Source organism: Aegilops tauschii, chromosome 5 (assembly GCF_002575655.3).
Source record: "Aegilops tauschii subsp. strangulata cultivar AL8/78 chromosome 5, Aet v6.0, whole genome shotgun sequence".
Lineage (NCBI taxonomy): Eukaryota > Viridiplantae > Streptophyta > Magnoliopsida > Poales > Poaceae > Aegilops > Aegilops tauschii.
The window spans coordinates 481,999,368-482,071,456 of NC_053039.3; positions in this window are offsets into that span (position 1 = coordinate 481,999,368).

The following is a 72,089-nucleotide window of genomic DNA, read 5'->3' on the forward strand; positions in this document are numbered from 1 at the left end:
TTTGCTCACCACCATCGTATTCCTCCCCGTCTACGCTCACCGCCGTCGACCATGCCAAAATCGTGGTAGCTCAGAATCTTGGTGACGCCACCATTGCTCTCCCGGGTCATCGTCCTCCATGGCTCCTAGATCGTCAATGGAGGAGATCATCCTCTCCTTCAGCAACAAGGAGGACTAGGAGTCGCAGTAGTAGCCGCGCCTCCTCACGAGGCAGCAACGATGACCGAGGACTACAAGGCGCAAAGGGAGATCATGATCGAGGGGTTGCTCAAGTATCGCTGTCCGACGCTGCCCTCACGGCCGCTTCATCACGTCAAGGCAGAGCCAGTGCCGCCGCCTCGCCACCGCGTCAAGGCCGAGCCTCCCTCTCCCCATTCCAATTGCGTCATCCATGGCGTCCATATGGACACCGCATGAAGGAGGAGCTAGAGTCGCCACCACACAACTGTCATAGGACGGTGTCACCATGGTGGCAAGGCCATGAAGGAGGATGTGCCCTGGATAACTGAAAGGCACGTGGGTACCTCCTTCACTACCACGGTAGTAGCGGCTCCTCGCTGTTGTGAAGCATTGTCAGGGTGAAGAGAGGGACGCTAGAGAGGCTGCACGGCAAGAGCAGTGCAACACATCATGCCACTCAACGTTCACGAAGTCTGACGATGCCCTAGCATGGGTCCTTGCGGACCTCGACCTCGCGGAGGACCTGCGACCGGTCGGTGACCATGACGGAGACTATGCCGTGATACGTCTGCAACCTATCTATAATTTTTGATTGTTCCATGCTATTATAGTAGCAATCTTGGATGTTTTATATGCAATATTATATTATTTTTTGGACTAACCTATTAACTTAGTGCCAAGTGCCAGTTGTTGTTTTCCCCTGCTTTTGGTTTTCTAGGAAATCAGTACTAAACACAGTCCAAATGCCACGAAACTTTTTGACAATTTTTTCTAGACATAAAAGACCCTAGAAGCTTCGGGAGGAGGCCAGAAGGCGAAGGAGTAGGCCACAAGCCACATGCGCGCACCCATGTGCCTTGTGGGCCCCTTGTTCCTCTGTTTTACCTAATTCTAACTGTATAAATTCTCTAAAATCAGGAAACCAACAGGGAGCCACACAAAATGCTTTTTCTACCGTCGCAAGCCTCTGTTCTTGTGAGATCCCATCCGGAGGCCTCTTCGATACTCCGTCGGAGGGGGAATCGACCACGGAGGGCTTCTACATCAACCTTGCTGCCCTTCCGATGATGTATGAGTAGTTTACCACAGACCTATGGGTCCATAGCTAGTAGCCAGATGGCTTCTTCTCTCTCTTTGATCTTCAATACAATGTTCTCCTCGATGTTCTTGGAGAACTATTCGATGTAATCTTTTTTTGCAGTGTGTTTGTTGGGATCTGATGAATTGTAGTTTTATGATAAGATTATCTATGAATATTATTTGAGTCTTCTCCGAACTCTTTTATGCATGATTGTTATAGCTTTGTATTTCTCTCCGATCTATCCGTTTGGTTTGGCCAACTCGATTGATTTATCTTGTAATGGCAGAGGTTCTTTGTGATGGGTTCAATCTTGCGATGCTCTATAACCCAGTTGAAGGAAATATGCCCTAGAGTCAATAAAAAGTTGTTATTTATATTTCCTTATATCATGATAAATTTTTATTATTCATGCTAGAATTGTATTAACCGGAAACTTAGTACATGTGCGAATACATAGACAAAACAGAGTGTCCCTAGTATGCCTCTACTTGACTAGCTCGTTAATCAAAGATGGTTAAGTTTCGTGACCATGGACATGTGTTGTCATTTGATGAACGGGATCACATCATTAGAGAATGATGTGATGGACAAGACCCATACGTTAGCTTAGCATTATGATCGTTAAGTTTTATTGCTATTGCTTTCTTCATGACTTATACATGTTCCTCTGACTATGAGATTATGCAACTCCCGAATACCGGAGAAACACCTTGTGTGCTATCAAACATCACAACGTAACTGGGTGATTATAAAGATGCTCTACAGGTGTCTCTGATGGTGTTTTTTGAGTTGGCATAGATCGAGATTAGGATTTGTCACTCCGTGTATCGGAGACGTATCTCTGGGCCCTCTCGATAATGATCATCACTATAAGCCTTGCAAGCAATGTGATTAATGAGTTAGTTGAGGGATGATGCATTACGAAATGAGTAAAGAGACTTGCCGGTAACGAGATTGAACTAGGTATGGTGATACCGACGATCAAATCTCGGGCAAGTAACATGCCGATGACAAAGGGAACAACGTATGTTGTTATGCGGTTTGACCGATAAAGATCTTCGTAGAATATGTAGGAGCCAATATGAGCATCTAGGTTCCGCTATTGGTTATTGAATGGAGATGTGTCTCGGTCATGTCTACATAGTTCTCGAACCCGTAGGGTCTGCACGCTTAACGTTCGATGACGATTTGTATTATGAGTTATGTGATTTGATGACCGAAGTTTGTTCGGAGTCCCGGATGAGATCACGGACATGAGGAGGAGTCTCAAAATGGTTGAGAGGTAAAGATTCATATATTGGAAGGTTGCATTCGGACATCGGAATGGTTCCGAGTGGTTCGGGCATTTTTCGGAGTACCGGGAGATTACCAGAACCCCCCGGGGAAAGATATGGGCCTTATGGGCCATAGGAGGGAGGCTAACCAGTCCACAAGGGGCTGGTGCGCCCCCCACAAGGGAGGAGGTCGAATTGGACTTGGGAAGGGGGCGCCACCTCCCTTTACTTCTCCTACTCCCTCTCCTTCCCCTTTTCCCCCTCCGGTAGAAGGAAAAAAAGGGGTGGGGCCAAATCCTACTAGGACTGGAGTCCTAGTAGGACTCCCCTCTCCCTGGCGCGCCCCTTGTTGGCCGGCCTCCTCCTCCCCTCCTTTATATATGGGGGTAGGGGCACCCCAAAGGCACGACAGACAATCTCTTAGCCGTGTGCGGTGCCCCCTCCATTACACACCTCGGTCATATCGTCGTAGTGCTTAGGCGAAGCCCTGCGCCGGTAACTTCATCATCACCGTCACCACGCCATCGTGCTGACGAAACTCTCCCTCGACCTCAGCTGGATCAAGAGTTCGTGGGACGTCACCGAGCTGAACGTGTGCAGATCGCGGAGGTGCCGTGCGTTTGGTACTTGATCGGTTGGATCGCGAAGATATTCGACTACATCAACCGTGTTACTAAACGCTTCCGCTTTTGGTCTACGAGGGTACGTGGACACACTCTCCCCGCTCGTTGCTATGTGAAAGTGCGTTATATCGACTAGAGGGGGCATGAATAGGCGATTTTTATGAATTCTTCACTGAGGAATTTGCTAGTGAGGAAGTTCCTTAGCGAAGAACTACTTGCAGCGGAATAAGTACTCAAAAGTATGCATAGCAGAACACAACCATAGTCATCATGATGAAATGAAAGCAAGCACAGAGTACAGAAAGCGTAAACACAGGATAACATAGGATGAAGACAAACAGACTGAAGAAATTGAACTGGGGAAATTGAGAAAGTCTTCAGTCAAAGTCTTCAAACACAGATATGAACAAGTGCACAACACAGTAATGAGGAAATGAAAGAGTTGAGAAATTGAACCAGTAGGCTTGGTGAAGACAATGATTTGGTAGACCAGTTCCAACTGCTGTCTCAGTTGTACGTCTGGTTGGAGCGGCTAGGTATTTAAACCTGAGGACACACAGTCCCGGACACACAGTCTTCACCGTATTCTCCTTGAACTAAGGTCACACAGACCTCGTCCAATCACTCGTGGTAAGTCTTCAGGTGACTTCCAAACCTTCACAAACTCGGTCACTCGGCGATCCACAATTTCCTCTTGGATGCTCTAGACCATTATGCCTAACCGTCTGGAAGAAGCACAGTCTTCAAAGGTAACAAGCGTTGGATCCACGCAGGATCAATCTCTTCAGTGATGCTCAATCACTTTGGGTTTGTAGGTGTTTGGGTTTGGGTTTTCCTCACTTGATGATTTTCGCTCAAAGTCCTCGGAGGATGGGATGCTCTCAATTGACAAGTGTCAGTTTCTCTCAGAGCAGCCAACCAGCTAGTGGTTGTAGGGGGCGGCTATTTATAGCCTAGGGAGCAGCCCGTCATGATAAGACATAAATGCCCTTCAATGATATGACCGTTAGGTGGGTAGATATTTTGGGACAGCTGGCGCATAGCACAACAACGGTCGGAAATTTGAGTATCAAATTCCTCAGGGCTATCATGTTCCTCACTGTGTAGGCAATCTGCACTGGCGAATTCCTAACTCCTCATTCAGAACAAATTCCTCAGAGACCAGAAGAACTTCGTCTCTGTCACTGAAGAATATGACTGAACTGTATGAGATTTCCAATGGCTTCACTCGAAGGGATTGGTAGGTGTAGGATTTTGAGTTGAGCATCACATGGAAATTTTTCCTTAGTATTTCCTCGACCCCCTTTAACAGTACGGTGTTTCCTATGACTCAAGAAAGAGAAAATGAAACTACGAAAACAAAAGTCTTCATTCTTCATGTTCCTCAATTGAATACCAAGTCTTCAAGGTCACACCAATTTCTTCACTTTCAAAGTCTTCAGAAATCCAAAGTCTTCAGTCGAAGAACTTCATTTTTAGGGGTCGACTTTCTCTGTAAATATCAAAGTCCTCATAGAGTTATAGACCTGTGTACACTCATAAACACATTAGTCCCTTAACCTATAAGTCTTCAATACACCAAAATCACTAAGGGGCACTAGATGCACTTACAATCTCCCCCTTTTTGGTGATTGATGACAATATAGGTTCAGTTTTCGACGGGGATAAACATATGAAGTGTAAATACTGATATTGAGGAATTTGATTGCAAGATATAGAAGAACTCCCCCTGAAGATGTGCATAGTGAGGAATCTGCTTTTGAAGCAATGCACACTTGAAGAGTTGAATCATGGAGATCTCCCCCTATATCTTGTAATTCATACACGCATTTGACATAATATATGAAGAATTTGAAATGCATGATGAAATATGGTGACTGATGTAATTCAGCATTCGTGCAATAACATTAACGAGGAATAAGCATGCAGAAGAAACAGCAAAAGTATCAGGCCACCATAGAGTTTAAGTTTACAACTCGATCCAACAAAGTCATCAGAAGAACGAGAGTTGTAACTTTAAAAAAACGCCCCATAAGATAGACCCGCTTGAAGACTAACTCAAATTTCTCCCCCTTTGTCATCAAATGACCAAAAGGGTCGAAAATGAGGACTAATGCCCCTGAAGAATATCAAGGTGATGAAGGAGCGCCAGCGTTGTTGGGGTCGTTTGTTGATGTAGGGCCTGCTGCAGTGTCGTCCAAGTCTTCATGTTCATCAGTGTCACGTGATGAAGAATAGGAGATGGCCACCAAGGAAGGAACCTTGACCTTCTTGTACTTCTTCGGAGGAGGTGCAGCCCAGTCAAGATCTTCCTCGAGACCCATTTTCTTCAGATCTTCACCATATATGTGCGACAGAACAGCCCAGGTGCGGTTGAGGGTTTCATGAAGGTAGTAATGGTTTTTCTTCACTGCATTATGGGTAGCAGTCATGTTGTGAAGAATTGAACCAAACTGACGCTTGACCCATTTATGATTGCGATCAACCTTCTGGTGAAGACTGAGAAGAAGCTCACGGTCAGTCATCACCCTGGGTGCTGTGCCTTGAGGATTTTGCTTGGGTGCGTTTGCGGCAGAGTCATGGGTGGCAGAGTCATCATTGGTGGAGTAGGATGCAGCCTTGCGAAATTGACCATCCAATGGACGAATGCCTTCATCAATTACAGCCGTGGCCTTGCCCTTTTCATCAGCTGAGGAAAATGTCCGTTTGAGGACTTCAATCGGGGGCAAATAGCTGCAATGGTTCAGTGTATCAGCTTTGTAGTTGAGTGAAGACCTTGTTCTGATGAATCTCATAATCCATGGTGCATAAGGCTTCAACTCAAATGGTGACATTGCGACATTGGCCAGAGTCCTCATGAAGAAATCATGGAAGTTGACGGGAACGCCATGAATGATATTGAAAAGCAGATTCTGCATGATGCCAATGACTTCTTCTTCATTCGAGTCGTGGCCCTTGATAGGACTCAATGTCTTCGTCGGAATGCGATAGACAATCCGAGGCACATACAACAATTCCTTCACAAGGAATTTTGTTCTTGGGGCCTGACCTGGCTTCAATGGCTTCATCAGCACTTGCATATAGTGATCTGTAAGCTCAGGTTCACTGTAGATGCAACAAGCACCTTCAAGGGGAGGACTGAGAGGCAAAGCACGAAGCAATTCAGAAGCTGGTGCTTTGTAGTGAGTGTTTTCAGACATCCAGTCCAGCACCCATGAATTCACGTCTTCAGAGTTGCCGGTGATGTGCAGAGTTGCATAAAATTCAAGAATTAGCTCTTCATTCCAATCACATATGTCAGTGCAGAAATTTAACAGTCCAGCATCATAGAGAACACTGAGGACTGGCCCGAAGCATGGCAGAGATTCCATATCCACGTGAGGAATGTGCTCATGATCGAAGACTTTGTCTTTGTTGAACAGCACTGAGGAATAGAAATTTGCCTGGCTGGCAGTCCAGAAACGCCTCTTCCTTATGTGAGCAGAGTCATAAGGGTTGTAATCAGTGAAGAATAAGTGCTCGCCAAAGAAAGCATCAGCCTTGAATTTTTGCTTCCTTGAGAATGGATCCTTTGGCTTGGGCAGAGGGGTGTCAGTCAGTTGCATGATGACCTCAGGAATCGCAATCTCAGGTTCTTCAGGCTGAGGAATTTCTGGTTCCTCTTCAGTGGCAGCCTGGTTCTTCAATTCTTCATTCTCATTTTCTTCAGCACTAGCGGCTGGAATGTCTTCATGAGCTTCATCAGATCCCATTTGAACTGTAGTTGCTGGGGACTGAGGAATTTGCTGCAGTGGAGTGAAGAGTGGAGAATTGGGATGCTGACTTTCCCAAAAGTCATCATTCATCACTGGTGTGGTACAGCCAATTTCCACATCTTCTTCTTCAATTTCTTCAACGCCAGCCTCTTCAGCAGTAAACTGAGGCATAGGCGAGGAAACTGTGGGGGTTGAAGGGATTATATCCACTTCAATTTCTTCATCCATCTGCTCTGAAGAAGCAGCAGAAGGATTTTCTTCATCAGATCCGCTAGGGATCACATATTCTTCATCAAAAGGGATGATTTCCTTTGATGGCGGAGGAAACTGGAACAACATCAATTGGATGAGCAAATGAGTTTGTCAATTTCTTCATCTTGTTCGGTGCTGAAGAATCTGAAGGAGCTGATGCTTTCCTTTTCTTCACTGCTGCACGCTCTGCAGCCTTGGTCTTCTTCACATCTGATGCAGATGGAAGGATTGGAGTTGGAGTAGGTGCAGGAGGAGCAGAGGAATGTGGTTGATTTTCTTCAGGCACAACTGATGCAGTTGCCCTGACCTCTTCATTTTCTTCAGGCGCACCACTAGTGGGTGCCCTGGCAATTTCTTCAGCGGCTGGAATGCAGTCATCAGCCCTGGAACTCACATTTTCTTTAGCAGCCTAATTGTCATCAGCGGTGCTGGCATGTTCTTCAGTTGGCTGAGCAGAGGCTTCAGCCTGAGGAATTTCTTGTTGCGATGGGGCTGCAACATTTGAGGTGAACATCTTAGTCAGTTTGACAAACCTGACCTTGGCTCCTTTCCAATCAGCATAGTAAGCATTGAAATCATCGCTGAGGACTTTGATTTCAGACTGGATCTTTACAAGTTCATCAGTTGTCATAGAGACAACGTTCTTCTTCAGGAATTTTTCCTTCCTGTACTGTGCTTTCTTGAGCTGTCTGGCCTTCTCAAATTTCCATTTTTCTTCTTGGATGAAGGCAGTCAGCATATGACTTTGACCAGGAGTCAGCTTGAAGTCAGGCATAGGAGTGTTTGGGTCCTTGTGCCAGAGATCAATATAGTCGAGGATCAACTTTGGATCCAAAAGCAGTGGCACATTTGTGCCCTTGGCTCTAGCGGCCCTGACTTGCCTATCTCTGATGATTTCAGCAAGTTCTTCATCATCAGCTTCGTCTTCTTCAGACGGTACTTGGAAGGCGACCTGCTTCTTATGAGGACTTGGGCAAGAGCCTCGTCCAGCAGTGGTCGTTGCCTTCAGCAGAGATGGTCCTGTTGAAGAATTTGGTGCAGCTGAGGAACTAGCTGAAACTCCTGAGGCAATGGAGATGCCTGTATTCCTTTGGCACGTGGCAAGATGCACAGGTGCTGAGGATTTTGTCGGAGCAGCTGAGGACTTTGGAGGAGCAGGAGCGGCTGGAGTAATTGGCTGTGAGGGCTTAGCTGAGGAAATTGGCGGTGAGGGCATTGAAGAAGAGGCACTTGGCTTGTGCGCAGGCTTCCTTGCCATGGATTTCTTCGGCCTTACAGAGGCCTCAGCAGCAGCAGCAGTAGAGTCTTCGTTGAATTTCCTCACTGCATCTTTTGCCTATTTGGCCAGCTTGGCCTGGCGCTTGGCCCATTCTTCAGGAAAATCCTCACCGCGCTTGATGCTAGTGGGATCTGCCTCTTGGCCAGGTGCCAATGGTGGTCTTGAGCATGGAGGAGTAACAACGAATTTCTTCATGTATTTTGGAGTCACATACCTGTACTCCCTCCACTCTTTTGCCCATCTCCTTTCTATCCTCTGAATGCGCACCTTGCGTTGATTTTTATCTTCCTCAGGGGGTGTGCAGTACCCAGCATAAATGTCCTCAGGGATTTCAAAGGCAGTATTGATTTCAGGCCTCTTTCCTCCTTTCTGTGGCTTCTTTCCATCAGCCATTTTCTTCAGTTGAGGAATTTGAACAATTGAACTTTCTGAAGAAGTATGCAACTTTTCTTCGAGGAATGCTGCAAATGAGTTTAGTTGATGAGAACCTAGTGATTCAGCAGCGGACATGAGTACCTGTGAACAGAGTATAGTTGCGAGGAATTTGGAGAGGTCATATGCGTTCTTAGAAGGTTTTTCAAAAAGAACAAGTTTGAGGAATTTGACCAGTTGAGTCTTGAAGAATTTCACTAAGCGTTCTTTGTCTTAGGTTCCAGAGTTGTATAGATCGAAGATCCACACAATTGAGGAATCTTGAAGAAAAATGATGCTTAGGGAAACGAATCAAGAATAGATGAGATGTGAGGTGTTTAGTGTGTGAAAAATTTGAAGAATTTTTGAAGATTTTGTAGGAATCGTTTGAATCAAAAGGGGCAGTAAAAGTAACTTTTAATTACCCTGAACGAAGAACACGATGAACTATGAGGTGGAGAAGTGAAGTTCGTCTGTGCAGATCTTCCACGCCCTAACTTGGCGGAGGAAGACGGCTATGGCGGCGGCGGAGTGAAGATTTCCACGGCCGGCGCGAGTACGGCGGCGACGAGGTCGAGGCAGTGAAGCTCTTCCTCACCGGCGACGATGAAGTAGTGGCGGCGCTAGGGTTTGAGAAGCTTGAGCTGGAGAGAGGTCGAGCGGAGTAAAAGAAGTGAGGAAGGGGAGAGGGGGTATTTATAGCCATGGTGAAAAACTGTTCGCCCGAAGAAATTGGACGAACGTGCCCCTGAACCTTCTCATTCGCTTGACATGTGTCACCCACGTACTGAGATGTGGAGATCGTGTTAGATCGTGGGCGAATAGATAAGTATATCGTGGGAACGGTTTGAGCGGCAAAGCCGAAAATTTTGGATAAGATAAGTTAAAAGTTCCGTTCGCAAATTCTTCAGCTGATAAGGACACAGTGAAGATTTTGAACGAGTTTCAAATAGAACGCACATGAAGAATTTGTGAATAGATTGGGTTGAGTATAGCATAGAGGGGGAAGGGTCCGATCACATTCACTTAGCAGAAACACCAACTTGAAGAATTAGCCATAAGTGAATGCTGTAGAGGACATAAACTCATATATATATATATATATATATATATATATATATATATATATATATATATATATATATATATATATATATATATATATATATATATATATATATATATATATATATATATATGGCCAATGAAGAAAAACGATGGAAATAGTGAAGACAATGCAAAGTTGAGGAACATGAACAATCGAGGAATTTCAAAACTGAGGAAAAAACTCAAATTGAAGATTTTCAACTTTTGTGGTGGCGTGACCCACCGTATAAGAATGATGATTTAAGACACCGCGTACAATTGTCGTAGGGTTCTGAGAATCAAATTGTTCATTAATTTCTTCACACTTAGAGTGTTATTCTTTATTGATTGAAGAAAAACATTTCTTCATGTGTTGCACATCTAAGTCATCAATTTTGCATAAGTGTTAGGATGAGTGTCATTTTCAAAGAACATTCGAAGATTCTAGGATATTTAGCTCACACTGCAACTTGCTAAATCTCTTCTCATCCAAGGGCTTTGTGAAGACATCGGCTAGCTGTTCTTCAGTCTTCACATGCTCAATAGAAATGTCGCCCTTCAACACATGATCGCGAAGAAAATGATGACGAATCTGAATGTGCTTTGTCTTCGAGTGCTGAACTGGGTTGTGAGCAATCTTGATGGCACTCTCATTGTCATAGAAGAGAGGCACATTCTTCACGTTGACGCCGTAGTCCTTGAGAGTTTGCTTCATCCACAGCAATTGAGCACAGCAAGAGCCAGCAGCAATGTACTCAGCTTCAGCAGTAGACAGTGATACACAGTTCTGTTTCTTCGAGGACCAACAGACCAAAGATCGTCCGAGGAAATGACATGTACCAGATGTTGACTTGCGGTCCACATGATCACCAGCATAGTCAGAGTCAGAATATCCAATGAGATCAAAAGCCAAGCCCTTGGGGTACCATAATCCTAGTGTTGGTGTGTGAGCTAGATATCGAAGAATATGTTTCACAGCCTTATGGTGTGATTCCTTTGGTGTAGCTTGAAATCGGGCACACATGCAAACACTAAGCATAATAACTGGCCTAGATGCACATAAATACAATAAAGAACCAATCATGGAGCGGTATACCTTTTGATCGAAGTCAATACCATTTTCATCAGTGCACAGATGGCCATTTGTGGGCATAGGAATTTTGATGCCTTTGCAATCTTGCATGCCGAATTTCCTCAGTACATCCTTGAGGTATTTCTCCTGAGATATGAATATGCCATTGCGCTATTGACGAATTTGAAGACCTAAGAAGAATTTCAACTCTCCCATCATAGACATTTGATATTCTTCACTCATCATATAGGCAAATTCATCACTATAACGTTCGTCAGTACAGCCAAAGATGATATCATCAACATATATTTGGCACACAAACAATTCATCATCATATGATTTAGTCAAAAGAGTAGGGTCGAGTGAACCGGGTTTGAAGCCTTTCTTCATGAGGAATTCCTTCGAAGTATCATACCACGCCCGAGGGGCCTGCTTGAGGCCATAGAGGGCCTTATTTAGTCTGAAGACTTTGTCAGGATGCTTAGGATCTTCAAAATCTGGGGGTTGAGCAACATATACTCCTTCCTCAAGCTTACCATTGAGGAATGCACTTTTCACATCCATTTGATATAAAGTGATATCATGATGGTTAGCATAAGCAAGTAATATGCGAATAGCTTCAAGTCTAGCAACACGTGCAAAAGTTTCATCGAAATCAATTCCTTCAACCTGTGTGTAGCCTTGAGCTACTAGCCGTGCCTTATTGCTCACCACAAGGCCATTTTCATCTTGCTTGTTGCGGTAGATCCACTTTGTGCCAATGATATTGTGTTTGCGAGGATCTGGATGATTGACCAGTTCCCAAACGTTGTTGAGCTCGAACTGATGTAATTCTTCTTGCATGGCCTGAATCCACTCAGGCTCCAGAAATGCTTCATCTACCTTAGTGGGCTCTGTGATAGAGACAAAAGCATAGTGCCCACAAAAGTTAGATAAATGTGAAGCTTTTGAGCGTGTGAGAGGACCTGGTGCTTCAATGTCATCGATGATCTTTTCAACTTGCACTTCTTTTGCAATGCGAGGATGAGTAGGTTGTTGTCGAGGAATTTGATCAGTATTTTCTTCAGCACCATTTTCTTCAGCATTTTCTTTAGGTGCATTAGCTCGACCGTCTTCACATTCTGGAATGAATTCTTCAGCAGATTCTTCGGTAGGAATGACATCCTCAGTAGCCTTGAACTTGATAGTTTCCTCAGGTGTTGGTTCATCTATCACAGAGGGTAGGTGCTGTCTTTGCGAGCCATTAGTTTCATCGAACCGCACATCTACAGTTTCAACAACCTTGTGAAGAACGTTGTTGAAGACTCTGTAGGTGTGCGAGTCCTTTCCATAACCAAGCATAAAACCTTCATGTGCTTTCGGTGCAAATTTAGCGTTGTGATGAGGATCTCTAATCCAACATTTAGCACTGAAGACTTTGAAATAACTCACATTGGGTTTCTTGTCAGTGAGGAGTTCATAGGCAGTCTTCTTGAAGAATTTGTGAAGATATACCCTGTTGATGATGTGGCACGCAGTATAAATTGCCTCAATCCAGAAGTGACGAGGCGTCTTGTACTCATCAAGCATAATGCGAGCCATCTCAACAAGAGTCCTGTTCTTGCGCTCCACGACGCCATTCTGCTGAGGAGTGTAAGGAGCAGATAACTCATGAGTAATACCAAGTTCATCAAGATAGTCATCAAGACCAGAATTCTTGAACTCAGTTCCATTGTCACTTCTGATGTGCTTGATCTTCACACCAAAGTTGGTTGAAGCCCTCGAGGAAAATCGTTTGAAGACTTCCTGCACTTCATGTTTGTAAGTAACAATGTGTACCCATGTGTAACGAGAGTAATCATCAACAATTACAAGGCCATAGAGAGATGCGTCATTTGTGACAGCTGAGTAATGGTTAGGACCAAAGAGGTCCATGTGAAGCAATTCGAATGGTCGAGTAGTGGTCATGATAGTCTTCGCTGGATGCTTAGCCTTGGTCATCTTTCCAGCTTCACAAGCTCCACACAGGTGATCCTTGAGGAATTTGACATTCTCAATGCCAATGACATGCTTCTTCTTCGCAAGCGTGTGCAAATTCCTCATGCCTGCATGACCAAGTCATCGATGCCATAGCCAACCTTCTGAAGCTTTTGCAAGTAGGCACACGGCTGGTTGCGGTCCTGTAGAGAAATCAACAATATACAAGTCTCCTCTCCTAAAGCCTTCAAAGACTTTGGAATTTTCAGCTTCCATAACCACAACACAATCATACTTGCCAAAGACAACTACCATATCAAGATCACAAAGCATTGAGACAGACATGAGGTTGTATCCTAAGGACTCGACAAGCATGACTTTGTCCATGTGTCGATCCTTTGTGATCGCAACCTTACCTAGACCCAATACCTGACTTTTGCCTTTGTCAGCGAAGATGATATGCTTCAGATGCGATGGTGATAAGGGTGCATCTATCAATAGATTCTTGTCACCAGTCATGTGATTTGTACATCCACTATCGAGGACCCACTCAGTGGCTTTGGGTTGATCGTCCTGCAGATGAATTAGTGCAGCTTACGAACTTCATATACTTCATCAGTGAAGAATATGACATCACAATTCATCAGACGAATTTCATCAAGTTCATTTCTTCATGATTAGCCTGCGTCCTTTCTGTCACTCTTCAGGTCTCCAGCAAATTCTTCAGATGTTTAAGCACGTCTGGAGACCTGACCCTGCAGAAGAGATTAGTTCTTTTTCTTCACCACCCACATATGAAGGGGTGGCAAAGAGTTCATCACTCTGCGAGCTCCATACGAGAAAGGTGGCATAGAAGCCAATCCATTTCGTTTCACATAAGAGAAGTAAGGGTAAGCATATGAATAAGCAGATAAATTCTTCGAGGACTTATGAACATAATGATTAGAAGAATAATGCTCATATTCATAGCCCTTGGCTCTTCCTTGCGAAACAGAGTTGTTAGCATGATGATGTTCATATGAGGACTTTGATACTTTTGAGGAATTTGATCCATGTGAGGAATTTGGTCCGTATGAGGACTTGGATCCATATGAAGAATTTGATCTGGGGTTCATATTCTTCACAAGTGGTGTCATGAGGACATTCACCTGAAGACTTTCAAGGTACCTTTTGGGAACCCAGATTTTCTTCATAGGAGAACCGTTCCTGCAGTTAGTGCCAACATATCTAGCAAATACTTCACCATTCTGATTTTTGAACAGTTTATAGTTGGAGTCAAATGACTCATCAGAAGAATGCGAAGATTCACATGTAAAGCCAGATAAATTAGATGGATCAACTAGAGGTCCCTTTGCAGCAACCCATGAGGTTTTGGGGTACTGCTCAGGCTTCCAATATGTACCATCAGCATTGAGTTTCCTCTCAAAGGCAATACCCTCTTTCCTAGGGTTCCTGTTGAGGATCTGCTTTTTAAGCACATCACAAAGAGTCTGATGCCCTTTGAGGCTTTTGTACATGCCTGTCATGTACAATTCCTTCAGTCCTGCATCGTCAGTGATACTAGCAATGTCCTCGGATGAGGAATTAGTGATAGCAGAGACAATTGAAGAATTTGTAGCATTAGAAGCATTTGAACATTCAGGTGAAGAATTAGCAGATTCACGTTCAATGCATTTCAAACATGGAGGAACAAATTCTTCCTGAGCAGCACTGATTTGTTGAGCAAGTAATGAATCGCGCTCCTTCTGAAGATCTTCATAACTTACTCTTAGCTTCTCAAGATCTTGCTTTCTTTGAAGAAATTCATAAGAAAGATTCTCATGATCAGACAAGAGAGTGTTATGATGACCTTGAAGGTTGTCAAACCTAGCCTGAAGTCTCTGAAGATTTTCAGTCAAGGTTTTAGTGCGATCCATTTCTTCACCCAACATATCATCACTCTTGTCTAGCATGTTTTGAACCTTTTCAAAAGCCCTTTGTTGTTTCACAACAATCTTAGCAAGTTTAGAATAGCTGGGCTTAAGGTTTTCATCAGATTCATTCTCACTTGATTCAGAGGAGGTATATTTAAGTACCTTGGCACCCTTTGCCATGAAGCAATAGGTGGGAGCGTAGTCATCATTGCCTTCATCAGCCTTGTTGGTGAGGTCATGTTCTTCAGTGTTGAAGATAGACTTGCTGACGAATGCAGTAGCGAGGGCTAGGCTCGCCACACTGGATTCGGAATCCTCAGATGCCTCCTCTTCCTCATTTTCTTCAGATTCAGCCTCAGAGTCCATTTCCTTGCCAATGAATGCCCGAGCCTTCTTGGAGCCGCTCTTCTTGTGAGATGAAGACTTTGAGGATTTTGATGATGAAGATTTTGAGGATTTCTTCTTTTTCTTCGCATCATCAGAACTGTAATCCTTGTATTTCTTCTTCTTTGATTCCTTTTCCCACTGAGGACAATCTTGAATGTAGTGTCCTGGTTTCTTGCATTTGTGACAAAGCCTCTTCTTGTAGTCACTGGATGAGGAATCATTGCTCCTTGAGGGTCTTCCAAAGCGACCACGTCTTGAGAACTTCTGGAATTTCTTCATGAGCAGTGCTAGATCATGGCTCAGTTCTTCAAGGTCACCAAGGCTGCTGTCAGAGTCTTCATCCTCAGACTCAGAAACTGCCTTGGCCTTCAGTGCACGTGATTTGCCATAGCTCGAACCATATAGATCTCTCTTTTCAGCAAGCTGGAACTCATGAGTGTTTAGCCTTTCGAGGATATCAGCGGGATCAAGTGACTTGTAATCAGCACATTCTTGTATCATCAATGCCAGAGTATCAAATGAGGAATCAAGCGATCTCAACAATTTATTCACCACCTCATGGTCGGTGATGTCAGTGGCACCAAGTGCTTGAAGCTCATTTGAGATGTCAGTGAGGCGATCGAAGGTTTGTTGAACATTTTCATTGTCGAGTCTTTTGAAGCGTTGAAGAGATTGCGAAGAACATCAACTCGAGAGTCACGCTGAGTTGAGACTCCTTCATTTACTTTGGACAGCCTATCCCAGATAAGCTTAGCAGTTTCCAAAGCACTCACTCTTCCATACTGTCCTTTGCTCAGATGACCACATATGATATTCTTCGCTTGAGAATTGAGTTGCTTGAATCTCTTCACATCGGTAGCGTTCAGTGAGGGTGAGACAGAGGGAACACCATTTTCCACCACATACCAGAGATCATTATCAATTGCCTCAAGATGCATTCACATCTTATTCTTCCAGTAGGGGTAGTCCGTCCCATCGAAGGTAGGACACCCAGCAGAGACCTTGATCATACCTGCGGTCGACATAACTAAAACTCCAGGCGGTTAAACCACAATCACACAGAACAAGGGAGAACCTGGCGCTAATACCAATTGAAAGTGCGTTATATCGACTAGAGGGGGTGAATAGGCGATTTTTATGAATTCTTCACTGAGGAATTTGCTAGTGAGGAAGTTCCTTAGCGAAGAACTACTTGCAGCGGAATAAGTACTCAAAAGTATGCATAGCAGAACACAAGCATAGTCATCATGATGAAATGAAAGCAAGCACAGAGTACAGAAAGTGTAAACACAGGATAACACTGGAGGAAGACAAACAGACTGAAGAAATTGAACTGAGGAAATTGAGAAAGTCTTTAGTCAAAGTCTTCAAACACAGATATGAACAAGTGCACAACACAATAATGAGGAAATGAAAGAGTTGAGGAAATTGAACTAGTAGGCTTGGTGAAGACAATGATTTGGTAGACCAGTTCCAACTGCTGTCTCAGTTGTACGTTTGGTTGGAGCGGCTAGGTATTTAAACCTGAGGACACACAGTCCCGGACACACAGTCCTCACCGTATTCTCCTTGAACTAAGGTCACACAGACCTCGTCCAATCACTCGTGGTAAGTCTTCAGGTGACTTCCAAACCTTCACAAACTCGGTCACTCAGCGATCCACAATTTCCTCTTGGATGCTCTAGACCATGACGCCTAACCGTCTGGAAGAAGCACAATCTTCAAAGGTAACAAGCGTCGTATCCACGCAGAATCAATCTCTTCAGTGATGCTCAATCACTTTGGGTTTGTAGGTGTTTGGGTTTGGGTTTTCCTCACTTGATGATTTTCGCTCAAAGTCCTCGGAGGATGGGATGCTCTCAATTGACAAGTGTCAGTTTCTCTCGGAGCAGCCAACTAGCTAGTGGTTGTAGGGGGCGGCTATTTATAGCCTAGGGAATAGCCCGTCATGATAAGACATAAATGCCCTTCAATGATATGACCATTAGGTGGGTAGATATTTTGGGACAGCTGGCGCATAGCACAACAACGGTCGGAAATTTGAGTATCAAATTCCTCAGGGCTATCATGTTCCTCACTGTGTAGGCAATCCGCACTGGCAAATTCCTAACTCCTCAGTCAGAACAAATTCCTCAGAGACCAGAAGAACTTCATCTCTATCACTGAAGAATATGACTTAACTGTATGAGATTTCCAATGGCTTCACTCGAAGGGATTGGTAGGTGTAGGATTTTGAGTTGAGCATCACATGGAAAATTTTCCTTAGTATTTCCTCGACCCCCTTTAATAGTACGATGTTTCCTATGACTCAAGAAAGAGAAAATGAAACTACGAAAACAAAAGTCTTCACGCTTCATGTTCCTCAATTGAATACCAAGTCTTCAAGGTCACACCAATTTCTTCACTTTCAAAGTCTTCAGAAATCCAAAGTCTTCAGTCGAAGAACTTCATTTTTAGGGGTCGACTTTCTCTGTAAATATCAAAGTCCTCATAGAGTTATAGACCTGTGTACACTCATAAACACATTAGTCCCTTAACCTATAAGTCTTCAATACACCAAAATCACTAAGGGGCACTAGATGCACTTACACTATGCATCTCCTAGATAGATCTTGCGTGTTCGCAGGTAATTTTTTTGAAATACTGCGTTCCCCAACAGTGGCATTCGAGCCAGGTCTATGCGTAGATGTTATATGCGAAGTAGAACACAAAGAGTTGTGGGCGATAATAGTCATACTGCTTACCAGCATTTCATACTTTGATTTGGCGGTATTGTTGGATGAAGCAGCCAGACCGACATTACATGAGCGCGTTCATGAGACTGGTTCTACCACCGTGCTTCGCACACATGTGGCTAGTGGGTGTCTGTTTCTCCAACTTTAGTTGAATCGAGTGTGACTACGCCCGGTCCTTCTTGAAGGTTAAAACATCACACTTGATGAAAAATTGTTGTGGTTTTGATGCGTAGGTAAGAACGGTTCTTGCTAAAGCCCGTCGCAGCCACGTAAAACTTGCAACAACAAAGTAAACATCTAACTTGTTTTTGCAGGGCTTGCTGTGATGTGATATGGTCAAGACGTGATGATATATAAATTGTTGTATGAGATGATCATGTTTTGTAAAAGTTATCGGCAACTGGCAGGAGCCTTATGGTTGTCGCTTTATTGTATGAAATGCAATCACCATGTAATTGCTTTACTTTATCACTAAGCGGTAGCGATAGTCGTAGAAGCAATAATTGGCGAGACGACAACGATGCTTCGACGAAGATCAAGGTGTCAAACCGGTGACGATGGTGATCATGACGGTGCTTTGGAGATGGAGATCAAAGGCACAAGATGATGATGGCCATATGATATCACTTATATTGATTGCATGTGATGTTTATCCTTTATGCATCTTATTTTGCTTAGTTCGGCGGTAGCATTATAAGATGACCCCTCACTAAATTTCAAGGTATAAGTGTTCTCCCTGAGTATGCACCGTTGCGACAGTTCGTCGTGCTGAGACACCACGTGATGATCGGGTGTGATAAGCTCTACGTTCACATACAACGGGTGCAAGCCAGTTTTGCACACGCAGAATACTCGGGTTAAACTTGACGAGCCTAGCATATGGAGATATGGCCTCGGAACACCGAGATCGAAAGATCGAACGTGAATCATATAGTAGATATGATCAACATAGTGATGTTCACCATTGAAAACTACTCCATCTCACGTGATGATCGGACATGGTTTAGTTGATTTGGATCACGTGATCATTTAGATGACTAGAGGGATATCTATCTAAGTGGGAGTTCTTAAGTAATATGATTAATTGAACTTTAATTTATCATGAACTTAGTCCTGATAGTATTTGCATAACTATGTTGTAGATCAATAGCTCGCGATGTAGCTCCCCATTTATTTTTTATATGTTCCTAGAGAAAAATAAGTTGAAAGATGATAGTAGCAATGATGCGGACTTGGTCCGTGATCTGAGGATTATCCTCATTGCTGCACAGAAGAATTATGTCCTTGATGCACCTCTAGGTGACAGACCTATTGCAGGAGCAGATACAGATGTTATGAACGTTTGACAAAGCTCGGTATGATGACTACTTGATAGTTTAGTGCACCATGCTTTATGGCTTAGAACCGGGATTTCAAAAATGTTTTGAATGCCGTGGAGCATACGAGATGTTCCAAGAGCTGGAATTGGTATTTCAGACTCATGCCCGAGTCGAGAGGTATGAGACCTCTGACAGTACTTTGCCTACAAGATGGAGGAGAATGGCTCAACCAGTGAGCATGTGCTCAGATTGTCTGGGTACTACAATCACTTGAATCAAGTGGGAGTTAATCTTCCAGATAATATAGTGATTGATAGTGTTCTCTAGTCACTATATCCAAGTTACTAGAACTTCGTGATGAACTATAATATGCAAGGGATGACGAAAACAATTCCTGAGCTCTTCGCGATGCTGAAATCGGCGAAGGTAGAAATCAAGAAAAAGCATCAAGTGTTGATGGTTGACAAGACCACTAGTTTCAAGTAAAAGGGCAAAGGGAAAAAAGGGAACTACAAGAAGAATGGCAAGCAAGTTGCCACTCCCATGAAGAAGCCCAAAGCTAGACCCAAACCTGAAACTGAGTGCTTCTACTGCAAAGGAAATGGCCACTCGAAGTGGAACTGCCGTAGATACCTGGCGGATAAGAAGGATGGCAAAGTGAACAAAGGTATATTTGATATACATGTTATTGATGTATACTTTGCTAGTGTTTATAGGAACCCCTCGGTATTTGATACTGGTTCAGTTGCTAAGAGTAGTAACTCGAAACAGGAGTTGCAAAAATAAACAGAGACTAGTTAAGGGCAAAATGATGATGTATGTTGGAAGTGATTCCAAGGTTGATAAGTGAAGGAAATATGCCCTAGAGGCAATAGTAAAGTTATTATTTATTTCCTTATTTCATGATAAATTTTTATTATTCATGCTAGAATTGTATTAACCGGAAACATAATACATGTGTGAATACATAGACAAACAGAATGTCACTAGTATGCCTCTACTTGACTAGCTCGTTGATCAAAGATGGTTAAGTTTCCTAACCATAGACATGAGTTGTTATTTGATAAACGGGATCACATCATTATGAGAATGATGTGATTGACTTGACCCATTCCGTTAGCTTAGCACTTGGACGTTTAGTATGTTGCTATTGCTTTCTTCATGACTTATACATGTTCCTATGACTATGAGATTATGCAACTCCCGAATACCGGAGGAACACTTTGTGTGCTACCAAACGTCACAACGTAACTGGGTGATTATAAAGGTGCTCTACAGGTGTCTCCAATGGTACTTGTTGAGTTGGCATGGATCAAGATTAGGATTTGTCACTCCGATTGTCGGAGAGGTATCTCTGGGCCCTCTCGGTAATGCACATCACTATAAGACTTGCAAGCAATGTGACTAATGAGTTAGTTGCGAAATGATGCATTACCGAACGAGTAAAGAGACTTGCCGGTAACGAGATTGAACTAGGTATTGAGATACCGACGATCGAATCTCGGGCAAGTAACATACTGATGACAAAGGGAACAACGTATGTTGTTATGCGGTTTGACCGATAAAGATCTTCATAGAATATGTAGGAGCCAATATGAGCATCTAGGTTCCGCTAATGGTTATTGACCGGAGACGTGTCTCGGTCATGTCTACATAGTTCTCGAACCCGTAGGGTCCACACACTTAACGTTCGGTGACGTTTTGTATTATGAGTTTATGTGTTTTAATGTACCGAAGGTAGTTTGGAGTCCCGGATGAGATCAGGGACATGACGAGGAGTCTCGAAATGGTCGAGAAGTAAAGATCGATATATTGGACGACTATATTCGGACATCGGAAAGGTTCCGAGTGATTCGGGTATTTTTCGGAGTACCGGAGAGTTACGGGAATTCGCCGCGGAATATATGGGGCTTATTGGGCTTTAGGGGAAAGAGAGAGGGGAGGCTGCGCCCCCCCCCCAACGCTTATTCCGAATTGGACTAGGGGGAGGGGCGGCGCCCCCTCCTTCCTTCTCTTCTCTTTTCCCTTTCCTTCTCTCCTACTCCTACTACTTGGAAGGGCTCCTAGTTCTACTAGGAAAGGGGGAATCCTACTCCCGGTGGGAGTAGGACTCCCCTAGGGCGCGCCATAGAGAGGGCCGGCCCTCCCCCTCCTCCACTCCTTTATATACGGGGGAGGGGGGCACCCCATAGGACACAAGTTGATCATTGATCTCTCTTAGCCGTGTGCGGTGCCCCCCTCCACCATAATCCACCTCGGTCATATCGTAGGGGTGCTTAGGTGAAGACCTGCGTCGGTACCATCATCATCACCGTCATCACACCGTCGTGCTGACGGAACTCTCCCTCGAAGCTCTACTGGATCGGAGTTCGTGGGACGTCATCGAGCTGAACGTGTGCTGAACTCGGAGGTGCCGTGCGTTCGGTACTTGGATCGGTCGGATCATGAAGACGTACGACTAATCAACCGCGTTGTCATAACGCTTCCGCTTTCGGTCTACGAGGGTACATGGACACCCTCTCCCCTCTCGTTGTTATGCATCACCATGATCTTGCGTGTGCGTAGGAAATTTTTGAAATTACTACGTTCCCCAACAGTGGCATCCGAGCCAGGTTTATGCGTAGATGTTATATGCACGAGTAGAACACAAGTGAGTTGTGGCGATAATAGTCATACTGCTTAGCAGCATGTCATACTTTCATTCGGCGGTATTGTTGGATGAAGCGGCCCGGACCGACATTACGCGTACGCTTACGCGAGACTGGTTCTACCGACGTGCTTCGCACACAGGTGGCTGGCGGGTGTCAGTTTCTCCAACTTTAGTTGAATCGAGGGTGGCTACGCCTGGTCCTTGTTGAAGGTCAAAACAACAAATACTTGACGAAAAATCATTATGGTTTTGATGCGTAGGTAAGAACGGTTCTTGCTAAGCCCGTAGCAGCCACGTAAAACTTGTAACAACAAAGTAGAGGACGTCTAACTTGTTTTTGCAGGGCATGTTGTGATGTGATATGGTCAAGACGTGATGAGATATAAATTGTTGTATAAGATGATCATGTTTTGTTAAAGTTATCGGCAACTGGCGGTAGCCTTCTGGTTGTCTTTTTATTGCATAAGAAGCAAGCGCCATATGATTGCTTTACTTTATCGCTATGCGATAGCAATAGTTGCAAAAGCAATTGTTGGCGAGACGACCATGTGACGACACATTGATAAAGATCAAGATGATAGAGATCATGGTGTCATGCCGGTGACGATGGAGATCATGACAGTACTTTGGAGATGGAGATCAAAGGCACAAGATGATGATGGCCATATCATGTCACATATTATGATTGCATGTGATGTTTATCTTATTATGCTTCTTATTTTGCTTAGTACGACGATAGCATTATAAAATGATCTCTCACTAAATTTCAAGGTACAAGTGTTATCCCTGAGTATGCACCGTTGCCAAAGTTTGTCATGCCGAGACACCACGTGATGATCGGGTGTGATAAGCTCAACATTCATCTACAACGGGTGCAAGCCAGTTTTGCACACGTAGAATACTCGGGTTAAACTTGACGAGCCTAGCATATGAAGATATGGCCTCGGAACACTGAGACCGAAAGGTCGAGCGTGAATCATATAGTAGATATGATCAACATAGTGATGTTCACCATTGAAAACAACTCCATCTCACGCGATGATCGGACATGGTTTAGTTGATATGGATCACGTTATCACTTAGATGATTAGAGGGATGTCTATCTAAGTGGGAGTTCTTAAGTAATATGATTAATTGAACTTTAATTTATCATGAACTTAGTCCTGATAGTATTAGCATATCTATGTTGTAGATCAATAGCTCGCTTGTTGCTCCCCGTTTATATTTTGATATGTTCCTAGAGAAAAGTAAGTTGAAAAATGTTAGTAGCAATGATGCGGATTTGGTCCGTGATCTGAGGATTAACCTCATTGCTGCACAGAAGTATTATGTCATTGATGCACCGCTAGGTGACAGACCTATTGCAGGAGCAGATGCCGACGTTATGAACGTTTGGCAAGCTCGATGTGATGACTACTTGATAGTTTAGTGCACCATGCTTTACGGCTTAGAACCGGGACTTCAAAAATGTTTTGAACGCCACGGAGCATATAAGATGTTCCAAGAGTTGGAATTGGTATTTCATACTCATGCCCGTGTCGAAAGGTATGAGACCTTTGACAAGTACTTCGCCTACAAGATGGAGGAGAATAGCTCAGCTAGTGAGCATGTGCTCAGAATGTCTGAGTACTACAATCACTTGAATCAGGTGGGAGTTAATCTCCCAGATAAGATAGTGATTGACAGAGTTCTCTAGTCACTATCACCAAGTTACTTGAACTTCGTGATGAACTATAATATGCAAGGGATAACGGAAACGATTCCCAAGCTCTTCGTGATGCTAAAATCGACGAAGGTAGAAATCAAGAAAAGCATCAAGTGTTGATGGTTGACAAGACCACTAGTTTCAAGAAAAGGGCAAAGGGAAGAAGGGGAACTTCAAGAAGAACGGCAAGCAAGTTGCTGCTCAAGTGAAGAAGCTCAAGTCTGGACCTAAGCCTGAGACTAAAGTGCTTCTACTTCAAAGGGACTGGTCACTGGAAGTGGAACTGCCCCTAGATACTTGGCGGATAAGAAGGATGGCAAAGTGAACAAAGGTATATTGGATATACATGTTATTGATGTGTACTTTACTAGTGTTTATAGGAACCCCTCGGCATTTGATACTGGTTCAGTTGCTAAGAGTGGTAACTCGAAACGGGAGTTGCAGATTGAACAGAAACTAGTTAAGGGCGGGGTGACGATGTGTGTTGGAAGTAGTTCCAATATTGATATGATCATCATCGCACACTCCCTATACTTTCGGGATTAGTGTTGAACCTAAATAGGTATTATTTGGTGTTTGCGTTGAGCATGAATATTGATTTGATCATGTTTATTGCAATACAGTTATTCATTTAAGTTAGAGAATAATTGTTATTCTGTTTACATGAATAAAACCTTCTATGGTCATACACCCAATGAAAATGGTTTGTTAGATCTCGATCGTAGTGATACACATATTCATAATATTGAAGCCAAAAGATGCAAAGTTAATAATGATAGTACACCTTGTTTGTGGCACTGTCGTTTAGGTCATATTGGTGTAAAGCGCATGAAGAAACTCCATGTTGATGGGATTTTGGAATCACTTGATTATGAATCACTTGATACTTGCGAACCATGCCTTATGGGCAAGATGACTAAGACTCCGTTCTCTGGAACAATGGAGCGAGCAACTGACTTATTGGAAATAATACATACTGATGTATGCGATCCGATGAGTGTTGAGGCTCGCGGCGGGTATCGTTATTTTCTGACCTTCACAGATGATTTGAGCAGATATGGGTATATCTACTTGATGAAACATAAGTCTGAAACATTTGAAAAGTTCATATAATTTCAGAGTGAAGTGGAAAATCATCGTAACAAGAAAATAAAGTTTCTACGATCTAATCGTGGAGGAGAATATTTGAGTTACGAGTTTGGTCTTCATTTGAAACAATGCGGAATAGTTTCGCAACCCACGCCACCTGGAACACCACAGCATAATGGTGTGTCCGAACATCATAACCGTACTTTATTAGATATGGTGCAATCTATGATGTCTCCTACCGATTTACCACTATCGTTTTGGGGTTATGCATTAGAGACAACTGCATTCACGTTAAATAGGGCACCATCTAAATCCGTTGAGACGACACCATATGAACTGTGGTTTGGCAAGAAACCAAAAATTGTCGTTTCTTAAAGTTTGGGGTTGCGATGCTTATGTGAAAAAGTTTCATCCTGATAAGCTCAAACCCAAATCGGAGAAATGTGTCTTCATAGGATACCCAAAGGAGACAGTTGGGTACACCTTCTATCACAGATCCAAAGGCAAGACATTCGTTGCTAAGAATGGATCCTTTCTAGAGAAGGAGTTTCTCTCGAAAGAAGTGAGTGGGAGGAAAGTAGAACTTGATGAGGTAACTGTACCTGCTCCCTTATTGGAAAGTAGTTCATCACAGAAATCTGTTCCTGTGACTCCTACACCAATTAGTGAGGAAGATAATGATGATGATCATGTAACTTCAGATCAAGTTACTACTGAACCTCGTAGGTCAACCAGAGTGAGATCCGCACCAGAGTGGTACAGTAATCCTGTTCTGGAGGTCATCTTACTTGACCATGACGAACCTACGAACTATGAGGAAGTGATGATGAGCCCAGATTCCGCGAAATGGCTTGAGGCCATGAAATCTGAGATAGGATCCATGTATGAAAACAAAGTACGGACTTTGGTGGATTTGCCCGATGATCGGCAAGCCATAGAAAATAAATGGATCTTCAAGAGGAAGACGGACGGTGATAGTAGTGTTACTATCTACAAAGCTCGAATTGTCGAAAAAGGTTTTTGACAAATTCAAGGTGTTGACTACGATGAGATTTTCTCACTCGTATCGATGCTTAAAGTCTGTCCAAATCATGTTAGCAATTGCCGCATTCTATGAAATCTGGCAAACGGGTAACAAAACTGCAATCCTTAATGGATTTAGTAAAGAAGAGTTGTATATGATGCAACCAAAAAGGTTTTGTCAATCCTAAAGGTGCTAACGAAATGTGCAAGCTCCAGCGATCCATCTATGGACTGGTGCAAGCATCTCAGAGTTGGAATATATGCTTTGATGAGTTGATCAAAGCATATAGTTTTATACAGACTTGCAATGAAGTCTGTATTTACAAGAAAGTGAGTGGGAGCACTACAACCTTTTCTGATAAAGTATATGTGAATGACATATTGTTGATCGGAAATAATGTAGAATTTTCTGGAAAGCATAAAGGAGTATTTGAAAGGAATTTTTCAAAGAAAGACCTCGGTGAAGCTACTTACATATTGGGCATCAAGATCTATAGAGATAGATCAAGACGCTTGATAAGATTTTTCAATGAGTACATACCTTGACAAGATTTCGAAGTAGTTCAAAATGAAACAGTCAAAGAAGTAGTTTTTGCCTGTATTGCAAGGTATAAAGTTGAGTACAGACTCAAAACCCGACCACGGCAGAAAATAGAAAAAAGAATGAAAGTCATTCCCTATGCCTCAGTCATAGGTTCTATAAAGTATGCTATGCTGTGTACCAGACCTATTGTGTACCTCACCATGAGTTTGCCAAGAGGGTACAATAGTGATCTAGGAGTAGATCACTGGACAGTGATCAAAATTATCCTTAGTGGAATAAGGATATATTTCTCGGTTATGGAGGTGATACAGAGTTCGTCGTAAAGAGTTACGTCGATGCAAGCTTTTACACCGATCTAGATGAATCTAAGTCTCGACCTAGATACATATTGAAAGCGGGAGCTATTAGCTAGAGTAGCTTCGTGCAGAGCATTGTAGACATAGAAATTTGCAAAATACTTACGGATCTGAATGTGACAGACCCTTTGACTAAAATTATCTCACAAGCAAAACATGATCACACCTTAGTACTCTTTGGGTGTTAATCACATAGCGATGTGAACTAGATTGCTGACTCTAGTAAACCCTTTGGGTGTTCGTCACATGTCGATGTGAACTATGGGTGTTAACCACATAAAGATGTGAACTATTGATGTTAAATCACATGGCGATGTGAACTAGATTATTGACTCTAGTGCAAGTGGGAGACTGAAGGAAATATGCCCTAGAGGCAATAGTAAAGTTATTATTTATTTCCTTATTTCATGATAAATTTTTATAATTCATGCTAGAATTGTATTAACCAGAAACATAATACATGTGTGAATACATAGACCAACAAAATGTCACTAGTATGCCTCTACTTGACTAGCTCGTTGATCAAAGATGGTCAAGTTTCCTAACCATAGACATGAGTTGTCATTTGATAAACGGGATCACATCATTATGAGAATGATGTGATTGACTTGACCCATTCCATTATCTTAGCACTTGATCGTTTAGTATGTTGCTATTGCTTTCTTCATGACTTATACATGTTCCTATGACTATGAGATTATGCAACTCCCGAATACCGGAGGAACACTTTGTGTGCTACCAAACGTCACAACGTAACTGGGTGATTATAAAGGTGCTTGATACATCCATTTTGCATCATGCTTTTATATCGATATTTATTGCAATATGGGCTGTTATTACACGTTATGTCACAATACTTATGCCCATTCTCTCTTATTTTACAAGGTTTACATAAGGAGGGAGAATGCCGGCAGCTGGAATTCTGGGCTGGAAAAGGAGCAAATATTGGAGACCTATTCTGCACAACTCCAAAAGTCCTGAAACTCCATGAAAGTTATTTTTGGAAATAATAAAAAAATATTGAGCGGAAGAAGTACGTCAGAGGGGGCCCCACCTGGCCACGAGGGTGGGGGGCGCGCCCCACCCCCCTGGGCGCGCCCCCTGCCTCGTGGGCCCCCTGTTGGCTCTCCGGTGGCCATCTTCTGCTATATGAAGTCTTTCATCGAGGAAAAAATCAGAAGCAACCTTTCGGGACGAGACTCAGCCGCCACGAGGCGGGACCTTGGCGAAACCAATCTAGGGCTCCAGCAGAGTTGTTCTGCCGGGGCACTTTCCTCCGGGAGGGGGAAATCATCGCCATCGTCATCGCCAACGCTCCTCTCATCGGGAGAGGGCAATCTCCATCAACATCTTCACCAGCACCATCTCCTCTCAAAACCCTAGTTCATCTCTTGTATCCAATTCTTGTCTCTAAGTCCGGGATTGGTACTAGTAGGTTGCTAGTAGTGTTGATTACTCCTTGTAGTTGATGCTAGTTGGTTTATTTGGTGGAAGATCATATGTTTAGATCCTATATGCATATTAATACCCCTCTGATTATGAACATGAATATGCTTTGTGAGTAGTTACGTTTGTTCCTGAGGACATGGGAGGAAGTCTTGCTATTAGTAGTCATGTGAATTTGGTATTCGTTCGATATTTTGATGAGATGTATGTTGTCTATCCTCTAGTGGTGTTATGTGAACGTTGACTACATAACACTTCACCATTATTTGGGCCTAGAGGAAGGCATTGGGAAGTAATAAGTAGATGATGGGTTGCTAGAGTGACAGAAGCTTAAACCCTAGTTTATGCGTTGCTTCGAAAGGGGCTGATTTGGATCCATATGTTTCATGCTATGGTTAGGTTTACCTTAATACTTTTGTTGTAGTTGTTGATGCTTGCAATAGAGGTTAATCATAAGTGGGATGCTTTTCCAAGTAAGGACAACACCCAAGCACCGGTCCACCCACATATCAAATTATCAAAGTACCGAACGCGAATCATATGAACGTGATGAAAACTAGCTGGACGATAATTCCCATGTGTCCTTGGGAGCGCTTTTCTCCATATAAGAGTTTGTCCAGGCTTGTAATTTGCTACAAAAAGGATTGGGCCACCTTGCTGCACTTTATTTACTTTTGTTACTTGTTGCTCGTTACAAATTATCTTATCACAAAACTATCTGTTACCTATAATTTCAGTGCTTGCGGAGAATACCTTGCTGAAAACCGCTTATCATTTCCTTCTGCTCCTCGTTGGGTTCAACACTCTTACTTATCGAAAGGACTATGATAGATCCCCTATACTTGTGGGTCATCAGTGCTCTATAGGTGTCTCCAAATGGTACTTGTGGAGTTGGAATAGATCAAGATTAGGACTTGTCACTCCGATTGTCGGAGAGGTATCTTTGGGCCCTCTCGGTAATGCACATCACTATAAGCCTTACAAGCAATGTGACTAATGAGTTAGTTGTGGAATGATGCGTTACGGAATGAGTAAAGAGACTTGCCGGTAACGAGATTGAACTAGGTATTGAGATACCGACGATCGAATCTCGGGCAAGTAACATACCGATGACAAAGGGAACAACGTATGTTGTTATGCGGTTCGACCGATAAAGATCTTCGTAGAATATGTAGGAGCCAATATGAGCATCCAGGTTCCGCTATTGGTTATTGACCGGAGACGTGTCTCGGTCATGTCTACATAGTTCTCGAACCCGTAGGGTCCGCACGCTTAATGTTCGGTGACGATTTGTGTTATGAGTTTATGTGTTTTGATGTACCGAAGGTAGTTTGGAGTCCCAGATGAGATCGGGGACATGAAGAGGAGTCTCGAAATGGTCGAGACATAAAGATTGATATATTTGACGACTATATTCGGACATTGGAAAGGTTCCGAGTGATTCGGGTATTTTTCGGAGTACCGGAGAGTTACGCGAATTCGCCGCGGAGTATATGGGCCTTATTGGGCTTTAGGGGAAAGAGAGAGGGAGGCCGCGCGCCCCCCAAGGCTTATTCCGAATTAGACTAGGGGGAGGGGCGGCGCCGCCTCCTTCCTTCTCTTCTCTTTTCCCTTTCCTTCTCTCCTACTCCTACTACTTGGAAGGGCTCCTAGTTCTACTAGGAAAGGGGGAATCCTACTCGCGGTGGGAGTAGGACTCCCTTAGGGCGCGCCATAGAGAGGGCCGGCCCTCCCCCTCCTCCACTCCTTTATATACGGGGGAGGGGCACCCCATAGGACACAAGTTGATCATTGATCTCTCTTAGCCGTGTGCGGTGCCCCCCTCCACCATAATCCACCTCGGTCATATCGTAGCGGTGCTTAGGCGAAGCCCTACGTCGGTAGCATCATCATCACCGTCATCACACCGTCGTGCTGACGGAACTCTCCCTCGAAGCTCTACTGGATCGGAGTTCGTGGGACGTCATCGAGCTGAACGTGTGCTGAACTTGGAGGTGCCGTGCGTTCGGTACTTGGATCGGTCGGATCGTGAAGACGTACGACTAATCAACCGTGTTGTCATAACGCTTCCGCTTTCAGTCTACGAGGGTACGTGGACACACTCTCCTCTCTCGTTGCTATGCATCACCATGATCTTGCGTGTGCGTAGGAATTTTTTGAAATTACTATGTTCCCCAACAATAAGATCACCATCGCACACTCCCTTTACCTTCGGGATTAGTGTTGAACCTAAAATAAATGTTATTTGGTGTTTGCGTTGAGCATGAATATGATTGGATCATGTTTATTGCAATACAGTTATTCATTTAAGCCAAAGAATAATTGTTGTTCTTTTTACATGAATAAAACCTTCTACGGTCATACACTCAATATAAGTGGTTTATTGAATCTCGGTCGTAGTGATACATATATTCATAATATTGAAGCCAAAAGATGCAAAGTTAATAATGATAGTGCAACTTATTTGTGGCACTGCCGTTTAGGTCATATTGGTGTAAAGCGCATGAAGGAACTCCATGATGATGGGATTTTGGAATCACTTGATTATGAATCACTTGATGCTTGCAAACCATGCCTCATGGGCAAGATGACTAAGACTCCGTTCTTCGGAACAATGGAGCGAGCAACTGAATTATTAGAAATAATACATACTGATGTATGCGGTCCAATGAGTGTGTTGAGGCTTGCAGCGGGTATCGTTATTTTCTGACCTTCACAGATGATTTGAGCAGATATGTGTATATCTACATGATGAAACATAAGTCTGAAACATTTGAAAAGTTCAAAGAATTTCAGAGTGGAGTGGAAAATCATCAAGCCAGGCCGGGTCAATAAACACCGGATAATTTCTCATCATACACTGGCGACTTATCATCTTAAAGGCAGGCCGGGTTAATAAACGCCGGTGATTTATAATTATGCTTTATTCACCCTGTTTCTGCGTACAACAAGTTTAAAGTGTCTTGGCAGTTTACCGCCGGACGGGTCATAATGCCCAACATATAACCCGGGTTGATAACCAAGGCTGCACTTAAGAATAATCAAATATGAAATATATCATACCTGTGACATTGAATCACATCGTTGGTTGGCCAACTTTATTGTAGTAAAGGTGATAACTCCAATCTTGAGTACTAATAACTCCTTCCATGTTGTGCCGTTTATGATAAAACCGTACCGGGTTGTGATAAACACCGGATTAACCATATATAATACTGGCGACTTATAGTCGAAACCAGACCAGGTTAATAAGCGCCGAATTATAATTGATCATGTATTGACAACTTGTAGTTGAAAGTCAAGCCGGGTTAATGAACGTCGGTTTATCAAAACATTATAAATGTCATCAAAAGAGAAAAAAACTTGGCAAATAAAAGCATATGAAAAACTTGTAGTCGAGACTTTTCACGGGCCGCCAGGCCCCAAATTCGAGGCTTTTCATGGGCTGCCAGGCCACTGAGTTAAACCATTTCACAAAGCCTTTTAAGATGGTCCTCAATCCTTAACCAATCGTTGTTTTAACTTTGACAAGTTCAGGGTCTTATGAGATTGACTTGTCGAAGTTCGGCTGGTCATACCAGGTTTACCTGGACGGAGTGACTTACTTAAAAAAGGCAGGCTAACCCGGGGTTTTAGGTGTATACACCAGGCTTCCAAGCCGTGGCTTGATAGCCTATTACAAGTGTAGATTCTTTGTTCGTTGCGATAGCAAAGAATCCCCAAGCAATATTTTGAGCTATGCTCAGTAGGTGCCTATGTTTGAGTTGTTCTTTTGCAACACTCTCTTTGGCCCCTAAGTATTTTTCTTTTGGCCTTGAGCCGATCAAGAGGTGTAGCTATGGTTCAAATACGACCAAGCCCCCAAGTGATTTTCCTTGTGGCCTTGCGCCGATCAAAAGGTGTAGCTATGGTTCGAATACGACCAAGCCCCCAAGTGATTTTTAGATATGGCTTTATAAGCTGAATCAAGGGGTAAACCGGACACCACTTTATAAACAGAAGCCCCCACGTGATCAATAATATGATAAGCCAATAAGGCAGGATACCCATGTTTGAACCGCGCATCATGGCAGCAGGTCCTCTTCAACAACCTTTAACTTTTTGCAAGAGATAAATTCTTCTTGAACCGGATGTTAAACCGGATTTTGAGAGCTTCAGAGCTTTGTGGGAGAACATATTTCCCTTGAACCGGATTTTAAACAGGAATCTTCATTTTCAGCCGGAGATTTTCTGACTGCCTTTAAACTCGAACTTGCCAGAAATTAATTCTTTTTGAACCGGAAATTCTTAAACCGGATTTGAGAGCTTCAAAGCTTTGTGGGAGACAGATTTCCCTTGACCCGGATTTTAAACCGGAATCCTTCTTTTTAAGCCGGAAATTCTGACGGCCTTTAAATTTTCATCAATATAACAGTAGCCTCCGGGACCGGGTTATCTTTCCCTCCATCGTCCTGGGGTTTTTAAATTTGCTGAAACTGGCAAGATTTGCTGAGTCATGTCATCGTAGCCCCCGAGTCTCAAGGTGACTCGAGGAATTGGCTTGAAATTCTCCATATTTTGACCGTGACATAATCCGGCATGAATTGTATATCATTGATGTTGATAGCATGATGTGAATCCACAAAAGGTTGAGGTGACTGCGGCGGTTTATAAACGATGTGTATGAGCCATGTCAACAACTCGGCCAATGGTTCCTTCCAACTGGCTATTTGAAGTTATCCAAACTGTAGTGGCGGCGACTTGCGCGCCTGCCCATTGAGCCATCCAGTGCAGACGCGGTTGATAGTATATGATAATTTGCCTCCAATTTGTTGAAAGAAAAACTGGGCTACCCAAGCTGTGACTTGCTTTATATTCAATAAACAGCTCATGCAGACAGGTGCGGCCCGGTGTGTTGATGTAGACCAGGCCGCGAGAGAAGGACGACAAAGACGACCGCGGCTTCAGAGGCGGCACAGACAGATGAATCGGCCGCGGCGTTGTAAGCCGGTGCGGGCGAGAGAATCGGCCATGGGGGCGGATAATAAGTCAATCGCGTGCGTTGATATAGCGGGGCTGGCAACCTGCACAGGATAAGCACTAGTGCAAAAAATAATACTGGCCCACGCCCCTTTTGCAACACCTTTTTGTAAGAAATAATGGTCCTGTGAAAAAAATATCACAGACCAGAGTAATTGTTCTCAAATGATTTAATATGTGCTGATAAAATACATAGAAATGATAGCACATGGTATTTTTTTGGTTGGACGGACGAGTTGGCCGCGGCGTTGTAAACCGGTGCGGACGGGTGAGTCGGTAGCGGTTTTGGAAAAACGTCACGGACACGGGTGAGCCGGCCGCGGGCACGGACGACGAGTCAGTCCCGTGTGTTGATGAAGCGGGAGCAGTGATTTTTCCATGTATCCGTCGAGCAGCATGGCACATATGAACACCAGCGCAAAATAATACTGGCCCGCACTCCATATCCATAGCACCTTTGTGATAGATAATTATCCTACATTTGAAACACAGACACCAGAGTTGCTTGTTTTTTGAAAAAAAATGCGCTAAAATAGACCGGACAAATATCACCTGGTATTTTTGTATGTCAGGCGCTTATACTCGATAAGCACATTTTGTTCCGCGGATAACTCAATCTTGGAACCTGAACTGTGCATGTGCTTGGTCCAGTGACTTGTGCCCAGCCTTTGGGTTTCTTCTGAATGCGTGAGAGGTATCATCTCTGAAGACTACTTCTTTCCTGTATCCCACACTTTTTGCTCCAACAAAGGCATCTCGCGAGCCAGCGGCTCTCGACAGAAACAGGCCAAGGGGTGAGGGCGGCGACTTGCGGCAACCCACACCAGCGGCGACTCGAGGTAGGAACGGTGACTCGGCACGGTAGCGACGTATGGCAAAAGTGGGTGAACGAGGTAAGGGCTCCTCGGGGACGAAGGCAGCGCACTGACGGCTTAAGGCCGGGCCGGCAGAGGAAGGGCAAGGGCGCGGGCATGGGCGGTGAGCCGGCGCACGTGCACATGCGCTGACAGCAGTGGTGAGCCGGTGCGCGGGGAGCAGTAGTAGCCAGTCGGTTTAGCAGGGGCTGCTCGAGGCGGCGGCTGAAGGGGGCGGGTTAGAGCAGCCAAAACGGCTCAGTGGGCCACAGCCAGGACAGAGGCGACCGGCGGAGGCGGCTCGACTGCGTAGGCACGCCGGTGAGGTGCGGCCGTGACGCTGGGGGCGGGACGGCGATGATGCAGAGTCCGAGTCTAACCACCCGTCCGTGTCCTCGTCTTGGTTGTTGTCATTTGATTGTTCGTGTGAGATAGAAACCGCGACGGCGGCCTGTGGCACGGCCGACGAGACAGAAGGCGGCGGCTGAGACCGCAGAGATAGCAGAAGCAGCTGTGTCGGCGGCGACTTGGGTTGCTGATCGGTCGGGTCTCTTGCCCACTGATTTGCTAGCTTCACGTGTGTGTATGTGGTAGTGCTAGTTGAACTCCAGATCAATTGGACTTCGATCCTTTGACGTGATGGAAAAACAACACTTTCGCTCCATGTAGTATGTACGCAGTGCAAGAGCATGCCAGCATTTTTTTGTACGTTGTTCCATCCAAAACCGCCAACGCATATGTACTGACGGTGTAGTTAACTCTTGTTCTGTTCCTCCCAGCACGTTGAAGTTGACGGGGCCCACTAGGACGGCGAGCAACCGCGCGCATCCGTCGAGCGACGACTTGTAGCTGAACACTTAGGCTGCCTTCGACATGTTGATATAAACCGGACATAGGGACGGCGGGCTGCATGTTCGTCCTCGGGTCTTCCGTTGCAGACAGAAGTTGGTGCGAGTCTCGGCGGGCCGGTCATAGACCATGATGCCCAGATAGCAGGGTGGATTCGCCGGCTTGATGTGTGGCAAGCTTCAAACTTTTGTCATGACCAGACGACGGAAGTTATCAGTCAATCAATCTATGTACCGAAAACAATACAATCCATGTGGTTTTCCTCGTGTGCACGTAGCAACTGTAGACGAAAAAAATCTTTAGATTATACTAGATGACTTTACAAGCCGGAGTACTAATTGGAGTAGTACGTGTTGATTGCCACGGATTCCTTCGTACGTACAGTGGTACTTGTGGATTGATTTACAGGCCTCGATCTCCACGCCTCGGAGTAGTAGCAGCAGATTGGACTTGATCCTTCAGTCAACAACAGCTGATGTAGACGTCAAAAGCAGCCGCAATCGGACTCGAGCGTAGAAATTGAGGCGGCGGTTTCGACGGAATATTTGCAATATAGTATGTTTGATCCGATGGAAACTCTTGTCGGTCTCGACCACGACAAACTCTACGGGGCCTGTGTTGTCGTCCGAGCTTTTTCCAATTTTTGAGCGACAAGGCCCAAGGCCCAGAAGTCCGGGTCTTAACTCCTTGTAAGGTAAATATTCCTCACGCCTTTCCTCTTAAACCGGCCCACTACTAACATAAACCGGCCTTCTGGGCCTTGGGCCTTGTCATCCGTCTGTCCCGTCGCCGGGTTACCAGTGAGTCATAATGTTCAGGCAGGTTGCTTGTAAACAGTCTGGTCAGGGCGGGTCGCCAGTGAATCGCCAAATGTCAACCGGGTCTCAAGTAAACCGCCAAGCCCGGCCGGATCATATTTCCGGCCGGTTCATACCACGGGGTATATCCCCGACAAAGTTACTACTGAACCTCGTAGGTCAACCAGAGTAAGATCCGCACCAGAGTGGTATGGTAATCCTGTTCTGGAGGTCATGTTACCTGACCATGACGAACCTACGAACTATGAGGAAGCGATGATGAGCCCAGATTTCGCGAAATGGCTTGAGACCATGAAATCTGAGATAGGATCCATATATAAGAACAAAGTATGGACTTTGGTTGACTTGCCCGATGATTGGCAAGCCATAGAGAATAAAATGGATCTTCAAGAGGAAGGCGGACGCTGATAGTAGTGATACTATCTACAAAGCTCGAATTGTTGCAAATTTTTTTCGACAAGTTCAAGGTGTTGACTACGATAAGATTTTCTCACTTGTATCGATGCTTAAAAGTCTGTCCGAATCATGTTAGCAATTGCCACATTTCATGAATCTGGCAAATGGATGTCAAAACCTACATTCCTTAATGGATTTCTTAAAGAAGAGTTGTATATGATGCAACAAGAAGGTTTTGTCAATCCTAAAGGTGCTAACAAACTGTGCAAGCTCCAGCGATCCATCTCGGAGTTGGAATATACGCTTTGATAAGGTGATCAAAGCATATGGTTTTATACAGACCTGCAGTGAAGCCTGTATTTACAAGAAAGTGAGTGGGAGCACTACAGCCTTTCTGATAAGTATATGTGAAAGACATATTGTTGATCGGAAATGATGAATTTTCTAGAAAGCATAAAGGAGTGTTTGAAAGGAGTTTTTCAAAGAAAGACCTCAGTGAAGTTGCTTACGTATTGAGCATCAAGATCAATAGAGATAGATCAAGACGCTTGATATGTCTTTTCAATGAGTACATACCTTGACAAGTTTTTGAAGTAGTTCAAAATGGAACAGTCAAAGAAGGAGTTCTTTCCTGTGATGCAAGGAGTGAAGTTGAGTAAAGACTCAAAACCCGACCACGACAGAAAATAGAAAGAGAATGAAAATTCATTCCCTATGCCTCAGTCATAGGTTCTATGAAGTATGCTATGCTGTGTACCAGACCTATTGTGAACCTCACCATGAGTTTGGCACGAGGGTACAATAGTGATCTAGGAGTGGATCACTGGACAACAGTCAAAATTATCCTTAGTGGAATAAGGAAATATTTCTCGGTTATGGAGGTGATAACGAGTTACGTCGAAGCACGCTTTGACACCGATCTGGATGACTCTGAGTCTCGATCAAAAGTCAGAGCATTTAGCTAGAGTAGCTCCGTGCAGCGCATTGTAGACATGGAAATTTGCAAAATACATATGGACCTGAATGTGGCAGATCCATTGACTAAACCTCTGTCATAGGCAAAACATGATCACGCCTTAGTACTCTTTGGGTGTTAATCACATGGCGATGTGAACTAGATTATTGACTCTAGTAAACCCTTTGGGTATTGGTCACATGGCGATGTGAACTATAGAGTGTTAAATCACATGACAATGTGAACTATTAGTGTGAAATCACATGGCGCTGTGAACTAGATTATTGACACTAGTGCAAGTGGGAGACTGAAGGAAATATGCCCTAGAGGCAATAATAAAGTTGTCATTTATGTTTCCTTATATCATGATAAATGTTTATTATTCATGCTAGAATTGTATTAACTGGAAACTTAGTACATGCGTGAATAGATAGACAAAACAGAGTGTCCCTAGTATGCCTCTACTTGACTAGCTCGTTAATCAAAGATGGTTAAGTTTCCTGACCATGGACATGTGTTGTCATTTGATGAACGGGATCACTTCATTAGAGAATGATGTGATGGACAAGACCCATCCGTTAGCTTAGCATTATGATCGTTAAGTTTTATTGCTATTGCTTTCTTCATGACTTATACATGTTCCTCCGACTATGAGATTATGCAACTCCCGAATACCGGAGGAACACCTTGTGTGCTATCAAACGTCACAACGTAACTGGGTGATTATAAAGATGCTCTACAGGTGTCTCCGATGGTGTTTGTTGAGTTGGCATAGATCGAGATTAGGATTTGTCACTCCGTGCATCGGAGAGGTATCTCTGGGCCCTCTCGGTAATGATCATCATTATAAGCCTTGCTAGCAATGTGAATAATGAGTTAGTTGCGGGATGATGCATTACGGGACGAGTAAAGAGACTTGCCGGTAACGAGATTGAACTAGGTATGGTGATACCGACGATCAAATCTCGGGCAAGTAACTTACCGATGACAAAGGGAACAACGTATGTTGTTTTGCGGTTTGACCAATAAAGATCTTCGTAGAATATGTAGGAGCCAATATGAGCATCTAGGTTCTGCTATTGTTTATTGACCAGAGATGTGTCTCGGTCATGTCTACATAGTTCTCGAACCCGTAGGGTCCGCACGCTTAACGTTCGATGACGATTTGTATTATGAGTTATGTGATTTGATGACCGAAGTTTGTTCGGAATCCCGGATGAGAACACGGACATGATGAGGAGTCTCAAAATGGTCGAGAGGTAAAGATTCATATATTCAAAGGTTGCATTCGGACATTGGAATGGTTCCGAATGATTCCGGCATTTTCCCGAAGTACTGGGAGGTTACTAGAACCCCCCGGGGAAAGATATGGGCCTTATGGGCCATAGGAGGGAGGCTAACCAGCCTACAAGGGGCTGGTGCGACCCCCACAAGGGAGGAGGCCGAATTGGACTTGGGAAGGGGGCGCCACCCCCTTTCCTTATCCTACTCCCTCTCCTTCCCCTTTTCCCCCTCCGGTAGAAGGAAAAAAAGGATGGGGCCGAATCCTACTAGGACTGGAGTCCTAGTAGGACTCCCCTCTCCCTGGCGCGGCCCTTGTTGGGCACCCCAAAGACTCAGAAGTTGGTCTTAGCCGTGTGCGGTGCCCCCGTCCACAGTTACACACCTCGGTCATATCGTCGTAGTGCTTAGGTGAAACCCTGCGCCGGTACCTTCATCATCACCGTCACCACGCCATCGTGCTGACGAAACTCTCCCTCGACCTCAGCTGGATCGAGAGTTCGTGGTACATCACCGAGGTAAACGTGTGCAGATCACGGAGGTGCCATGCGTCCGGTATTTGATCGGTTGGATCACGAAGACGTTCGACTACATCAACCGTGTTACTAAACGATTCCGCTTTTGGTCTACGAGGGTATGTGGACACACTCTCCCCGCTCGTTGCTATGCATCTCTTAGATATATCTTGCATGTTCGTAGGTAATTTTTTTCAAATACTGCGTTCCCCAACACAAGTGACAGAAAGGGAAACGACACGTATTTGTATTTTTTCCACTAAGGATAAAATGATGGGGTTTATTCATGTTGATTGAGTTCACTTTGTCTACACCATTTCATCTTGCTCAAGGCGTTACTCCGTTCTTTATAAACTTAATACTCTAGATGCATGCTGGATAGCGGTCGACGTGTGGAGTAATAGTAGTAGATGCAGGCAGGAATCGGTCTACTTGTCTCAGATGTGATGACTATATACATGATCATTGCCTTGGATATCGTCCTAACTATGCACTTTTCTATCAATTTCCCTACAATAATTTGTTTACCCACTATATGCTTTTTGTTTGAGGGAGAAGCCTCTAGTGAAAACTATGGCCCCCGGGTCTATCTTTATCATATATTAAAATACAAAAATGCCTTGATGCAATTTATTTACTGTTATTTTATTTTGTGTTTTTGTTTATCTATCTATCACTACGAGATTTGATCCTTGCAATTAACCACCAAGGCATTGGCAACGCGCTGTTTGCGTTGGGTGCAATTATTTATTATTTTGTGTGTAGGTGTTGTTCATGAGGTTTTGTGTGGTTCTCCTACTTGATTGATGACCTTGGTTCTTAACTGTGGGAAATACTTATATCTACTGTAATACATCATCCTCTCCTTTTCGGGAAAATCCCAACGCGGCTCACAAGTAGCAGGAAGAATTTCTGGCGCCGTTGCCGGGGAGGATTCACGTCAACATAGTCTCCCATCAAATTTTCAATTTCTGGCGCCGTTGTCGAGGAGACATCATCAAAACCTATCAAGTACCATTGCATAAATTTCATCTCCTTGCTTTTACTTTATTTGCCATTTGCCTCTCGTTTTCATCTCCCCCACTTCTAATTTTTTTTACAAAAAGCACAAAATATTTCCCCTTTGTCTTTTGCTTGTGTGCTTGTTTTCTTGCTTGAAGTTGCTACCATGTCTGAGTTTGTTATCGAAAAAAGTAAGGATGGTAAAATTCATAAGGCTAAAATTCCCACAAATTTGGATGCTAAAACTTTTGTAACGGGGAGTGGGAACATCATAGAGAAAAGCATTATTCAAGAATTCTTTAATTGTACGGGAAATTTGGATTGTGATGATATTCCTATTTTTAAAAGAACCAAAAGTTATGTCGAAGCTATCTCCACACTTATTCTTAAACTTGAGAGAAGATTTGTTCGCACTCATTCCACTTTGCAAAGATTGTTTCATGAGTTGCCGGTTATAAACAATCCTAAGGCAAAAAGGTAGTTACCCTTATCCTCATGAATGAATTTGATTACATAGTGCGAGAAACTAGAGAATTCTTTGATTTTTACAATATGAGCCATGAAAATCCGGTGATAGATGAGATTTTATATAATGAAGATTATTTTTGAGGTATTTGTTTTGTGATAACCACACTTTTGATGAGAATATCAAAAAGGAAGTCCTCCCTTAAACATAATCCAAAAAGTTATCAATGGCATTAAATCAACAATATTTTTGGATTGTAAAAGGGAACCAACATGGGTTTGAAGATGGCCAACTTAGTAATGCTAAGATTTTAATTGATATGTGTTCCATATTGTTTTTGAAAAGCCTCCTGATGAACACATACCAAATGATGCAAAAACCAAAGATGACAACACTTCAAACTATGCATTACGCCTAGCTAGGGGCGTAAAACAATAGCTGTCGTGGAATTGTCACGACAGATGTCCTAGTGTCAGGACTTAGTCGTGAGGCCAACGCATCTATGTAGTAGCTTGAGAGGGGTTGAGAGGAATCAAGAGACGCAACACAAGACGAGGATTTAGACAGCTTCGGGCCCCAGGAAACATCATCCGATAACAACCCTACATGCTGTTTGAGGCTAGGTCTCATTATGATCACGAGGGAGTCGCCGGTAAACCGGCTCTTTGTGTCTAGCCCTAGAGATTGTTTCTTTTTGCTTGTCCCTCTTTGGGGAGCCCTGCCCCTCCTTATATAAGTTGAAGGGGCGGGTTACATGTGGAGTCCTACTAGGATTAGGACTAGTCTATCTCTAATACAAACCGGATACAAGTCCTGGTCTTAACTCCTTGAAAGGTAAATATTCCTCATGCCTTTCCTCTTAAAACGACCCACCATAGTATGAACCGGCCTTCATGAACCGCCCGTTGGGCCACCGGGTCTTGTCGCTCTTCTGACCTGCCTGCCGGATTACCAATGAATCGTAAACCGCCAGGTCCAAACGGGTCGATAGTGAATCATCAAGTCTCAGCCGGGTCTGAAGTAAACCGCCAAGTACGGCTGGGTTATACCTCCGGCCGGTTTACGCCGCGGGGTATATCCCCGACATTAGCCCCCAGTTTAATTTGGATTTATCCATGTTAAACTGATCCTGTAAAACAAACACGAGAACAAATTTGACAGATTATGCTCCGGGTTAAGAATTCTTGTAAACCGGCATCTGATCATCCTTAAGGCCTTGTCATTTCCTCCTTCTAGAAAATCCGGGTCAACAAGCCAGCTTCATACTCAATTTGCTGACATTGGTTTCTCACAGAGAAATATTGTGAAGAATAATCCACTTGAGCCGGCTTCCAAAGCGCCGGTTTAAGAAATATGGGTCTTGAAATAATCATCTGATATTCAGCCGGTTTGAAGATGTAAAACTTGCCGGTTTAATATTACCAAAATTACCGGTTTGTAAATATGTATGGCACCGAGTCATAATTGTTACCGATGCCGGGTCATAATTGTTGCAGACACCGGGTCAATCTAGTTTGCTCAGAACTGAGAATTTGAAGATTTTTCTCCCTTATATCCACATTACCTGTAGCCCCCAAGTCTTGAGCAGAAACAAAGTGATGGCTTAAGACTTGTTTCCATATAATTACTGCCACTTTGAAGAAATCCATGTTGTTCATCTCAGCAACTATTAAAAACTGAATACTCCATATATGTAGCCCCCAAGTGCCGGGTCATTATGCAATAATGAGCAGGGACTTTATAAATATGATCATGTAGATTTGAACAATAACGTGTAGCCCCCAAGGGCCGACTCAGTAAGATAATATTGAGCTGGTACTTTATATATACTTCTTTGAAAAGAACATCATATAATGTAACCCCCACCATGGGGCTTGAACCCACGTCCACAAGGTTAAGAGCTTTGTGCTTTACCAACTGAGCAATGGACCTTTCAATATAATGGTTTTAAGACTTGTGTACCTTGAATTGTTGACAGGACCAATTGGTAGTCCCCAAGGGTCGGCTCATTATGATGTGATGAGTCGGGTCTTCAATAAGGCCAATAAAAATGACTTTGCATTAGCCCCCAAGTGCCATGGTGCTTGCTTGCAGCGACATGAGACTTGCATGTAATCTCAATTTGAATAATGTAGCCCCCAAGTGCCGGGTCGTAAGCCTGCAGCGACTCAGGACTATTCCTTCCATTGTAGAATAAATCATATCCTTTGATAAAATAATAGCCATTGCGCTAAAGCGACTTTGAAAACCTCAATAATACCGGTTATTGATAACCATAATAAAATCCAGCCATGTTGGCTATTCAAGATAATATAATCCGGTATGAAAACCTTATTCATTCAATATCATAATGAAAATTCAGCCAAGTTTGGCTATTTGAATAATATAACCCAATGATTCATAAGCGCATGATTCCAATGGCGCAATCCAAATATATACTGGCGACTTATAGTCCAAAGCCAGGCCGGTTTAATAAACACCGGATAATTTCTCATCATATACTGGCGACTTATCGTCTTAAAGCCAGGCCGGTTTAATAAACACCGGATAATTTATCATCATACTGGCGACATATAGTCGAAAGCCAGGCCGGGTTAATAAACGCCGGTGATTTATAATCATGCTTTATTCAACCTGTTTCTGCATACAACAAGTTTAAAGTGTCCTGGCGGTTTACCGCCGGACGGGTCATAACGCCCAACATATAACCCGGGTTTATAACCAAGGCTGCACTTAAGAATAATCAAATATGAAATATATCATACCTGTGACATTGAATCACATCGTTGGTTTACCACCTTTTTGTAGTAAGGGTGATAACCCCAATCTTGAGAACTGATAACTCCTTCCATATTGTGCCGGTTTATGATAAAACCATGCCGGGTTGTGATAAACACCGGTTTATTCCATACTGGTGACTTTGAGTCAAAATCAGACCGGGCTGATAGTCTCCGGATTATAATTTGATAGTACACTGTCAACTTGTAGTTGATAGCCTAACCGGGTTGATAAACACCGGTTTAAAAACATCACAAATCTTATGAAAACAAAGAAAACTCAGCAAAAGGCAAATAAAAACCGTTGTAGTCGAGGCTTTTCACGGGCTGCCAGGCCCCAAATTCGATCAAGAGGTGTAGCTATGGTTCGGGTTCGACCCAGCCCCCAAGTGATGTTGTGGCGTTACGCTGATCAAGAGGTGTAGTGATGGTTCGGGTTCGACCAAGCCCCCAAGTGATGTTGTGGCATTACGCCGATCCAGAGGTGTAGCTATGGTTCGGGTTCGACCAAGCCCCCAAGTGATGCTTGTTGGGAGGCAACCCAATAGCTATCTTTATTTTTCTTGTTTCTTTTCTGATTTTGTGTGTGCACACAATTATGCTAATGTTATGGTTGTTTTTTGTTTTTAAATTAATGTTTGTGCCAAGTAAAGCCTTTGGGATGATTTGGATGAGTGTTGCTTGGATTCTATGAAAAAATAGAAACTTTTCGCCCAGTAGAAGAATTGTTTAAATTCACTGGAATGTGATTAAATTCTGATCTTTTCACACATGATTCATACGCAAATTGCCCATGTTTTCCTAAATTTTCAGAATTTTTTGAGTTACATAAGTGTGGTCATTGTTCGAATAATTACAAACTGTTCTGTTTTTGACAAATTTTGTTTTCATTGCATTGTTCGCTTGTTTAAATGAATATATGGATTGTATCGAGGGTATAAGTCATGCTGAAGTTATAATACAGTAGGTATTATGCAATAATAAAAATGAATGTGTTTGCAACAGTACCTAAAGTGATGATTTGCTTGTTATATTAACCGATCTCACAAGTTTTCTGTTGAGTTTTGTGTGCTGAAGTTTTCAACTTTTGAGTGAGATCGCGATGGATGAATGAATTGACAGTGGCAAGAGCCTAAGCTTATGGATGCCCGAGGCACCCAAAGGTAATATTCAAGGAAACCCAAGCGTCTAAGATTGGGGATGCCCCGGATGGCATCCCCTGTTGCTTCTACCAACTATCGGTAAAATTACTTGGAGCTATATTTTTATTCATCACATGATATGTGTTTTGCTTGGAGTGTCGTGTATTATATGATTCTTTGGTTTGGTTTGTTTTTAGTTTGCCACAATCATCTTTGCTGGACACAACTTTTTGAGAGGGACACGCATTATTTGTGATTTGTTAGAATATTCTATGTGCTTCACTTATATCTTTTGAGCTAGACAGTTTCTCTAGTGCTTCACTTAAAAAAAGAGAACAACGGTGTTTATATTTTAAAGAAATAGTTGCACTCTCATGCTTCACTTATATCATTTTGAAAGTTTGGTAGTAATGACAATATGCACAAGTTATGAAATTGGTCCTAATATAATAGGTATTCAAGAGGGATGCTACTTGTGAGCCGCGTTGTGATTTCCCTGAAGAGGAGAGGATGATGCAGTACAATGGAGATAAGTATTTCCCTCGGTTAAGAACCAAGGTTCTAAATCTAGTAGGAGAACCAAGCAACACCTTGTTAGCAGTACCTACGCACAAAATAACAAATACTTGCACCCGACGTGAACAAGGGGTTGTCAATCCCTCGGCGGTTAATTGCAAGGATCAAATCTCGTAGTGATAGATAGGTAGATAAAACACAAAATAGAACAAAGTAAAGAAAATTGCAGCAAAGTATTTTTGGGATTTTCATATATGATAAAAAGTAGACCCGGGGGCCATTTCACTAGACGCTTCTCTCTTGAAAATAGCATACAGTGGGTAGACAAATTACTATTGGCAATTGATAGAAAAGCGAATAATCATGATGATATCCAAGGCAATGATCATGTATATAGGCATCATGTCCGAGTCAAGTAGATCGACTCCTGCCTGCATCTACTACTATTACTCCACACAGCGACCGCTATCCAGCATGCATCTAGAGTACTAAGTTCATAAAGAACGGAGTAACACCTTAAGCAAGATGACATGATGTAGAATTAACTCACACATGAATAAACCCCATCTTTTTATCCTTAATGACAACAATACAAATACGTGTCTTGTCCCTTTCTGTCACTCGGATATAGATCACCACAAGATTGAACCCATCAAAAAGCACCTCTCCCATTGCAAGAAAAATCAATCTAGTTGGCCAAACCAATTCAATAGATCGAAGAGAAATGCAATGCTATAATAATCATGCATAAAAGAGTTTAGAGAAGACTCAAATGATATTCCTGGATAATATGATCACAAACTCACAATTCATCAGATCCCAACAAACACACCGCAAAAAGTGATTACATCGAATAGAACTCCAAGAACATCAAGGAGAACATTGTATTGAAGATCAAATAGAGAGAAGAAGCCATCTAGCTACTAGCTATGGACCCGTAGGTCTGTGGTAAACTACTCACACATCATCGGAAGGGGAGCAAGTTTGATGTAGAGCCCCTCCATGGTCGGTTCCCCCTATGGCAGAGTACCGGAAAAGGCCTCCCGACGGGATATCACGAGAAAATAAGCTTGGAGTGGCGGAAAAAGTGTTTTTGGTGGCTCTTTATTGGTTTCCTGATTTTAGAGAATTTATAAAGGCAGAATTAGGTTAAATGGACGCTCATGGGCCCCACAAGCCACCAGGGCGCGCCTACCCCCTGGGCGCACCCTAATGCCTCGTGGGCACCTCCTTCATCTTCTGGCCCTCTCCCGAAGCTTCCAGGGTTTCTTATGTCCAGAAAAAAATCTCAAAAAAATTTCATGGCATTTGGACTTCGTTTGGTACTGATATTATAGAAAACCAAAAACAGACAAAAAACACAAACTGGCCCTTGGCACTAAGTTAATAGATTAGTCCCAAAAATGATACATAATGACATATAAATGCATATAAAACATCCAACATTGATACTATAATAGCATGGAACAATCAAAAATTATTGATACCTTGGAGACGTATCAAGGGATATAATAAAAACTTTCATTAGATTACTGAATATGATAAGTTTGATTCCTTGCAATAGTTTTGCGATATAAAGATGGTAATATGTGAGAGGTACGAGTGAATGATTGTGGTTTAGTACAAATATTGGTGTTAAGGTTTGTGATTCCTGAAGCATGCATGTATGGTCTCTCGTTATGCTAATTAGAAGTTGGAGAATGATTATTATTGATTGTCTTCCTTATGAGTAGCGGTCGGGGATGAGCGGGTCTTCTCCTACCAATCTATTCCCCGAGGGGCATGCATAGCATTACTTTGCTTCGAGGGCTAATAAGCTTTCGCAATAAGTATACGAGTTCTTTATTACTAATGCAGTCCATGGATTATACACACTCTCACCTTTTTGCAATTTGATGGCCTCTTCGGTATCGTCGATTGCCCTTCTCACCTCGATATGTGGTGCAAATTTCACCGGTGCATCCAAACCCCGTGATATCATATGCTCTATCACACATAAGCCTCTTTATATCTTCCTCAAAATAGCCACAATACCTACCTATTATGGCATTTCCATAGCCATTCTGAGATATATTGCCATGCAACTTCCACCGTTCCGTTTTTATGACACACATCATCATTGTCATATTGCTTTGCATGATCATATAGCTGACATAGTATTTGTGGCTCAGCCACCATTTATCATTTTTATACATGTTACGCTAGATCATTGCACATCCTGGTACACCGCCAGATGCATTCATATAGATTCATATTTTGTTCCAGTATCGAGTTGTAATTTGAGTTGTAATTAAATAGAAGTGTGATGATCATCATTATTCATTATTAGAGCATTCTCCTAAGTGAGGAAATACGAAAAGAGAGGCCAAAAAGAGCCCATAAAAAAGAGATCAAAAGAGCCCAACAAAAAAATGAGGGAAAAAGAGAGAAGGGGCAATGTTACTATCCTTTTCCACACTTTTGCTTCAAAGTAGCACCATGTTTTTCATATAGAGAGTCTCCTATGCTTTCACTTCCATATAACTAGTTGGAATTTTTCATATATTGTCGGGGATATACCCCGCGGTACGACCCGGCCGGACTTGGCGCTTCACCGACACTAGTAGGAAAAGGGGCTTTTACCCCGGTTTGTAAGGGCCTTTTGTCCCGGTTTTCGAACCGGGACTAAAGGGTCGTTACTAAAGCCCTAACCCTTTAGTCCCGGTTCTTACACGAACCGGGACAGAAGGTCGTCCACGTGGCCGCTGCTGCCAGCCCAGGCAGGGGGGCCTTTGGTCCCGGTTGGTGCCACCAACCGGGACCAATAGGCAGGGCCTTTTGTCCCGGTTGGTGCCACCAACCGGGACCAATAGGCAGGGCCTTTTGTCCCGGTTGGTGTCACCAACCGGGACCAATAGGCATCCACGCGTCAGCATTTCAGGGGCTGGGGTTTTTGTTTTTTTTTGAAAGGGGGGGGGTTGGGGGGTTTTGGGGGGTTAATTTAGGTGTTTCATATATTGTGTTAGCTAGCTAATTAATAGAGAGAAGTGTCCTCTCTTATCTCCGTGCTTGGTTGACGCTACGTACTATATACGTATGGAGAGGACTAGACACGCTAGCTAGTAATCAAATGAAGGAAACAGAAGATCGTCATGAACATATGCATACAGAGAGAAGTGATATCGACCACCTCTCCTTCTCCGAGAGATTGGTCGAACAACAAGTTCTCGTATATCTATCCGACACTACCGGCTACATATATACAATAATTATCTCTTACAATACAATCTCCTAATTAAATTGTAAGAACACAGGGTCCACATAGTATTCTCCGTTTTCAGCGATCACGTGGTCAAGGAAGAATGCCGCCAATTCCTCTTGAATTGCTCGCATACGATCTGGTGCTAGGAGTTCATCCCGCTTCCGAAACATGTAATTTGAAGAAGGGGGTCAATACATATATATATGAATAAATGAAACTCAACAGAAATGATGGTACTAAAATAAATTGTGAATATTATTTTCTTACGCACTTCATATTGTTCATCAGAGTAGCCCCGCTCACAGGTCGTGTAGCGGATGGACTCGCAAACGTAGTATCCACAGTAATTATTCCCGGCTTCCTGCCACAACCACTTTACAAGAAATAGAGGTCAATCAAACTGATAAGCAAGCATGCTAAATGGTATTGATGAAACTAGCGCTTGAATCACTAGGAGATGCGCGGAACATGCTACTATAGTACTTACTTTCGGGTGTTTAAATTGCAGCTTCTTCGGCAGTCCCGGAGCTTTTGTGGTGAATTTTCTCCAAACCCTGCCAGACAAAGAAAACAATTACTTGATATCAGGAAATGAACAAAGTTGCTGATATGGTGGATAATGATCGATTTAACTTACTTCTCGGTCATTTGAGTCATGTTCGCATAGTCCTGGGGATATTTTCGTCTCGAGTCTAAGACGGTTACTACTCCCTGCTCAAGCTTAGTCTCTAGGAGAATATAGTGGAAGCTGCGCATGCATGCATAAGTCATCAATTACATTACCATAACCTGGACTAATAAGGGAAACCGAATATGCACAAGACAGTAACACTCACTTGAAGTTGTAAGGAAAGAGTATTATATCTTTGTTTTGATTTAATACCAATGATTGTAGCAAGTTGGCCTCGGCTTCTTTGGGATGTTTTTCAACTGTATATGCATCTATGAGATTTGTGTTAATGAACCCAATATCACTGATTTGTCTTTTCTTCAATTCGGCGATCTTCAATCTGCATAATATAGTGAGGATAATTATAAATACATGCAATGAAAGAGCTGACCTATATAGAGAGACTTAATGACAGAAGTAGTACTACTTACAGACAGTAGCAAGTGATCGTTGTTTTATCGAGGGCCTTTTGATTGTAAAACTGGAAGAACTCCTCAAATGGAACATTCAGCAGATCAATTCCAACGAGGTCATGCTCCGGTTTAACTCTCAGCGTCAAAGTATTCATCCCATCAGACTCTCGGCAGGTTTTCATGTACCAATCATGTAGTCTTCGCATCATCGTTGTTAGAGATCTTTCATCTTTGACGAGAGGCTTCCCGTAATGGTATTTGTGTTCGTCGACCTCCATGATTTCATAATGTACATCGTCGGGAAGGTAATCTCCAAGATTGCTATAATCGGCCACCATCCTCGGATCATTAGCGACGATGTCTTTTGACACCTTGAGCGGGGGGCACGATTGGTTCGCTTGTTCGCCGAGCTGGGCAATTTTTTTCCCAGCTCGTCGTTCTTTTAACCTTTGATCACTGACAGTACTTCCCGACCGCTCCGCTTCGGCATATGTCTTTGCAAGAATGCGCTCATAGTTGCCTCTAGGCGGAGACTTTGGTGGTTTTGTCAGGGCAGCCAGAGTGCGCTTTGCTTTCACCGGATCTACCTTCTCCTCCGGAGGTGGATGTTTCTTTGCTTTCACCCCTTCAAAGAAGTTTGTCACTTCGGCTCGCACAATCTTCCTGGTTTCCTTCTCGGTCCTCTCGTATGGTAACTTCTCTGGAGTCTTCAGAGAAGGACCGAATCTGTATTGCCTCCCGCCTCTGGCAGATGTACTGCTAGACGCCGGTAGAGCAGACGGAGCGGCTGCGGCTGTCTTCTTTCCTTGCTTACGAGGCGGAGGAGAAGGACTACGACGCGCCGGAGCAGCCGCATCAGCGGCGGGTCTCTTCCGCCCTTGCTGACGAGGCGGAGAAGGAGGAGGCTGGCTGCTCTGGCGCGCCGGCGCTGGCGGAGAAGGAGGCGGAGTGCCGCCACGCGCCGGAGAAGGAGGCTGAGTGCCCTGACCACTCGCCGGAGGAGGAGGTGGAGGAGGCGGAGTGCCCTTACTCGCCGGAGCCGTCCAGTTCGGAAGCTTGATGAGCTCCTTCCGCCATAGGCATGGAGTCTTCAGAGCTAAACCCAGCCGAGTCTCCCCTTCACCGGTAGGGTGGTCAAGCCGGAGCTCCTCAAACCCTTCCGCAATTTTTTTCCCAGCTCGTCGTTCTTTCATCCTTTTATCACTGACAGTACTACCCGACCGCTCCGCTTCGGCATATGTCTTTGCAAGAATGCGCTCATAGTTGCCTCTTAGCAGAGAGTTTGGTGGTTTTTTCAGGGCAGCCAGAGTGCGCTTTGCTTTCACCGGATCTGCCTTCTCTTCCGCAGGTGGATGTTTCTTTGCTTTCATCCCTTCAAAGAAGTTCTTCACTTCGGCTCGCACGATCTTCGCCTTCTCCTCCTCGGTCCTCTCATATGGTAACTTCTCTGGAGTCTTCAGAGAAGGACCGAATCTGTATTGCCTCCCGCCTCTGGCAGCTGTACTGCTAGACGCCGGCAGAGCAGACGGAGCGGCTGCGACTGTCTTCTTTCCTTGCTTACGAGGCGGAGGAGAAGGACTACGACGCACCGGAGCAGCCGCAGCGGCGGCGGGTCTCTTCCGCCCTTGCTGACGAGGCGGAGAAGGAGGAGGTTGGCTGCTCTGGCGCACCGGCGTAGGCGGAGAAGGAGGCGGAGTGCCGCCATGCGCCGGAGAAGGAGGCTGAGTGCCCTGATCACTCGCCGGAGGAGGAGGTGGAGGAGGAGGCGGAGTGCCGCCACGCGCCGGAGAAGGAGGCTGAGTGCCCTGATCACTCGCCGGAGGAGGAGGCAGAGGAGGAGGCGGAGTGCCCTTAATCGCCGGAGCCGTCCAGTTCGGAAGCTTGATGAGCTCCTTCCGCCATAGGCATGGAGTCTTCAGAGCTAAACCCAGCCGAGTCTCCCCTTCACCGGTAGGGTGGTCAAGCTGGAGGTCCTCAAATCCCTCCGTTATTTCATCCACCATCACCCTAGCATATCCTTCTGGAATTGGCCGGCAGTGGTAGGTTGCGCCGGGTTCAGGAGGTAAAACAGAGCCAACAGCCGCCTTGACTTTGAAGTTCTGCCATTCCGCCATAAGGTGGCAATGTTGAGACTCCGTGATAGTATCCACGGGGTAGCTAGCAGGAGCCGTCAAGACATGCTCCAGCTGAAGCAGCTCGGTGGAAGCCACGCTGCTTCTCCGCTGAGATGGCGGGGTAGCTTCGGGGGTAGTTTCGGCATGTCGATTGCCGTCTCGTTCCTCTAGCGCTTGAACCCTTTCGTGTAGCTTCTGAATTTGGATCTGCTCCACTTTTTTCCTCCTCTCCTGGCTTTTGTAACCGCCCGCGTCCGGAAAACCAGCCTTCCACGGAACGGAGCCTGGCGTGCCGCGTGTCCATCCAGGGTGCTCAGGATTCCCGAGGGCCATTGTGAGCTCGTCGTTCTCTCTGTCTGGAACGAACGTCCCTTCCTGCGCTGCATCGATATATTGCTGAATCTTCTTGACTGGTATTCTCAAAAGCTCGTTCGTCCAAACGCACCTCCCTGATACAGGGTCCAAGGTTCCGCCAGCCCCGAAGAACCAAGTCCGGCAACGGTCTGTCCAGTTCATTGTCTGTGGTTCGATCCCTTTTTCAAGCAGATCATTCTCAGCCTTGGCCCACTTAGGTCGGGCTTTGAGGTAGCCACCTGACCCCGTGCGATGGTGAAGCTTCTTCTTCGCAGCATTCTTCTTGTTTGTCGCTGACATCTTCTTACTCTTTTCCGATGTCTTGTGGGCCACAAATGCGGGCCAGTGATCTTTGATCTTCTCATACCGGCCGATGAATTCTGGTGTCTCTTCTTTGTCGACAAACGTTTTCAGCTCATTCTTCCACCTCCCGAATAGGTCTGCCATCTTCTTAAGAGCATGAGACTTGATTAATTGCTCTTTAACTGGCTTCTCCGGATCCTCCTCTGGCGGTAGGGTGAAATTTGCCTTCAGCTCAGTCCAAAGATCATCTTTCTGCATATCATTGACATAAGACACCTCAGGGTCTTCCTTCTTAGGCTTATACCATTGGTGGATGCTGATCGGGATCTTGTCCCTAACTAGAACCCCGCACTGAGCAGCAAATGCATCCTTTGTCCGGATGGGTTCAATCGGTTCGCCGTCGCGCGCGATTGCTGTAATCTCAAACCTTTCATCCGAGCGCAACTTTCTCTTCGGGCCTCTTCTCTTTACCGCAGTTGTGCTCGATCCGGAGGGCTAGAAAAAAGAAGAAAGACGAGTGTTAATTAATATGTGTACATACCAAAACAATGAATGCATAAATTAGCTAGTCAGCAAAGGCTTAACTAATATATTTACCTGGCCGGACTCTGTTCGGTCACTGGAGCCATCACCACAGGCTCCTTCTTGCACCAGCATTGGGTCACCGGAGCCATCATAATCATGTCTTTCCTCCTCCACTCTTCGATCACCATAGCCTGCTTCTTCACCCTGTTCTTCCAGACCATCATTGTCGTTAAGATACGACAAGATATCACCTCCGGCTAAGATTATGTCCCCCAACACCTCTTCTGCTTGCTCGTCTCGTCCGTGCTCCATTGTTTCCGCAAATATTACAACATGACAATTATAACACAAACATGACAGCAGGTGGTTAGTGCAAACGTAGACCTAGCTTATTCCGGGTTTGGGGTGGCCTCAGCAACGCTTCAAGGGTAGGGGCGCGGCGGGACGGGGTAGGAGACCGACATCGTTTCTTTCTACGGTTTGGGTGTGATCGAGAGTTTTGGTCGAGCGAGAGGGCCGGGGGGTGCTCCCGTGGTATAAGTTATCACGGTCGAGAGGGGGTATAAATATCGACCATCCATCATGTCGAAGTTATCTGGGAGGGAGTTATATATATCGACAACGACGACATACATACATGGGAAAATAATGTTATCGGGGAGGGGGTATATTGACCCCCCCCCCACGTGTTGAAGTTATCTGGAGGGGGTTAAATCGACAACGACAATGAACGTACATGGGAAAATAATATTATCGGGGAGGGGGTATATCGACCCCCCTCGTGTTGAAGTTATCGGGAGAGGGGTATATCGACGACGACAGACCCGAGAAAACATAAGAAAACGAAGAAGAAACAAAAAGAGGAGAAGAAGAAAAGGAATAGAGGAGAAGATCGAAGAAAAAAAAGAAGAAAAAAAGAGGAGAAGAAGAAAGGAATAGAGGAGAGAAGAAGAAAAAATAGAATTTTTTCTATTTTTTCTTCTTCTCTTCTATTCCTTTCTTCTTCTCCTCTTCTTTTTCTTCTTTTTTCCTCTTCTTATTTATTTCTCCTCTTCTTCCTCTCCTCTTCTTCTCCTTTCTTCCTCTTCTTATTTTCCTTTTTCCTCTCATTCATAAAAAAATGTTCAAATAGAAAATTTCGAAAAAAGTAAAGGTTTTGCCTAATGCATTGTTCATATGAATATACAAACATTTGCATATTCTACAATAATTAATACCACCAAAAAAATCTATGAACAGAAAAAAATCCTAACTTTTCTAAAAATCTATCTTTTGCATATATACATGAACATATATATATACACAGAGAACATATATACATATATATACACAGAGAAAATGCAAAAAAAAGATCTAAAAAAAGGACATATAAACAGATATACACACATACATATACTCATACATATACATATAATTAAGCATATAAATGTGCAGAAAAAACATGGAGGAATTAGGGGGCAGTGCCGGCCCTGACCAAGGTGACAGCGGGGCGTCGGGGCAGGGGCAGAGGCGACGGCGGCGTGGTCGGGGCAGGGGCAGAGGCGTCGGCGGCGAAGGGCGGGGCAGGGCGACGGCGACGACGGGGACGGGCCGGGGCGGCGCGCGTCGGGGCAGGGGCATGGCTGACGGCGAGGGCGCGGGCAACGGCGACGGCGACGACGGGCACGGGCGACGGCGACGGCAGGGGCGGCGGGCGGCGCCGGGGCAGCCTGGCGGCGTCGGCGTCGTCGGGGCGGCAACTGCTAGGTAACTCTGAAAATTTCCTAATTGTGAACTTATATAGCAAAGCCTTTAGTCCCGGTTCATGGCACCAACCGGGACTAAAGGTAGGCATTAGTCCCGGTTGGTGCCACCAACCGGGACCAAAGCCCTCTTTTCAGCAGCGCAAAGGGCGGGAAGCGGCGGCCTTCGGTCCCGGTTGGTGGCAGCAACCGGGACTAAAGGGGGGCCATTGGTCCCGGTTGGTGCCACGAACCGGGACCAATGCACCCCTTTAGTCCCGGTTGGTGGCACCAACCGGGACCAAAGGCCTCTTGCTGCCCGCGTCGCGGCCAAAAGTTTAGTCCCACCTCGCTAGCCGAGGGGGGCTCGGAGTGGTTTATAAGCCCCGCTGCGGCTGCTGTCTCGAACTCCTCTCTATAGCAGGCTTCTGGGCCTAACTTTGGCGCGCTGCCCGTTGAGCCCTCTAGCCCTTCTGGGCCTGTATTTGCAAACCCGAGGGTTGGAGGGCCCAGCGGACAGTGCCCCAACATTTTTTTGTTGTATTTAGTTTTTTTGTTTTCTTTTTTGCTTTATTTATTTTGTTTTGTTTCTACTTACAATAAAAAACTTATTTATTTTATTTTATTTTGTTTCTAATTACTTATTTATTTTACTTTATGATAATTCTTTTTGCTATTAAAATTTCTATCAAAAAAAGTTCTTTATGAAAATTGTTTTTGTTGTATTTAGTTTTTTTGTTTTCTTTTTTGCTTTATTTATTTTGTTTTGTTTCTACTTACAACAAAAAACTTATTTATTTTATTTTATTTTGTTTCTAATTACTTATTTATTTTACTTTATGATAATTCTTTTTGCTATTAAAGTTTCTATCAAAAAAAGTTCTTTATGAAAATTGTTTTTGCTGGATTTAGTTTTTTTGTTTTCTTTATTTTGTTTTGTTTCTACTTACAACAAAAAACTTATTTATTTTATTTTATTTTGTTTCTAATTACTTATTTATTTTACTTTATGATAATTCTTTTTGCTATTAAAGTTTATTTTATTTTGTCGGAACACAAGAATTCCGGAGTTGTAATAAGTTATTAAAAATAAAAAAGAGGCGCAATGCTCGTTGATTTGCTTCAAGCCTTTCAGAATAGTGTAGACTGCACTGCACATAGCTCCATGCAGTCTACCTTATTCCTCAAGTCTTGAAGCTAAGCAACGTGAGCATTGCGCCTCTTCTTCATCGTCTCTGCACTCGGGGCTTATAAACCGCTACTAGTGCCTCTCAGCTAGCGAGGTGGGACTATAAAACTGCTTAGTAAGAAACTCTAGTACCGGTTCGTGCCACGAACCGGTACTAAAGGTGCTCGTGGGGCCACAGCCTCATAAGTACCGGTTCGTGGCACCAACCAGGACCAAAGGGTGGAATTGATCCCGGTTCGTGCCACCAACCGGGACCAATGGCCTTGCACAGCAGCGTGGTGGTGGGAGTTTAGTCCCACCTCGCTAGCTGAGAGAGAGCCGCAACTGTTTATAAGGTGCGGTGCGCCTGAGCTGTCGAGCTCCTCTCTAAAGCAGGCTTACGGGCCTAACCTCTCTGTACATGCCTGTGGGCCTATTGGGCCTTCTGCGGGCCTGAATCCTGGCCCATGGATGGGTTTCTAATCGTATTCAGGCCGTGGTGGCCCAGTAGGTGGTATCATCATTTCATCCACATAGCATGTGCAAGAAAGTTGAGAGGGTTACGGCAAAAACTAGATGCACTTCGTGTACAAAACGGACAATGGTATCATACTCGTGTGTTACAAAGTTGGCATGGTATCATCATAATAGTTGCGGGAGAAAGTCTTGACTTTTTCTTCGCTTGTGTCATTTGCTTATTGCGCCGTAACCATGGATAATCTTCATCGTTTATCAGGATGCTTGGGTCAGCCTTGACTTTGAAGGGAGGAATTTCATGAAACTTTTCATAATCTTCAGACATGTCTGTCTTGCCCTCCACTCCCACAATGTCCCTTTTTCCTGAAAGAACTATGTGCCGCTTTGGCTCATCGTATGATGTATTCGCTTCCTTATCTTTTCTTTTCCTCGGTCTGGTATACATGTCCTTCACATAGATAACCTGTGCCACATCATTGGCTAGGACGAACGGTTCGTCAGTGTACCCAAGATTGTTCAGATCCACTGTTGTCATTCCGTACTGTGGGTCTACCTGTACCCCGCCTCCTGACAGATTGACCCATTTGCACTTAAACAAAGGGACCTTAAAATCATGTCCGTAGTCAAGTTCCCATATGTCCATTATGTAACCATAATATGTGTCCTTTCCCCTCTCGGTTGCTGCATCAAAGCGGACACCGCTGTTTTGGTTGGTGCTCTATTGATCTCGGGCGATCGTGTAAAATGTATTCCCATTTATCTCGTATCCTTTGTGAGTCAATACAGTCGAAGATGGTCCCCTGGACAACGAGTACAACTCATCACAAACAGTGGTGTCACCTCTGAGACGTGTTTCCAACCAACTGCTGAAAGTCCTGATGTGTTCACATGTAATCCAGTCGTCACACTGCTCCGGGTGTTTGGAGCGCAGACTGTTCTTGTGTTCATCGACATACGGGGTCACCAAGGTAGAGTTCTGTAGAACTGTGTAGTGTGCTTGAGACCAAGAATATCCGTCCCTGCATATTATTGAGTCCCCTCCAAGCGTGCCTTTTCCAGTCAGTCTCCCCTCATACCGCGATTTAGGGAGACCTATCTTCTTAAGGCCAGGAATGAAGTCAACACATAACCCAATGACATCCTCTGTTTGATGGCCCATGGAGATGCTTCCTTCTGGCCTAGCACGGTTACGGACATATTTCTTTAGGACTCCCATGAACCTCTCAAAGGGGAACATATTGTGTAGAAATACGGGCCCTAGAATGACAATCTCGTCGACTAGATGAACTAGGACGTGCGTCATGATATTGAAGAAGGATGGTGGGAACACCAGCTCGAAACTGACAAGACATTGCGCCACATCACTCCTTAGCCTTGGTATGATTTCTGGATCGATCACCTTCTGAGAGATTGCATTGAGGAATGCACATAGCTTCACAATGGCTAATCGGACGTTTTCCGGTAGAAGCCCCCTCAATGCAACCGGAAGCAGTTGCGTCATAATCACATGGCAGTCATGAGACTTTAGGTTCTGGAACTTTTTCTCTGGCATATTTATTATTCCCTTTATATTCGACGAGAAGCCAGTCGGGACCTTCATACTGAGCAGGCATTCAAAGAAGATTTCTTTCTCTTCTTTCGTAAGAGCGTAGCTGGCAGGACCTTCATACTGCTTCGGAGGCATGCCGTCTTTTTTGTGCAAACGTTGCAGGTCCTCCTGTGCCTCAGGTGTATCTTTTGTCTTCTCATACACTCCCAAGAAGCCTAGCAGGTTCACGCAAAGGTTCTTCGTCACGTGCATCACGTCGATTGAAGAGCGGACCTCTAGCTCTTTCCAGTAGGGTAGGTCCCAAAATATAGATTTCTTCTTCCACATGGGTGCGTGTCCCTCAGCGTCATTCAGAACAGCTAGTCCGCCGGGACCCTTTCCAAAGATTACGTGTAAATCATTGACCATAGCAAGTACGTGATCACCGGTACGCATGGCGGGCTTCTTCCGGTGATCTGCCTCGCCTTTGAAATGCTTGCCTTTCTTTCGACATTGATGGTTGGTCGGAAGAAATCGACGATGGCCCAGGTACACATTCTTCCTGCTTTTGTCCAGGTATATACTTTCAGTGTCATCTAAACAGTGCGTGCATGCGTGGTATCCCTTGTTTGTCTGTCCTGAAAGGTTACTGAGAGCGGGCCAATCGTTGATGGTTACAAACAGCAACGCGTGCAGGTTAAATTCCTCCTGTTTGTGCTCATCCCACGTACGTACACCGTTTCCATTCCACAGCTGTAAAAGTTCTTCAACTAATGGCCTTAGGTACACAGCAATGTCGTTGCCGGGTTGCTTAGGGCCTTGGATGAGAACTGGCATCATAATGAACTCCCGCTTCATGCACATCCAAGGAGGAAGGTTATACATACATAGAGTCACGGGCCAGGTGCTGTGATTGCTGCTCTGCTCCCCGAAAGGATTAATGCCATCCGCGCTTAAACCAAACCATACGTTCCTTGGGTCAGCTGCAAACTCAGCCCAGTACTTTCTCTCGATTTTTCTCCACTGCGACCCGTCAGCGGGTGCTCTCAACTTCCCGTCTTTCTTACGGTCCTCACTGTGCCATCGCATCAACTTGGCATGCTCTTCGTTTCTGAACAGACGTTTCAACCGTGGTATTATAGGAGCATACCACATCACCTTCAGAGGAACCCTCTTCCTGGGGGGCTTGCCGTCAACATCACCAGGGTCATCTCGTCTGATCTTATACCGCAGTGCACCGCATACCGGGCATGCGTTCAGATCCTTGTACGCACCGCGGTAGAGGATGCAGTCATTAGGGCATGCATGTATCTTCTGCACCTCCAATCCTAGAGGGCATACGACCTTCTTTGCTGCGTATGTACTGTCGGGCAATTCGTTATCCTTTGGAAGCTTCTTCTTCAATATTTTCAATAGATTCTCAAATCCTTTGTCAGACACAGCATTCTCCACCTTCCACTGCAGCAATTCCAGTACGGTACCGAGCTTTGTGTTGCCATCTTCGCAATTGGGGTACAACCCTTTTTTGTGATCCTCTAACATGCGATCGAACTTCAGCTTCTCCTTTTGACTTTCGCATTGCGTCCTTGCATCGACTATGACCCGGTGGAGATCATCATCTTCGGGCACTGGTTCCTCTTGATCTTTAGCAGCTTCCCCCCTTGCAGCATCATTGGGCACATCGTCTGGTTCCTCTTGATCTTCAGCAGCTTCCCCCGTTGCAGCATCACCGTATTCAGGGGGCACATAGTTGTCATCGTCCTCTTCTTCTTCGCCGTCTTCCATCATAACCCTTATTTCTCCGTGCCTCGTCCAAACATTATAGTGTGGCATGAAACCCTTGTAAAGCAGGTGGGTGTGAAGGATTTTCCGGTCAGAGTAAGACTTCGTATTCCCACATATAGGGCATGGACAACACATAAAACCATTCTGCTTGTTTGCCTCAGCCACTTCGAGAAAATCATGCACGCCCTTAATGTACTCGGAGGTGTGTCTGTCATCGTACATCCATTGCCGGTTCATCTACGTGCATTATATATAATTAAGTGTGTCAAAAACCATTACAGAACATCATGAATAGATAATTAAGTGACCAAATTAATAGAAGTTCATCATCACATTAAAACCAAAGTACATACATAGTTCTCATCTAACAACATATATATAGCTCTCCAGAGCATCTAATTAATTAAACCATACATTGAAACTATGTAAAACATTTCAATGCGAAAACAAATGCGATCATAATCGCAACCAAGGTAACAATTGATCCAACGGCATAATGATACCAAGCCTCGGTATGAATGGCATATTTTCTAATCTTTCTAATCTTCAAGCGCATTGCATCCATCTTGATCTTGTGATCATCGACGACATCCGCAACATGCAACTCCAATATCATCTTCTCCTCCTCAATTTTTTTTAATTTTTCCTTCAAGTAATTGTTTTCTTCTTCAACTAAATTTAACCTCTCGACAATAGGGTCGGTTGGAATTTCCGGTACAACCACCTCCTAGATAAATAAAATCTATGTCACGTTGGTCGGTATATTTGTCATAAACAATAAATGAACCAAATAGTTATAAAAAGATAATATATACCACATCCGAATCATAGACAGGACGAGGGCCGACGGGGGCGGATACCGAAACCATCGCACTATGTAATAAGAAGGAATAATAAAAGTAACAAAATTAGAGAAGTAACTATCTAAAGTAAGAATTTTTTCCTTTCAGAAAGAAGATAAGAACAAGAGGCTCACCACGGTGGTGTTGGCGACGAGATCGGCGCGGGCGATCGACGGCGGTGAAGACGGGGACGGGACGTGACGGACCGCTAAACCTAGACAAATCTCGGTGAAAATGGAGCTCGGAGGTCGAGTTTCGAGAGGAGAAAGATTAACTAGTGTGGCTCAGACATTTCATCGAACACCTCATGTGCATAGGAGGTGAGCTAGAGCACCCAAATGCCCTCTCCTCGCCGGCCAGAAAAAACAGAGCACTATGGAGTGCTCTGCTGTGGCGATGGGGTATATATAGGCAGCTCATTGGTCCCGGTTCGTGGCACCAACCGGGACTAAAGGCCTTTGGTCCCGGTTGGTGCCACGAACCGGGACCAATGACCCCCTTTAGTCCCGGTTGGTGGCACCAACCGGGACCAAAGGCCTTGTGCTGCCCCGCGTCAAAAGTTTAGTCCCAGCTCGCTAGTTGAGAGAGCTCGAGAGTGGTTTATAAGCGCTGCTGCGCCCACCCTATCGAGCTCCTCTCAACTGCAGGCTTTCGGGCCTAACCGTTCTCTTTGCCTGTGGGGCCTACTGGGCCTTCTGCGGGCCTGAATCCTGGCCCAAGGATGGGTTTCTAGTCGTATTCAGGCCGTGGTGGCCCAGTAGGTGGCATAATTTTTTTCTCTGTTTTTTTCTCTTTTGCTTTATTTATTTTGTTTTGTTTCTACTTACAACAAAAAACTAATTTATTTTATTTCTAATTACTTATGTATTTTACTTTAATTATTTTATTTTTATTTGTTTTACTGCTGCTATTTTTATTTATTTTACTGCTGCTATTTTTATTTAATTTATTAAGGTTTATTTATTTTAGTTACTATAGTTTATTTTATTTTATTTTATTAAGGTTTATTTATTTTATTTACTATAAAAAAATGAACATAGATGCGCCTATAGTGAAAATTCAACCTAAATTCTAATAAATTTCTATGAAATTCAAAGAAATTTACTATGAATTTAGGTCAAATTCCCTGTATAAGGGCATCTATTTTCACTTTGAGAGGAGCTCAACAAGGTAGAGAGGGACGAACTTATAAACTGGGGGGATCGACCATGGAGGGCTTCTACTGCAACCTTCTTGCCCCACTAGTAGAAAACAGGGCTTTCGTTCGGGCATGGCAAGCCCATTAGTCCCGGTTCAGTCACGAACCGGGACCCATGGGGGCATTCGTCCCGGTTCGTTAGCCCAGGGGGCCGGCCGGGGCCTCGTGGGCATTGGTCCCGGTTCATATGGAACCATTTGTCCCGGTTCGAGGCACGAACCGGGACTAATGGGCCTCGCTCCTGGCCCACAACCATTGGTCCCGGTTCTTGGCTTGAACCGGGACAGAAGGCCCGGATTTAGTAATTGGTTCTAGCCACGAACCGGGACAAATGAGCTGCCTATATATACCCCATCGTCGCAGCAGAGCACTCCACAGTGCTCAATTTTTTCTGGCCGTCGAGGGGAGGACATTTGGGTGCTCTAGCTCACCTCCTATGCACATGAGGTGTTTGATGAAATGTCTGAGCCACACTAGTTAATCTTTCTCCTCTCGAAACTCGACCTCCGAGCTCCATTTTCCCCGAGATTTGTCTAGGTTTAGCGGTCCGTCACGTCCCGTCCCCGTCTTCACCGCCGTCGATCGCCCGCACCGATCTTGTCACCAGCACCACCGTGGTGAGCCTCTTGTTGTTATCTTCTTTCTGAAAGAAAAAAAATTCTTACTTCAGATAGATACTTGTCTAATTTTGTTACTTTTATTATTCCTTCTTATTATATAGTGCGATGGTTTTGGTATCCGCCCCCGTCGGCCCTCGTCCTGTCTATGATTCGCATGTGGTATATATTATCTTTATAACTATTGGTTCATTTATTGTTTATGAAAATTATGCCGACCAACGTGACATAGATTTTATTTATCTAGGAGGTATGTGAACCGGAAATTCCAACCGACCCTATTGTCGAGAGGTTAAATTTAGTTGAAGAAGAAAACAATTTCTTGAAGGAAAAAATAAAAAAAATTGAGGAGGGGAAGATGATATTGGAGTTGCATGTTGCGGATGTCGTCGATGATCACAAGATCAAGATGGATGCAATGCGCTTGAAGATTAGAAAGATTAGAAAATATGCCATTCATACCGAGGCTTGGTATCATTATGCCGTTGGATCAATTGTTACCTTGGTTGCGATTATGATCGCATTTGTTTTCGCATTGAAATGTTTTACATAGTTTCAATGTATGGTTTAATTAATTAGATGCTCTGGAGAGCTATATATATGTTGTTAGATGAGAACTATGTATGTACTTTGGTTTTAATGTGATGATGAACTTCTATTAATTTGGTCACTTAATTATCTATTCATGATGTTCTGTAATGGTTTTTGACACACTTAATTATATATAATGCACGTAGATGAACCGGCAATGGATGTACGGTGACAGACACACCTCTGAGTACATTAAGGGCGTGCATGATTTTCTCGAAGTTACTGAGGCAAACAAGCAGAATGGTTTTATGTGTTGTCCATGCCCTATATGTGGGAATACGAAGTCTTACTCTGACCGGAAAATCCTTCACACCCACCTGCTTTACAAGGGTTTCATGCCACACTATAATGTTTGGACGAGGCACGGAGAAATAAGGGTTATGATGGAAGACGGCGAAGAAGAAGAGGACGATGACAACTATGTGCCCCCTGAATACGGTGATGCTGCAACGGGGGAAGCTGCTGAAGATCAAGAGGAACCAGACGATGTGCCCAATGATGCTGCAAGGGGGGAAGCTGCTAAAGATCAAGAGGAACCAGTGCCCGAAGATGATGATCTCCACCGGGTCATAGTCGATGCAAGGACGCAATGCGAAAGTCAAAAGGAGAAGCTGAAGTTCGATCGCATGTTAGAGGATCACAAAAAAGGGTTGTACCCCAATTGCGAAGATGGCAACACAAAGCTCGGTACCGTACTGGAATTGCTGCAGTGGAAGGCGGAGAATGCTGTGTCTGACAAAGGATTTGAGAATCTATTGAAAATATTGAAGAAGAAGCTTCCAAAGGATAACGAATTGCCCGACAGTACATACGCAGCAAAGAAGGTCGTATGCCCTCTAGGATTGGAGGTGCAGAAGATACATGCATGCCCTAATGACTGCATCCTCTACCGCGGTGCGTACAAGGATCTGAACGCATGCCCGGTATGCGGTGCACTGCGGTATAAGATCAGACGAGATGACCCTGGTGATGTTGACGGCAAGCCCCCCAGGAAGAGGGTTCCTCTGAAGGTGATGTGGTATGCTCCTATAATACCACGGTTGAAACGTCTGTTCAGAAATGAAGAGCATGCCAAGTTGATGCGATGGCACAGTGAGGACCGTAAGAAAGACGGGAAGTTGAGAGCACCCGCTGACGGGTCGCAGTGGAGAAAAATCGAGAGAAAGTATTGGGCTGAGTTTGCAGCTGACCCAAGGAACGTATGGTTTGGTTTAAGCGCGGATGGCATTAATCCTTTCGGGGAGCAGAGCAGCAATCACAGCACCTGGCCCGTGACTCTATGTATGTATAACCTTCCTCCTTGGATGTGCATGAAGCGGGAGTTCATTATGATGCCAGTTCTCATCCAAGGCCCTAAGCAACCCGGCAACGACATTGCTGTGTACCTAAGGCCATTAGTTGAAGAACTTTTACAGCTGTGGAATGGAAACGGTGTACGTACGTGGGATGAGCACAAACAAGAGGAATTTAACCTGCACGCGTTGCTGTTTGTAACCATCAACGATTGGCCCGCTCTCAGTAACCTTTCAGGATAGACAAACAAGGGATACCACGCATGCACGCACTGTTTAGATGACACTGAAAGTATATACCTGGACAAAAGCAGGAAGAATGTGTACCTGGGCCATCGTCGATTTCTTCCGACCAACCATCAATGTCGAAAGAAAGGCAAGCATTTCAAAGGCGAGGCAGATCACCGGAAGAAGCCCGCCATGCGTACCGGTGATCACGTACTTGCTATGGTCAATGATTTACACGTAATCTTTGGAAAGGGTCCCGGCGGACTAGCTGTTCCGAATGACGCTGAGGGACACGCACCCATGTGGAAGAAGAAATCTATATTTTGGGACCTACCCTACTGGAAAGAGCTAGAGGTCCGCTCTTCAATCGACGTGATGCACGTGACGAAGAACCTTTGCGTGAACCTGCTAGGCTTCTTGGGAGTGTATGAGAAGACAAAAGATACACCTGAGGCACAGGAGGACCTGCAATGTTTGCACAAAAAAGACGGCATGCCTCCGAAGCAGTATGAAGGTCCTGCCAGCTACGCTCTTACGAAAGAAGAGAAAGAAATCTTCTTTGAATGCCTGCTCAGTATGAAGGTCCCGACTGGCTTCTCGTCGAATATAAAGGGAATAATAAATATGCCAGAGAAAAAGTTCCAGAACCTAAAGTCTCATGACTGCCATGTGATTATGATGCAACTGCTTCCGGTTGCATTGAGGGGGCTTCTACCGGAAAACGTCCGATTAGCCATTGTGAAGCTATGTGCATTCCTCAATGCAATCTCTCAGAAGGTGATCGATCCAGAAATCATACCAAGGCTAAGGAGTGATGTGGCGCAATGTCTTGTCAGTTTCGAGCTGGTGTTCCCACCATCCTTCTTCAATATCATGACGCACGTCCTAGTTCATCTAGTCGACGAGATTGTCATTCTAGGGCCCGTATTTCTACACAATATGTTCCCCTTTGAGAGGTTCATGGGAGTCCTAAAGAAATATGTCCGTAACCGCGCTAGGCCAGAAGGAAGCATCTCCATGGGCCATCAAACAGAGGATGTCATTGGGTTATGTGTTGACTTCATTCCTGGCCTTAAGAAGATAGGTCTCCCTAAATCGCGGTATGAGGGGAGACTGACTGGAAAAGGCACGCTTGGAGGGGACTCAATAATATGCAGGGACGGATATTCTTGGTCTCAAGCACACTACACAGTTCTACAGAACTCTACCTTGGTGACCCCGTATGTCGATGAACACAAGAACAGTCTGCGCTCCAAACACCCGGAGCAGTGTGACGACTGGATTACATGTGAACACATCAGGACTTTCAGCAGTTGGTTGGAAACACGTCTCAGAGGTGACACCACTGTTTGTGATGAGTTGTACTCGTTGTCCAGGGGACCATCTTCGACTGTATTGACTCACAAAGGATACGAGATAAATGGGAATACATTTTACACGATCGCCCGAGATCAATAGAGCACCAACCAAAACAGCGGTGTCCGCTTTGATGCAGCAACCGAGAGGGGAAAGGACACATATTATGGTTACATAATGGACATATGGGAACTTGACTACGGACATGATTTTAAGGTCCCTTTGTTTAAGTGCAAATGGGTCAATCTGTCAGGAGGCGGGGTACAGGTAGACCCACAGTACGGAATGACAACAGTGGATCTGAACAATCTTGGGTACACTGACGAACCGTTCGTCCTAGCCAATGATGTGGCACAGGTTATCTATGTGAAGGACATGTATACCAGACCGAGGAAAAGAAAAGATAAGGAAGCGAATACATCATACGATGAGCCAAAGCGGCACATAGTTCTTTCAGGAAAAAGGGACATTGTGGGAGTGGAGGGCAAGACAGACATGTCTGAAGATTATGAAAAGTTTCATGAAATTCCTCCCTTCAAAGTCAAGGCTGACCCAAGCATCCTGATAAACGATGAAGATTATCCATGGTTACGGCGCAATAAGCAAATGACACAAGCGAAGAAAAAGTCAAGACTTTCTCCCGCAACTATTATGATGATACCATGCCAACTTTGTAATAGACAAGTATGATACCATTGTCCGTTTTGTACAAGAAGTGCATCTAGCTTTTTGCCGTAACCCTCTCAACTTTCTTGCACATGCTATGTTGATGAAATGATGATACCATGCCAACTTTCAACCTTTTCAGAGTTCATTTGAAATGCTTTTCAATTTTAGGGTCTTATAGCTCAAAATAATTAGTAAATGCATGAAAAATTAAAAATTATGCCACCTACTAGGCCACCACGGCCTGAATACGATTAGAAACCCATCCATGGGCTAGGATTCAGGCCCGTAGAAGGCCCAGTAGGCCCACGGGCATGTACAGAGAGGTTAGGCCCATAAGCCTGCTTTAGAGAAGAGCTTGATAGCTCAGGCGCACCGCACCTTATAAACAGGTGCGGCTCTCTCTTAGCTAGCGAGGTGGGACTAAACTCACCACCACGCCGCTGTGCAAGGCCATTGGTCCCGGTTGGTGGCACGAACCAGGACCAATTCCACCCTTTGGTCCCTGTTGGTGCCACGAACCGGTACTAATGAGGCTGTGGCCCCACGAGCACCTTTAGTACCTGTTCGTGGCACGAACCGGTACTAGAGTTTCTTACTAGCTAAGCAGTTTTTTAGTCCCACCTCGCTAGCTGAGAGGCACTAGGAGCGGTTTATAAGCCCTGAGTGCAGAGACGATGAAGAAGAGGCGCAATGCTCACGTTGCTTAGCTTCAAGCCTTGAGGAATAAGGTAGACTGCATCGAGCTATGTGCAGTGCAGTCTACACTATTCCGAAAGGCTTGAAGCAAATCAACGCGCATTGCGCCTCTTTTTTATTTTTAATCATTAAAAGCAAAAAGAATTTTCATAAGGAACTTTTTTTGATAGAAACTTTAATAGCAGAAAGAATTATCATAAAGTAAAATAAATAAGTAATTAGAAACAAAATAAAATAAAATAAATAAGTTTTTTGTTGTAAGTAGAAACAAAACAAAATAAATATAGCAAAAACAAAAACAAAAAAACTAAATACAGCAAAAAGAATTTTCATAAAGAACTAATGGCACTAATAGAAAGTTTATATTTTTTCTAAAACTAATGGCACTAAGAGACAGTTTATAATTTTGCTGACCTAAAAGCAAAAAGAATTAAAAAATAAAGCAAAAAAAAAGAAATTAAATAATGCAAAAAATAGAACCAAAAAAGTGGATTTTTTTTAAAAAACTGCCACCTATTGGGCCACCACGGCCTGAATACGACTAGAAACCCAACCTGGGCCAGGAATCAGGCCCGCAGAAGGCCCAATAGGCCCACAGACAGCACAGTGTGACATTAGGCCCGTAAGCCTGCATTTGAGAGGAGCTCGAGTGGGTACTGCGCAGTGGGGCTTATAAACCACTCCGAGCCCCTCTCAACTAGCGAGGTGGGACTAAACTTTTGGCCGCGGGCAGCGCAAGGCCTTTGGTCCCGGTTGGTGGCACCAACCGGGACCAATGCCCCCCCTTTAGTCCCGGTTGGTGCCACCAACCGGGACCAAAGGCCGCCGCTTCCCGCCCTTTGGGTTGCTGAAAAGGGGCCTTTGGTCCCGGTTGGTGGCACCAACCGGGACTAAAGGGGGGGCATTGGTCCCGGTTGGTGCCACCAACCGGGACCAAAGGTGGGCACCAACCGGGACCAAAGGTGTGCCTTTATAAGCCTACACTTGGGAAATTTTCGAGATACCTCGCCAGTTGCCCCCGACGCTGCCAGGCTGCCCGTGCTCGCCGTCGCCGCCCGCTCCTCGTCGCCGTCGCCCCGCGCCCTTGCCTCGACGGGTCGCCGCCCGGTGCTCGTCGTCGTCGCCCTGCCCCCACGCGCTGCCCCGCCTCGTGCTCCCCTGCTCGCGCGCGCCGTCTCAGCGCCCCGAGCCCCCCTGCCCGGCCCGCGCGTGCTCGCCGGCACCCTCACCGCCCCGCCCCGTCCTGCCCCCACGCGCCGGCGCCCTCGCCGCCCCCGCCGTCGCCATCGTCCTAGCCGCCCCTGCTGTGAGAGCCGCCGCCCCGGCTCTGTTTTTTTATTAGTTAATTGTTTTTTGGTCATATATATATAATGTATATGTGTATGTATGTGGCTATATGTTTTTTTATTTTTATTAGTTTAATGTTTTTGTTCATATGTGATGTATATGTGTATGTGGCTATAATGTATATGTGAACAAAAAAATAATTTGTATGTATGTAGATGTTCAAAATGTATGAATATATATGTCAAAAATGTTTTTTTGTTCATATAAAGTTTTTTGTTCATATATAGAAAGTTTTTATATATGACAATGGATATATATTCGATATATATGAGAAATGATGATCCACATGGAAAAGTTTTATATATGCAAAAGTTACAATTTTAGAAAAGTTTTATATATCTAGCTAGGAAGGGAAGAAGAAGAAAAAGAAGGATAGGAAAGAAGAAAATAAGAAGACGAAAGAAAGAAGAAGAGGAGAGGAAGAAGAGGAGAAATAAATAAGAAGAGGAAAAAATAAGAAAAAGAAGAGGAGAAGAAGAAAGGAATAGAGGAGAAGAAGAAAAAATAGAAAATATTCTATTTTTTCTTCTTCTCCTCTATTCCTTTCTTCTTCTCCTCTTTTTTTTCTTCTTTTTTTTTTCTTCAATCCTCTCCTCTATTCCTTTCTTCTTCTCTCCTCTTTTTCTTTCTTCTTCGTTTTCTTATGTTTTATCGGGTCTGTCGTCGTCGATATATACCCCTCCCGATAACTTCAACACGAGGGGGGATAACTTCAACACGAGGGGGGGTCGATATACCCCCTCCCCGATAACATTATTTTCCCATGTATATATGTCGTCGTTGTCGATATAACCCCCTCCTGATAACTTCAACACGTGGGGGGCGGGTTGATATACCCCCTCCCCGATAACATTATTTTCCCGTGTATGTATGTTGTCGTTGTCGATATTACCCCCTCCCGATAACTTCAACACGAGGGGGGATAACTTCAACACGAGGGGGGGTCGATATACCCCCTCCTCGATAACATTATTTTCCCGTGTATGTATGTCGTCGTTGTCGATATAAAACCCCCTCCCGATAACTTCAACACGTGGGGGGGGGTCGATATATACCCCCTCCCCAATAACATTATTTTCCCATGTATGTATGTCGTCGTTGTTGATATATATAACTCCCTCCCAGATAACTTCGACATGATGGATGGTCGATATGTATACCCCCTCTCGACCGTGATAACTTATACCACGGGAGCACCCCCCGGCCCTCTCGCTCGACCAAAACTCTCGAGGACACCCAAACCCTAGAAAAAAACGATGTCGGTCTCCTACCCCCTCCCGCCGCGCCCCTACCCTTGAAGCGTTGCCTAGGCCACCCCAAACCCGGAATAAGCTAGGTCTACGTTTGCACTAATATATCCACCTGCTGTCATGTTTGTGTAATAATTGCCATGCTGTAATATTTGCAGAAACAATGGAGCACGGACGAGATGAGCAAGGAGAACAGGTGTTGGGGGACATAATCTTAGCCGGAGGTGATATCTTGTCGTATCTTAACGACAATGATGGTCTGGAAGAACAGGGTGAAGAAGCAGGCTACGGTGATCGATGAGTGGAGGAGGAAAGACATGATTATGATGGCTCCGGTGACCCAATGCTGGTGCAAGAAGGAGCCCGTGGTGACGGCTCCGGTGACCGAACAGAGTCCGGCCAGGTAAATATATTAGTTAAGCCTGTGCTGACTGGCTAATTGATGCATTCATTGTTTTGGTATGTACACATATTAATTAACACTCGTCTTTCTTCTTTTTTCTAGCCCTCCAGATCGAGCACAACTGCGGTAAAGAGACGAGGCCCGAAGAGAAAGTTGTGCTCGGATGAAAGGTTTGAGATCACAGCAATCGCGCGCGACGGCCAACCGATTGAACCCCTCCGGACAAAGGACGCTTTTGTTGCTCAGTGCGGGGTTGTAGTTAGGGACAAGATCCCGATCAGCATCCACCAATGGTATAAGCCTAAGAAGGAAGACCCTGAGGTGTCTTATGTCAATGATATGCAGAAAGATGATCTTTGGACTGAGCTGAAGGCAAATTTCACCCTACCGCCAGAGGAGGATCCGGAGAAGCCAGTTATAGAGCAATGAATCAAGTCTCATGCTCTTAAGAAGATGGCAGACCTATTCAGGAGGTGGAAGAATGAGCTGAAAACGTTTGTCGACAAAGAAGAGACACCAGAATTCATCGGCCGGTATGAGAAGATCAGAGATCACTGGCCCGCATTTGTGGCCCACAAGACATCGGAAAAGAGTAAGAAGATGTCAACGACAAACAAGAAGAATGCTGCGAAGAAGAAGCTTCACCATCGCTCGGGGTCAGGTGGCTACCTCAAAGCCCGGCCTAAGTGGGCCAAGTCTGAGAGGGATCTGCTTGATAAAGGGATCGAACCAGAGACAATGAACTGGCCAGACCGTTGCCGGACTTGGTTCTTTGGGGCTGGCGGAACCTTCGACCCTGTATCAGGGAGGTGTCGTTGGACGGACGAGCAACTTGCAATACCCGTCAAGAAGCTTAAGCACTATATCGATGCAGCGCAGCAAGGGACGTTCGTTCCAGACAGAGAGAACGACGAGCTCACAATGGCCCTCGGGAATCCTGAGCACCCTGGACGGACACGAGGCACGCCAGGCTCCGTTCCGTGGAAGGCTGGTTTTCCGGACGCGGGCGGTTACAAAACCCAGGAGAGGAGGAAAAAAGTGGAGCAGATCCAAATTCAGAAGCTGCACGAAAGGGTTCAAGCGCTAGAGGAACGAGACGGCAATCGAGATGCCGAAACTGCCCCCGAAGCTACACCGCCATCTCAGTGGAGAAGCAGCATGGCTTCCACCGAGCTGCCTCAGCTGGAGCATGCGGCTCCTGCTAGCTACCCCATGGATGCTATCACGGAGTCTCAACATTGCCACCTTATGGCGGAATGGCAGAACTTGAAAGTCAAGGCGGCTGTTGGCTCTGTTTTACCTACTGAACCCGGCGCAACCTACCACTGCCGGCCGATTCCAAAAGGATATGCTAGGGTGATGGTGGATGAAATAACGGAGGGGTTTGAGGAGCTCCGGCTTGACCACCCTACCGGTGAACGGGAGACTCGGCTGGGTTTAGCTCTGAAGACTCCATGCCTATGGCGGAAGGAGCTCATCAAGCTTCCGAACTGGACGGCTCCGGCGAGTAAGGGCACTCCGCCTCCTCCTCCGGCGAGTGATCAGGGCACTCAGCCTCCTTCTCCGGCGCGTGGCGGCACTCCGCCTCCTTCTCCGCCAGCGCCGGCGCGCCAGAGCAGCCAGCCTCCTCCTTCTCCGCCTCGTCAGCAAGGGCGGAAGAGACCCGCCGCCGATGCGGCTGCTCCGGCGCGTCGTAGTCCTTCTCCTCCGCCTCGTAAGCAAGGAAAGAAGACAGCCGCAGCCGCTCCGTCTGCTCTACCGGCGTCTAGCAGTACAGCTGCCAGAGGCGGGATGCAATACAGATTCGGTCCTTCTCTGAAGACTCCAGAGAAGTTACCATATGAGAGGACCGAGGAGGAGAAGGCGAAGATCGTGCGAGCCGAAGTGAAGAACTTCTTTGAAGGGGTGAAAGCAAAGAAACATCCACCTGCGGAGGAGAAGGTAGATCCGGTGAAAGCAAAGCGCACTCTGGCTGCCTTGACAAAACCACCAAAGTCTCTGCCGAGAGGCAACTATGAGCGCGTTCTTGCAAAGACATATGCCGAAGCGGAGCGGTCGGGAAGTACTGGCAGTGATAAAAGGATGAAAGAACGATGAGCTGGGAAAAAAATTCCCCAGCTCGGCGAACAAGCGAACCAATCGTGCCCCCCGCTCAAGGTGTCAAAAGACATCGTCGCTAATGATCCGAGTATGGTGCCCGGTTATAGCAATCTTGGAGATTACCTGCCCGACGATGTACATTATGAAATCATGGAGGTGGACGAACAAAAATACCATTACGGGAAGCCTCTCGTCAAAGATGTCAGATCTCTAAGCACGATGATGCGAAGACTACATGATTGGTACATGAAAACCTGCAGAGAGTCTGATGGGATGAGTACTTTGACGCTGAGAGTTAAACCGGAGCATGACCTCGTTGGAATTGAACTGCTGAATGTTCCATTTGAGGATTTCTTCCAGTTTTACAATCAAAAGGCCCTCGATAAAACAACGATCACTTGCTACTGTCTGTAAGTAGTACTACTTCTGTCATTAAGTCTCTCTATATAGGTCAGCTCTTTCATTGCATGTATTT